General features: G+C 38.2%; 2 protein-coding genes and 1 long non-coding RNA gene across 3 annotated transcripts; 2 read left to right on the top strand and 1 right to left on the bottom strand.

The window, feature by feature from the left end:
* Positions 1 to 206: 206 nt before the first annotated feature.
* On the top strand, positions 207 to 16,647 carry kiaa2013 (KIAA2013). Its single transcript, NM_001102782.1, is given in 3 exon segments — positions 207 to 1,368; positions 3,760 to 4,613; positions 16,229 to 16,647. Coding segments are annotated over 3 exon segments (1,827 nt in total). The 5' UTR covers positions 207 to 413; the 3' UTR covers positions 16,247 to 16,647.
* Positions 5,008 to 20,960, bottom strand: LOC116412073. Its single transcript, XR_004223524.1, has 2 exons — positions 20,789 to 20,960; positions 5,008 to 6,222 (listed from the first exon to the last, which is right to left on the bottom strand). It is a non-coding gene; the product is annotated as an uncharacterized LOC116412073 (long non-coding RNA).
* A 939-nt stretch (positions 20,961 to 21,899) lies between these two features.
* Positions 21,900 to 43,324, top strand: LOC100496629. Its single transcript, XM_031905464.1, has 8 exons — positions 21,900 to 24,880; positions 27,125 to 28,214; positions 35,256 to 35,390; positions 35,814 to 35,988; positions 38,863 to 38,961; positions 39,116 to 39,207; positions 40,904 to 41,041; positions 42,820 to 43,324. The coding sequence occupies exons 1-8, from the start codon at positions 24,669 to 24,671 to the stop codon at positions 43,111 to 43,113; spliced, it is 2,235 nt and encodes a 744-aa protein (XP_031761324.1). The 5' UTR covers positions 21,900 to 24,668; the 3' UTR covers positions 43,114 to 43,324.
* The last annotated feature ends 17,624 nt before the right edge of the window (positions 43,325 to 60,948 follow it).

Raw genomic sequence — 60,948 nt, 5'->3', positions numbered from 1 at the left:
ATAATTCTACCAAAAAAAGTTCTAGTGAGCGAGGGCCGGCATCTATCAACACCCTCTCTAGCTCGTCCCTCCCGAGGCGGCTGCCTGAGAGTCACTGAGCTTATCGACGTGTAGTGACGTCACAGTCTCGCGAGGTGAGATTGGTGACGTCTGAATTCTCTGTCCGGAAGTAAACTAGAACCTACATTTTTAACGGAGCTGCTGGACTTTTAAACCGGGATTTGGGACAGCGGGCTGTGTTAAGAGAATCGGGACTCCCGGGAAAGTCCTGACTGTTGGGCGGTATGGGATATAGACTAGATTGCCTTGTGGGCAACCCGGCAATGAACAGACGAATATTTGATTAAATAGCTCTGCATAAATCCTGTTTTTGATTTATACTTCCATCAGAACTGATGAAGCCTGGTTTCCAGATGTGGCTTCAGCAAAGGCTTAAAGTTTTCCCTGGGCTACTGTCCAGCAGCTGGGCACGTAGAGTTCTTGCAGTTTCTGGATTTCTGGTGATTATCTACTGGTACATATTCTCAGGGTCTCTTTTCAGATCATTTTGGTATGCAGGCCCGCCAAGGGGTATTTCAGGAGCTTGTCTGCATGGTCAGACCATGCAGTGGAAAGCATTGGCAGAGAAGGGGGATGTGGTTATGGTCAGTTTTCCAGGTGAGGAAACAAAGATGCAAGGGCCAACCATGGTTGGCAATGGACATATTATTGTGGATGTTGGTAAAAACAATCTTTGGGTGTCTTCATTGTCAGTATTATTTCACTTGACCAATTATTCTCCATTGACTTTTGTTAAGAGTGTAGGTGCATTAGCAGAGACTCATGCAACTGCAATTTTCTTTAAAGAAGGTTTGATAAGGACCATTCGTTGCCTACAAATGGAAGCTTCTGATTCATCTCATGACTGTGTTACAGTGAGAGAAGATCACTTTGCACACAGAAGCAGGCCACATGTGTATGTACAAAAAATCCACATTGCAAATCCAAGTGACAGAGTGGTGACATTTGATATTTCATCCCAAAAACCCCTTACAGGGGAGACATTTACCACGAGTGTGGAGAAGGTTCAAGAAAGGCAATTTCTCCTATCATCTGGAAGGGTATCTGTTGAAGATGGCAAAATTATCTTAGTTGTGGTTGCTACCAAAAAGTTAGTCAGTAGACTACAAGTAAGCCCCAAATCAGACTATGATGAAACTGTTTTTTCTGTTGTTTATGCCTCTGAACCAATAGACCCAGGGAAAGTGTCTGATACCTTTAGTAAGTTACGAGAATCTGCTAAAAAGGAAATGTTTGAATTGATGCACATGAAAACTGAAGACTTGTTCCATGAACATCAGCAAATTTGGTCAGACTTGTTTGTATCAGGTAAGAATTCTTTTCATGTGCCTGTATATTTGTTTTATATTGATCCGTGCTCCTCATAATGACTTTAATAATCATATTGGAACATTCTTTAAAATGTGTATTAACTATCTGGGTCTCCCCTCTGTAATACTATGGGGCAATATGCTTCTAAAACTCCCATAGGAATGAATAGAAAGTGGGTGAATTTTTCAGTGGTGAGCTCTGTCCTGACATTTTGATAAATCTGCCCCTATGTGTCATTGTTTAAAGAAAAAAATAATAACTTATTTATAAGTGTAGTTTACATCCACTAACTTTTAATGCTCAGAAAAATGTATTGGTATGAATTATACTGTATACTCTTTATGCAAATGTATGTTCATTCTTAATAGAAATAACATGAAAAATGCTAGTAACAGGATGCTTTATTCTGAAAGCTTCAAATTAAGGGAATGATATCTCCACAGATGAAAAGGTGCCCTTTTTTTTTTTCCTCACAGCGAATGTCCCTGTGGGGACTTACTTGAATAACGTTTTTGGTTTTGTTGCTAAGAAAAATCCTGTGAGATCTGACATTCTTTTGCATCATTCATATCTACAATTAGTATAGATATTGGTGTATGTATATATCACTATAGCCTTGGATATTATGCTTGTTCAAGCCACTCTTAAACGTATTTATAGAATCTGCCATCAACATTACCCAGCAGGGCATTTCACAATCTCGCTGCCCTTGCCGTGAAGAACCATCTATGCTTAAGTTTCATTGTTTTTTTTGTTTTTTTAGTTAAACTGTGTTTACTTTAATCCTGAATGATATTGTTATATTTCATTAGGCTAAAGGCACAACAAGTTGTTTCTCTATCAATACACTTCCATCCCCTTCTTGGTGTAAGCGCGCAGACAGGGGCATAGTGTAAGCCAGTGTCAACACGGATCTTGTTTTGCCTCGGGGACACAAACATATATATTTTAACACTGAAATTCACTCTGTGTATGCACATAAGATGACACTGTGCCTGTTGGTGCACTTACAGCAAGGAGCTGGTGGATGCAGATCTTGTGGTTAACATGACTTTAAACAGCTTTTATGATCCCTTAATTAGGCATACTTAATATTAACTGAAATGTATTTCTACATTTATAGAAATACAATACAGTAAAATGATATAAATTTGGCACTCCTGAGGTCTCAGTTGTTTCACAGATATTTTTGTGAAAACTCAAGCAATCATAGAAGCAGATTGTGAGCTGAGCTTTCCTTTTACCATATGTCCTTTTCAGTTTTTCACCTTTACAGGGCTTTCAGATGTCACACGATAGATCTCACGTTGACAGATTGTTGGCTATTAGCACTGTTTATATCATACATACTGTTTTAGTAAACTTCCCTTTAAACATAAAAGGTATAGCGTGCTGTCAGTTAAATAAACAAATTTACACAAAACACATCATTGTTGGTTTATTGTCATGACAGGGCTGAACTGGATATTAGAGGGTACTGTATTAACTATGTAACTTCCAAATGTCTACAGGCATGACTTCATAGATTAAATGCAGGCTTACCGGTGAATTAATCAGAGGTCAAGTTGCATCAATCGGGACAACTCACCAGATATATACAAGATGAAGCTCTCCCTCTCAGCAAGTTTACTGCTGCTATCAGCAGTGATTGGCCGTTCAGTAGCCACACTTTTCTGATTTTAATAGGAAAGGATGTACCCAATGACAGTTTCAAGTTTAAAATGCACACCCTGCCCCCCATTCAGTTGTTTTTGTTATGTGCATCAGACCCAATAGTGCAACCCGACAGGTCTTTCTTTCTATAGCAAGCAACAATCAATTCTTAAGTGATTCACCCGCAATAGCAGGTGTCACTACATTCCTCAGAATATTTCAGCCGAAAGAGCAGATCATTTCAATGTGACCTTGACCAAAGTAGTCTATACTACAATGTGCATGCTGGGTAGCTATAAAAATAGGGCAGGTTGGAGGCCACAAAAGTTACTTGCAGTGCAATATTATAGTACAAGAAAAAGAAAAATGATTGGGGAGTAACAAGTTGTTAGTTAACCCCACATGCACTTTTCTATTGCTCATCTTTAAATAGCACACCATACGTCTTGCTGAGCACCCCATAGAAATCTTCCAGACATCACCTTCAGTTTGGCTGGGCGCAGTACAGAATTTCACCCAAAATTTCTCTACTGTATGTGCACCCTGTAAAGTTTCCTATGGGGAACCTGATAGAAGTAAGGAGATAATGGTCTAGTGATCTATGCTCATGGCACATGAGGAGATTAGTTGACGAGGCAAAGTCACAGGCGACTAGTCACCTGATTTTTTGTATTTATTACATTTTAAGCATAATGGGCTAACTTCTTAATAACATTGTACACTTGTTTATTTTAGGCATAGAGATGAAAAAGATCAAAGATTTGCATACCCCATCCCGAGATACCATCAACATCACTCTTTACTACATGCTTTCCTGCTCTCTGGCACCATTGGTGGACCCCATTTTAAGCAACGAGGAGAGAGATAAAATGGAATCGTTTCTGAATTATGCTGATCACTGTTTCACTGGTCATTCCACTATGCATGCTGAGAATTTGTGGCCTAGTAGCCTTAGTGGTATTACACAACTTTTGCAACTTTGGGATTTATGGAAACTGACTTTGCAAAAGAGAGGATGCAAAAGTTTAGTGTCAGCTGGTGCCCATGGACTAATGCAGGGTATGCTTCTGAGCTTTGGAGGCTTGCAGTTTACAGAGAACCACTTACAGTTTCAATCAGACCCACATGTCCTTCACAATAGTTACTCACTTCGTGGAGTACATTATAACAAGGACCTCATTAACCTTGCTGTCCTTTTGGATAAAGATGAAAAGCCTTTTCTCCACGTGTCTGTGAAATTCCAGGATAAACTGGTAAAACTTTATGCCTGTGAAGCAGGATGCCTAAATGAGCCAGTGGAATTGACTTCTGAAATTCGAGGGCACATATTTCCAGTGCTCGTAACTCAGCCATTAACGCCACTGCTGTATATCTCTACAGATCTGACACACCTTCAGGACTTAAGACATACCCTTCATCTGAAGGAAATTTTGGCACATGAAGAACATATGGCAAAGCAATATCGAGGGCTGCCTTTCTTGTTCTGGTTTAGTGTGGCATCACTTATCACACTGTTCCATTTGTTCTTGTTTAAACTTATCTACAATGAGTACTGTGGTCCAGGTGCCAAGCCACTCTTCAGGAGTAAGGTATAATTCTAAATATAGCTCAAGCTTCCTGTTGCTTAATACAGAGCTGTTCTCCATCATGGCTGTGCCTGGTTTCGGAAATATAATGTTTGCTTGGAACTTTTGCTTGGTGTGTGCATGTGGTGATGGGTTTTTTTTCAACTTCCACAGAATGTCTGCATTTATTAAGTGTGTTTTCCAAACTATAGTATAAGTGCATACAATAGAAGTCAATATTTAGGAACATTTTCAAATGGAAAAAAGAGCTGCTCTGTTAATTGAAAAGCACAACACTTGTTTGTAAAACAGCTGTAGAAAATGCATTGAGTATATTTGGAGCTTCTGTCAGTGTGTTCAGCACAAATTATAGTCAATAATCTAATTACCTAATTTAAGTAGGTTACATTTTTTAGTATTTTTGGTGTTAATTTATAGATATTGAATTACACACGCCACCACTGGATTTTGCATATTAATGTTCCATCACTCTTTTGCCACATGATAGATATACCAGCTTAGTAAGCAATCAAATCATAAAATAAGTCATAAAAAAAAACATTTATGCATAAACTGGTTACCATATTGATTTAGAAAATGTTAGGCAACGTAGTTTGGATAGACAAATATACTATGAAGGGCAGGTCAAAAAACAGCATCTGCTGAGGTTTTTTCCATTAATAACATGTCTTATTTTGGCTCTTTGCACAGGAGTTTTGTAATTTCAGGGTGTGGACCTTTTATGAGTGTATAATATTAAGTACATCTGCTTATATAATAAAAATGTATAATTCATTACAGTGGCAATTCTTACTGCAATTTCTGCTTTTTTAATCATACTTTAACTAATGAAGTACTACTGTTTTCCCTCTCCTTTATTTATTTATTTGATTCAAGCGTAAAGTTCTAAACCTTGTTAAGGTTTATTTTTGATCGTTTGCATTTCTGTGGAAATGTTTTTGTATTGATATATTATTTTAATTTTTGCCTTGTCAGCCTCTTAATACTTTAGTTAATATGATTTTGCAACATGTTATACTTTTTGAGATTTTTCAAAGACAAAGATGTATCTTTTTAACACATTTTTGATCATAAAATTTTTTGTTTTATAATAAAATAATTGTAAATGCATACATCTGTATTTTTTGTTCCCCAGATATGCACATGAGCCTTTAATTTACCTTGTTTTATATAATTTGCTTATTTTAGCCTTGTTCTATGAATATTTGTTTAAAAGAGTAGTTCACCTCCAGGTTAACTTAGTTTGCTATAGAATGGCCTATTCCTAGCAACTTTTCAATAGGTTTTCATTTTTTTATAGTTTTTGAATTATTTACTTTCCTCTTCTGTCTCTTCCCAGCTAAAAATATCAGTTCTGGTGTCTTCAACCATTTTTTATTGAGAAATTGTGAGCCACAGGAGGCAATGTTGCGTTGTCAGTCTGAAACTTATCTAGCTGATTTTATCTTCCTGATGGTCAGAAATAGGCAGTTGTATCATGTTAAAGATGAATCAGTGCACACCTGAGCAGTTAAACCAGTTTCCTAGCCAATACTTAACTCAATCCCAGAGTGAATTGTAAACACCATATATAGCAAAATGGATCAGAACCTGCAGCTCTGGTAAGGTGTTCCTGAAAGAAAAAAAAAAGAGTAGTGAGGAAAAAGGGATTGTAGTGTACAATATCACTGTATTAGACATGGAAATATCATGTGAAATAGAAACCCAAATTACAGTGTAACAATCAATCTCATTACCAAGACTTCATACACAGCGATTAATTACTGTGCAAAGTTACATAACATAATATATACATAAAAATAGCATCTTTATTACCTGAGTAATCTTATAGGCATGCTATATTTATGCATCTATATTACATATAAAATAATAAGATACATATTGAGATAGTTGTCTTTAATTTTAAGAGGTGTATACACATAGGTATCCTTAAAGGGATTCTGTCATGATTATAGTGTAGTTTTTTTTTTCTTACTAAATTACTCTATGTAAATTGCAAATAATTCATTCTAGTATTTAAAATGTTATTCTTGGACCAATAAATGTGTTTTTTCCTGTGATATTGTGTGTAGGCAGCCATCTCAGTGCATTGTGCCTGATCCTGAGCATTCAGAAGGAACCAGTACATCACAATAAAACTGCTTTCAGATAAGCTATTGTTACTCCTATTCAATGCAGTCTCCTAAAGATGGCCATAAATACACATGTAGATTTTTAAAAGATCTTTTCCTTATTATAGGACCAAACTTATTATGAAATGATTGTTTTTAAAAGTATGATTTGTCCATCAACGAAAACCACCATTTACAGTAATATTGTCTAGTTTAGGAAAAACGCCTGCTTGGTCCGGCAAATAACTGGACAAATTTCACTAACTTTTAAATCTGGCCTATTGATTTTCTGCCCAGTGGATGAAAGATCACTAGATGTATGATTGTTTGCTGCATACTAACTTACAATAATTTTTTATTTTTGTGTATTGCACTGAAATTGGTTGTTGAGTAAAGAAAGATAGTTACATGTATGATCCAGCTTTAGTCCCAAAACAACTTGGCTTTCTTCTGCTTGGGTGATGTTTATATAGCCTTTGAGAAAGGCTGTGGACACGGCCGAAACGTTAGATAGACGTTTTTCACAATAAAACAGAACTATATTTTTCATTAAGTCCTGTGAGTGCGGTATTCTGTTTCAACTGTAACCCCTGTAATTTGTATACTGCACCCAGGCATTTTTGATGCATAAAAATACGTGAGTGCCTGCTTCCTACCAGCTCTGCTATATATATATGTATGTATTTATATGTATATTATATATATATATTATATATAGTAAAATTTTCAATCAACTTAGATGTGATTAAAGTGCACGTTACAGACATTAAATTAACATTATTTGTATGCAACATTTTTTACACAGTCCTCAAAATTGCAGGGCACCATTATGTTTGGGACAATCGGCTTCACTGATGTTTGTGATTACTCAGGTGTGTTGCATTGCTTTAGGGATAAGATACCTAGGCTGCTTCTACCATTTGGAATCTGTAGTTGCCCTTGTTCAAAATGAGGAGAAAAGCTGTGCCAACGAATGTCAAGGAAGCTATTATGAGGCTGAAAACCAAGAATAAAACCATTAGAGAAACCTTAGAATTACCAGAGTCAAGTGTCTGGGATACCATTAAAAAGAAGGGATGCACTGGTGAGCTCTGTAATCACAAAGGGACTGGAAGACAAAGTAAGACCTTCAGAAGAATCCGCACTATGATAAAGAAAAATCCTCAAATGCCTGTACAATGTATCCACAGAAGACTTCATGAACAGAAATACAGAGTATGCTGCAAGATGCAAACCACTAGTTAGCCACAAAAACAGGAAGGCCAGATTACAGTTAGCGAACAGTTACTTAACTGAGCCTGCAGAGTTCTGGAAAAATGTTTTATGGACAGATTAGACCAAGCTTAACTTGTATAAGTGCGATGGCAAGAGGAAAGTGTGGAGACAAAACGAAACTGTCCAAGATCTAACACATACCAGCACATCTGTTAAACATGGTGGTGAGGATGTTATGGCTTGGGAATGTATGGATGCCACAGGTTCTGGCACACTTATGTTCATTGATGATGCAACTGCTTATGGTAGTTGCACAATGAATTCTGAGGTGCATAGAAACATCTGCTCCAGTTCCAGTAAATACCTCCAAACTCATTGGACGGTGCTTATCCTGCAACAAGATAATGATCCCAAACATACTGCTAAGGCAACAGAGGAGATTCTCAAACCTAAGAAATGGAAAACTCTTGAATGGCCAAGCCAGTCACCTGATTTTAAATCCAGTTAAGAATGCCTTCCATATGCTGAAGAGGAAACTTAAATGGCCCAGCCCCTGGAACAAGCAGGAGTTGAAGGTGGCTGCAGTAGAGGCTTGGCAGAGCATCACCAAAGAAGATACTCAGCACCTGGTGGTGTCTATGAATCACAGACTTCAAGCAGTCATTGAATGCAAGGGATATGCAACAAAGTACTAAACATGATTGCTTTAATATACCTAACATTCATTTGTCCCATATGGTGCCCTTAAATGAGGAGGACTACTTAAGCTAATTCAGACTAATGGTGATTTACAGTTTTGGTAAATTGAAGGTGCCTGACTCAGCAAGTACAGTCTGTTTGCATGCCTAAAACGCATATTAGATCATTTTAATAGCTACCTGTACTACCAGTGTTAACCTTTAAACAATAAGTAAACAGAATTACCTACCTTTGTCCCAGCATTCTCTCTGACCTGGTTCCTCAATTAGAAGTTGATCGTTTTTCTTTGCTTCGTTGTGCAGAGTGAAGCCCCGCCCCCAGTTCCTGTTCGGGTCTCTCATAAAAAAAAAACCCCTGCTAATGCACAGACTGGCTCCTGCTGCCTCCAGGCATGCCCAAAAGGCTCTCCAGGTCAACTACAGCTAGTCAAATTGAAGAGAGAACTGAACAGGAACTGGGGGCGGGGCTTCACTCTGCACAAGGAAGCAAAGAAAAACGATCAACTTCTAACTGAGGAACCAGGTCAGAGAGAATGCTGGGACAAAGGTAGGTAATTCTGGGGGCTGTTTAGAGTAATTTCACTGATAGAAAAAAAAAAAAAAAGGTTTACCTATTCTTTAAGCTGATGCCACACAGGGCTGATTTGGAAAAATGCTGGCCTAGAATCAACATAGTAACATAGTAAGTTGGTTTGAAAAAAGACATACGTCCATCATGTTCAACCATAATGCCTATATATACCTGCCTAATTTCTAGTTGATCCAGAGGAAAGGCAAAAAACCCCATCTGAAGCCTCTCTAATTTGCCGCAGAGGGGAAAAAATTCCTTCCTGACTCCAAGATGGCAATCGGACTAGTCCCTGGATCAACTTGTACTAAGAGCTATCTCTCATAACCCTGTATTCCCTCACTTGCTAAGAATCCATCCAGCCCCTTCTTAATGCTATATAATGTATCAGTTAGCACAACTGATTTGGGGAGGGAATTCCACAACTTCACAGCTCTCACAGTAAAAAAAAAAAAAAAAAACCTTTCCTAATATTTAAATGGAACCTCCCTTCTTCTAAATGGAGTAGGTGCCCTCGTGTCCGTTGGAGAAGAGGCGCTTAAGAGGTGACATTATATGATCCCCTTATATATTTATACATAGTTATCATGTCACCTCTTAAGCGCCTCTTCTCCAGTGTAAACAAACCCAACTTGGCCATTCTTTCTTCATAACTGAGACTTTCCATACCCTTTACCAGCTTAGTTGCCCTTCTCTGGACCCTCTCTAACTCAATAATGTCCCGTTTGAGCACTGGAGACCAAAACTGAACAGCATATTCTAGATGGGGCCTTACCAGCGATCTGTAAAGGGGAAGAATAACCCCCTTCTCCCGTGAATCTATTCCCCTGCTGCCTGGCATTGCTTGCTACAGCCAAGTTTATTATCTACCAGGACTCCAAGGTCCTTCTCCATTATGGATTTGCCTAGTGCAGTCCCATTAAGGGTATAAGTGGCTTGCATATTTTTACATCCCAGGTGCATGACCTTACATTTATCCACATTAAATCTAATCTGCCACTTAGCCGTCCAGATTGCCAGATGTTCAAGATCCTGCTGCAAGGATGCCACATCCTGGATAGAATTGACTGGTCTGCAGAGTTTGTGTCATCTGCAAACTCTGATACATTGCTTGTAATACCCACCCCTAAGTAATTTATGAACAAGTTAAACAAAAGTGGACCCAGTACAGAACCCTGAGGGACCCCACTGAGAACGTTATTCCAAGTAGAGAATGTACCATTAACCAACCACCCTCTGTACCCGATCCTGTAGCCAGTTTTCTATCCATGTGCAAACGACTTTACTAAGACCAATAGACCTTAGTTTAGAAAGCAGTTGTTTGTGGGGAACGGTGTCAAATGCTTTGGCAAAATCCAAATAGATTATATCTACTGCATCCCCACTGTCCAGCTTCTTACTCACCTCATCATAAAAAGCAATTAAATTGGAATCAGCCCATATTCTGGCATTGGCCTTCTACTTTGGCTGCCCCCAGAACCATTGTTTTGACCTGGTTGCAGGAAGATATGGAAGATATTGGCTCTGCATTTCTTCACTGATATCCTCACATGTAGCTGCATTGGGGTACAAAGAAGGAGGCCATAGAGCTTTGACACACATGCCATTTTGTTTGCCAGCAATCAGAGCAACCAATATGCCCTTTTGCCAATCCTGATATTAAATGAAAAGTATTTGAGTGTCTTACATGGAGCAGTAAAGGTAAGATATCCACCTGTCTCCTCTCTGTATATCTACCACAGAGTATTTTATATTATCAGATGCTGTAAGAGGCAGACAGGGCTGTTTTAACCACTGCTGGTTATCCTTGACAGTTGCAGCAGTCACACCCCACATTTCCCATGTGTTGCAATGGAAATGGTATATGGGTCCCTTTGTCAGTCTCGAGATATCTTGATTCCTGCAGACAACAAAGTACCTGAAAATACTTTTAAATTGCACCCTATGTGAATTGCTGCAGGTAAAAACTGACCTTGCCTAGTTGCATGACAATTTTTCGTTTCACATTTTTATACAGTTCTAGTCAAATCAGTTGCATGTAAGGAGAAAGATATCTCAAGGTTGACAAGTGCCCTGTGTGCTGCTGTCCTTAAGGGTTATGGCACACTGCGAAATTTGTCATCCATGGGAAATCTGTGCTACCCCCAAATGACAAATCTCCCAACAGTACTTTTTTTTTTTTTTTTTTTTGACAGACGGTGAAACATGATCTCATAACTTCTGGAAAATACAGCAATTTTTTTGCAGTTACACAGTCCATTTTGTTAGAGCTGGAAATTCCCCCTGGTATTTTCAGGAGATTTGCTGCTCACAGGTAGTCCCACTGGCAACAATTTCCCTTGTGTGCCATCACCCCAAAGTGAATGGGAGGCAGTATGGACAGTTTCACTCATTTACTCACTCGCTAAAATACAGGAGGGTTTCTGTACTAGCAGTGCTTTAAGCCCTAAGCAGAGCAAGGTTAGCAGCATAGAAACATGGAGTTTCTATAATTTCAGGCAGCTAAATTCTTCAGCAAAGGGGTCAAGGAGCTGTTATCTTTTTACCTGCATATTGTCCTGTTGATATGATGCTAGGAAAGATGGGGGTTGATTTCCTACTTCCAGTAAAATGTGACTAATGTTGGTGTCGTAACTACACTGCTTCCCCTATAGTTACACTAGTGACTGAACTTTATCAGCACAAATTTTAATACAAATAAAAAAAAAAATCTGTTTGCTCTTTTAAACAAAGGATTTCATTGCTGGATTCTGCTGGAAGAGTGCTATTAACTGATTTGTTTTGTAAAAAACTTACTCCCTCCTCCTCCGTGTTCTGTCTCCTGCTGGCATCACACCTGACACGTTTGCAGAGGTGTGATCGTTCCATCACCTTCTTTTACATGTCCCCAGTTTATAGGTTGTAATGGTAACTGCTAATGTACATTTTATTTATTTGTCTTAATTTATTACTGTGGTACAGGTATGTATATATATATATATATATATATATATATATAATTGTGGTACCGGAAACCCATTATCCAGAAAGTTTCGAATTACGGAAAGGCCATCTCTAAAAGACTCCATTTTGATCAAATAATTTTTAAAAATGGTTTCCTTTTTCTCTGTAATAATAAAACATTACCTTTTACTTGATCCCAACTAAGATATAATTAAGCCTAATTGAAGCCAAAACAATTCTGTTGGGTTTAATTACTGTTTAAATAAAAAAATTTTTAGCAGACTTAAGGTAGGAGATCTGAATTACGGAAAGACCCTTTATCCGGAATACCCCTGGCTCCATGCATTCTGGATAATGGGTCCTATACCTATAATACTATCAGTTCAGTGGGCAAGTCCTAGAAAGGTTAACATAAATTTGATGTATCCTACAAATTAACTACAATTATTCTCAGTATACACTATATTGCATTTATTCAGCTACAGCCAATATAAATTTATTTAGCCTGAGAAACGCAATAAAATCAATCAACAATTTATTCCTAAAATCATATTCTAAAAGACCCATGTTTTCCATTTAAAATGAATCTTTTCAAAGATAGTGAATATAGTGTTACTGAAACCCTAGGATTGGTTAATACAAAATTATGCTCCCAAAGCTTTGAAGGATCATAACATCTGAATATCATTTATGGTACTCTAAACAATATTTTTCAAATATATATCTTATACTAGTGCTGTCCAACTACCGAGGGACAGAATTTCGCTGGCCTACATGGTGGAAGTAAGTTTTGACCACTCCCCTTTTAAGCCACACCCACTTCAAACCACAACAATGTTATCTCAAGAGCTTTAAGGACCATACCCACATTAATGGTGGTAGCGCAGCAAAAACTCAAATGGTTAGTGCTCGCTGTAGGAATATAATTACACACCTTTGGGACCATATACAGATATGGGATCCCTTATCAGGAAACCCATTATGCAGAAAATTACAGAAAGGCCATCTCCCATAGACTCCATTATAAGCAAATAATTCTAATTTTTAGAAATGATTTCCTTTTTCTCTGTAATAATAAAACAGTACCTTGTACTTGATCCCAACTAAGATATAATTAAGCCTTATTGGAGGCAAAACAACCCTATTGGGTTTTTTCAATATTTAGCAGACTTAAGTTATGGAGATACAAATTAAGGAAAGATCCCTTATCCGGAAAACCCCAGGTCCCGAGCATTCTGGATAACAGGTCCCATACCAATAATGACTATTTCCAAATGCTAACAAACTCCCAGAACGAACCCCTGCCAGGCTTACCTCCCACAGGCAGCATAGGGAAGGCAGAGTATGGGACACACGGGCAGGGTAGGGTAGTGTGTGCCATACTCTGCCTGCCTGTGTATTACATGTTTAAAGGAGAATGCAAGTCAAAATTTAAAAAGCATACTGCCCAATAGTCCTCCTATTGTTTAGTAAAAACGCCGCACTTTTGGCTCACCTAATCAAATATTTACTCAGTCACACTTACTTCACATTTTCTAGAACAGGCAGCCATCTCTAAAAAGGTATTCTCCCCTCCTTTCCGTCCTTGCTTCATACTGCACATGTGTTTCATTTCCCCCCCCCCCCCCGCCAGATCCGCTTCTGCTTGGCTGGTGGGCATGTGTAGCCCAGAATAGGAGACAGGATCAAGCTACACACATGTCCATTGCTACTGAAGGCAGCTTACATGAAGGGGAGAGAGATTTCAGTGATGTCACTGTAATCTTCACACTGCTGTAGGCTGCCAGCACCATACGTCAGAGAAGCAAGCAGGGATCTGGGAATTTAGATATGCAGAAAGTACTTAAAAAGAATGCCTTTAGACTTACTTTTAATTTATATTAACCTTTTATTGTCCTTTAAACAATACAGGGTTTTACAGCTTGAATCTGTGTGAACAGTGCAGGGAGCAGTTAATCTCAGTGCTGATACCATTAAAAGCTTACACAAAGGTAAACAGTCACAGCAGCCACACAAAGGGGGGGCAGCGGGCCGCCAGGTGGACAGCCCTGTCTTATACTATTAGTTTATATTGGCCCCTGTTACACAAACATGTTGCATGTAAATGTAAAAAAGCTCTCAAACTGGCATCAATATTTAAACCTTGTGGTTAGAGCGTCCTGACTCAGAGCACCAAAATGTAATTCATATATGATCTTTATCATGTGTAATTTTGAAGTGTTTAGAGACACGATGGGGGGAATTCACAAAAGCGGTGATATTAAGTGGAGATAGATTTGTCATATTTTTTCACTTTATTTACAATCCTCTATCTCCATTGAGCAGTGATCCCCAACCAGTGGCTCGTGAGCAACATGGTGCTCCCTTTGGGTGTTGCTCTCAGTGGCCTCAAAGCAGGTGCTTATTTTTGAATTTCTGGTTAGGAGGCAAGCTTTAATTGCATAAACACCCAGTGTAATTGCCAAACAGAGCCTTCTGTAGGCTTCCAGTCAACATAGGGGATACCAAATAGCCAATTATAGCTCTCATTGGCACCCCTAGGTTATAAAGGGTTGAGGATCCCTGCCATAGAGAGGTACTGTCATGGGTTTTATCGTATACTTTTTACTCTAAATTACACTGGTTACACAGCAAATAATTCACTCTACCATTTAAAATCTTATTCTTGAACCAACAAATGTATTTTTTTTTAGTTGTAATGTTGGTGTTTAGGCAGCCATCTCTGAGCTTTCAGAAAGAGCCAGCGCTAAATATTATAACTGCTTTCAGGTAACCTATTGTTTCTTCTACTCCCATGTAACTGGAGGAGTCCCAAGCCGGACTTGGATTTCTTACTATTGAGTGCTGTTCTGATATCTACTGGGAGCTGCTATCTGGCTACGTCCCATTGTTTTGCTGATCGGCTGCTGGGAGAGGGGTGGATATCACTCCAACTTGCAGCTCAGCAGTAAAGTGTGACTGCAGTTTATCCGAGCACATGGTTATGGCACGCTGGGAAATTTCAAAATTAAATTTTAAAAAAAGTTGTTTCAATGCAGGATTCTGCTGGAGAAGCTCTATTAACTGAAAAAAACATGTCTTCCTATGACAGCATTCCATTAAGAATTTGTCTTTTAGATGAAATTTTACCTAATTTTTTTAAAGAATTTCTCTTTAGCCAACAAACCAAGTCCCAAATCTACATAGCCTTGTAATAATGATTTTGCCAGAAGGATTTAGCATTTTATTTGCTATTCATTTCACTTTAGGGGAATTTCCTGAAAGGGAATTTTAGTTTGCCAATCAATCAATCACAAAAATGTTTTATTTTATCTGTGGAAAGACCACTGATTTATAAATCTGCATGTTTCATGAGTATGCCAATACCAAAGATGTATAGTTTTATGGAGACTTCTGACTTGTATGTGTCAAAAACTCCAAAATGTGCACTACCAAAATGTCCAAAGCCCAACCACAAAAATCAGCACACTGTACTTTAGATTCCAAACCAAAAAAAGACTGGTGTATTTGGGGACTCATGGGACGAAGTACCCAAACTCCGACTCTAACTCTACAGCTCTGTTAACCATACCTTCTTTATCTCTTATTTCTATACACAAAACTGGCAGGGTTCCTATAAGAACAAACGTTAAGGCAGGGTAACCTCAGTGACATTCAGTGTAAAGTCAATAATATGTACTGTATTTGGCATGTAAAAGTAACTATTCATCTGCTCTCTTCCAGTTCTCTGGTAGAAAAGACAGCATCTGTTATATGTACAGTAGAACCCCCATTTTCCATTTTTCAGGGAACCAGAAAAAAATGGTGTAAAATCTATGAAAATGTAAAATGTGGGAAATACATTATGCTTTATTGGTGGGATCACAAAAAAGAGTGTAAATTAAGGGAAAACTTAAAATCTTGTATAACTGAGGTTTCAGTATAGTAAATCTTGTAAGTGTTTTTGCCATTTTAACTGTAGCTACTGTGATGTAATTTATATAAAGGCAGCTCCCTTCTGTAGAGTGATGATGCTAACTATAGACTTGCACAATACATAGCAAATATGCCTCTTATTAACAACATATTTTATTGATTAAACAGGAAGATACCAGTGTCTGAGAAAGCATGAGACCCTGATAAGATTCATCATAAGCAACCTGGAGTGAGAAAACTACTGCAGCAAGATATGTATTCTAGTACTTGTGACAGAAATAAGCTTTAGTTGTAGAATTAGTACTGTTGGGTGAGAAATAAAATCAAAATATAGTTTGAAGAATAAAATGTTTTTCCTTTAAATAGGCTCAAAATGTATTTATTTTTTCTAGCTGAGAATTATTCAGAAATAATACCACTATTTTCAATACAAAAATCAGTTTAAAAAAAAAATCCAATTACCTCTTCTTCTGTTGTGATTGTTTTGATTTTAAATTGTCTGTTATTCCTTATATTCATGACACTTATTGAGGTGTGACTTGATTTAAATGATTTAATTTGTGTTCAATTAAAACATCTCTTTAATACATGATTTCTTTTCAGTTCTTTTCCGTTTTTTCCCTGCTACAAATAGGACAATTAAAATTGTGTTCAGCACCCCTAATGACTGCTTTTGAAAGACCCATATACAGTTGCTACCTGCTTCCTTAAAGGGCACCTATCATACAATGATTGTTTCCCCATCGGAATCGCAGGGTAATAGGCTAAGGAAAACAGTAGTATGAAACAGTAGTAAGAAACCTTATGCCTCTCACATTGAGTGTGTGGGTGGCCATGTAGGGGCACACATGTGTACATAATGTGCAGGTGGCTTAACACTCAAGAGGAAGGTTTTCCTTGCAAAATACTGTTTTTTGACCCAACCAGATTGCAGGCTGTTTTGACTTGCACCTAAGGTGGAGTAACCAATATTTGTATGACGTGCTAATGTCTATTAGCAAAGCAGTTGTTCATGTGTTTGAAATGCTTTTAGGAACTAGTAACCCACCTGTTCAATCTGTGCAAGTGTGGATGTTTCACATCCTACATTTTGTATGTGTATATTTGTGTATTTTCCCTATGTACATGTTTGGATCTGTGTGATTTCTGCATTTTCAAGTTTTCCAGTTTGGTTTTATCCATGCATCATTTTTGCCTCATATTTTCTGTCTACAGTCAACTTAGAGAGTGTTATACAGTATCCAGTGCTCCGAAAGACCAATTCAAAATGGTCAGTGTGTACCCAGAGCATCCACAGATCATCTAATGGGTTGTTTTGCACACACTGTATCATCATTTAATGTTTATCTGTATCATCATACATTGCCCTTGTGTGTGTGTCACTGTATATTAGCATGTGTCTAAAACTGCACAGTGCACACACTTTATTTAAGTGTGGTGCTGGGTTTATATAACAGTGTCTTAATACATACTCTTCAGGGCCAGTCTTACCAATTGCGGGGCCCAGTTGGAACCATTTTGGCGGGGCCCCCCTTAGTACATCATGAATTGTGTGGTATCTCTCCGTACAGGCAGGGCTGCCATCAGAAATCACGGGGCCCCTCACAACAAAATTTTCTGGGCCCCCCTCCACCCACACCCTGCCCCCCAATGGCCCCTCCCATCAGTAAAAAGGACACACAGACATTGGTAGCTGGGGCCCCCTAAAACATTAGTAGCCAGCATCTCTCCAGCATCCTCCAGTTAACCGCCCTCTCTTGTCCTCCAGCTCCTCCCCCTCAGCATCCTCCAGCTCCCCCCCCCAGCATCCTTCCCACTATCCTCCAGCTCCCACCCCCCCAAGCATCCTCCGGCTCCCCCCCAGTGAATTCCTGCGGTTCCCCCCTCTTGATATGTGCCCCAGCTCACCCCAACATCAGCACAGCTCCCCCCAACAGCGACTTCCTCCAGCTCCCCCCCCACCAGCAACTTCCTCCAGCTCCCCCCCAACAGCGACTTCCTCCAGCACCCCCCCAACAGAGACTTCCTCCAGCCCCCGCCCCAGCAACTTCCTCCAGCTCCCCCCCAACAGCGGCTTCCTCCAGCTCCCCCCCACCCAGTGACTCCCTCCGGCTCCCCTGTGGCTTCCTTCAGCTCCACCCCCCCAGCGACTTCCTCCAGCCCCCCCCCCAGCAACTCCCTCTGGCCACGTCTTCTAGTTCTGTGCCGGGCTCCCCGCTGATCTGCATCTTTTATATGGTTGCGCCCCGTGCATACGGACGCACGGGGTGCAACCAATCAAATTTCACCCTGGCCACCAATGACAGGGCCCGTAGTTCTTTAAAGGGGGCCCGAACTAAAAAAAAACTGTATCACAGCCGGGCCCCCTTTAAAGCGACCATCGTCCAGGCCGGCACAACAGTCCCCCCTGTGCCCCCCTGATGGCGGCCCTGTGTACAGGCTATGAGCAAACGTAGGGGGCTGTTCCTGCTGAATTGTACTTAGTACAGGGGAATCCCTATGCTGCCATAGTTTTATGGTATCTCTCTGTACAGGCTATGAGCAAACTTAGGGGGCTGTTCCTGCTGAATTGTGCTTAGTACAGGGGAATCCCTATGCTCCCATAGTTTTATGGTACAGCAGGAGGAGGGTGATTTTTATTTTTGGGGAGGCTGATGTCACATGCAGAATTTTCTCTGCCGGTGTGTTCCCACTATCAGAGAAATATCTGATATTTGCTCCATGTGCCCCTGGCCTAAGATCACTATACCAAATGGATAATGAGCACTGCATTAACCACAGACATGGAACTGTAACTGACGGGCCCAGGTGCAAGATGACAATTTTAGACCGGAATTGCACATCCTTGAGACTCCAGTCTGCTTTGATAAGGGTGCAAGTTCAGGTGCAAATGCACTGGTAGATCTGCCAATGCCCAGACATACCAGTAAGATCACTATAGCAAATGGATAAAGAGTACTGCATTAACCACAGACATACCAGTACTAGAGACTAAAGAGAATCACGACTGACCTTTGCTGTCTTCCACAGTAAATCTATCAAAATGTGTAGAAGGGACAAGCAGATGTCTGATAACACAAGGAGGAATAAACGCGTCAAAGTAACGTTACCCAGTAGGACAGGGTTCTTAGCTGCAGTGCCCTCCTGGGGTTTTCCCTCCATCACGCTAGTTTTTTTTTGTTTTTTATTAATATATATATTTTGTGAGGCAGGTTTGGGCAGGCTTAGCGAGCTAGCTGCTGCCAACGGTTTCCCCCTGTTTGAACATCCGTGGGTAGAGCCTCTACCATACAGGGGAGGGGTAGTAAAACTCCTTGATTCTTCTATGGTGTGGGGCCCCCATTGGTGCGGGGCCCGATTGGGCGCAATAGGTCCAATTGGCCTAGGGCCGGCACTGATACTCATAGTAACATACATAGTAACATAGTAAGTTGGGTTGAAAAAAGACATACGTCCATCACGTTCACCCATAATGCCTATATATAACCTGCCTAACTACTAGTTACATAGTTACATAGGGTTGAAAAAAGACCAGTGTCCATCAAGTTCAACCCATCCAAGTAAACCCAGCACACCTAACCCACACCTACCAATCTATACACTCACATACATAAACTATAAATACAACCACTAGTACTAACTGTAGATATTAGTAGCCTTGGATATTCTGATTGTTCAAGAACTCATCCAGGCCCCTCTTAAAGGCATTAACAGAATCTGCCATTACCACATCTCTAGGAAGGGCATTCCACAACCTCACTGCCCTCACATCCCCCATCTGCCTATAATCCCCTCTAATGTACTTTTACAGAGTAATCATGTCCCCTCGCAAGTGCCTCTTTTCCAGAGAAAACAACCTCAACCTCGACAGTCTCACCTCATAGTTTAAATCTTCCATCCCCTTAACCAGTTTAGTTGCACGTCTCTGCACTCTCTCCAGCTTATTAATATCCTTCTTAAGGACTGGAGCCCAAAACTGCACTGCATACTCAAGGTGAGGCCTTGCCAGGGACCTATAAGGGGGCAAAATTATGTTCTCATCCCTTGAGTCAATGCCCTTTTTTATACAAGACAGCACTTTATTTGCTTTAGTAGCCACAGAATGACACTGCCTGGAATTAGACAACTTGTTATCAAAAAAAACCCCTAGATCCTTCTCCATTAAGGATACCCCCAGATCCAGAGGAAGGCAAAAAACCCCATCTGAAGCCTCTCTAATTTGCCGCAGAGGGGAAAAAATTCCTTCCTGACTCTTTTGAGTATGTAAGTTCTTAATGCTGCAGATCAGAAACAGATGACTTCTTGCACTCTCTTTCTTCTCTTTGTGCTGTCCCAGTTATTTAGAACCAGAGTAAATCAGATTATATTTTTTGCATATTGAAGATATTAAATATATTTGCTAGGACATGAATGAAATGCCACAGGCATTAGCCAAGCCATTAAGGCTTTCAACACTAATTACATTTACAGATCCTTTACTTTCAAGGTGTGATGATCTGAAGATTTGGGCCAAAATGGGACCAAACAAGTATGTCATCATCTGTTTGCCACCAATTTGTGACTCCTCTGGGAAGAGCTGACAGGATGCAAAAAGTACAATTGTCTGATACATCTAATTAGTGCATATATTAAGAGTTGACTCACACAGAAATGATCTAGCTTTGCCAGCTTCTACACTGCAAAGGTATAATCATTTACAGAGGTGGCCATGTTATTATAACCGCTTACCTGAGATCCTGGGCGGGTGCTCCTTTTAGCAGTAGAATGAAAAGCGGAACTAAAAAAAACACAGCTTTATGCTCCTTCTGGGCATGTACACACAACCTGGGGCTGAAGAGAAGAAGGAAAATGCATAAGTAGTTTTTAGCGTACAGGAGCACCGGCCCGAGGTATCATCTAAGTATAATGACAGAAGGATGCCTAAGATTTGACATTCCTCAATAGTTTAACCCAAGTAATATAATAGAAAGTTAATTTTGAAAAGAAAACATCAGTCTAGCCTGCATCAACGGGGGAACCCCGATACAGTGAAGGCAATAGGAGCAACCTATCAATCGGCACGTCTGCTCATAGGTGAAGTTACAAAGATTTCCAAATAAACCCTTCTTTTATATTATTTAATGTGGTTCATTCTAAGAATGACATTTTCCAACTTAATGCCCAGTTAAGATTGGACTAGACCAGGGTGGTGGCCAGATGGCCTCAGTCCCTCCTCTTGTCGCATGGGCACAAATGAGAATAACTAATTTTTAGGATTCTCATAACTAAAGTTTTTTTACTCACTAGAGAAATAGTGGCACAGAGAAACAAGGTAAAGATCAAAGGTAAGTATGAGCTTAAAAACAAGTACAAATTCACTGTAAAATGGTTGCTGTTGCTGTACAACATGGGCGATACATAAATCAGTCCATATTTCATTTATATACATCTGTATCACATTTGTATCACAGGGAGCCAATTAACCTGCCTGTTAATTTTAGGAGTTTGGTAAGACACAAAAAGAACATACAACCTCCTTGCGGATAGTATTATGGTTGTAATCAAGTCTCAAGGCCCCAGGACTACATCACATAAATGCTGGTACTTAGGGTGACCCCTATTATCAGACTGCCATCTTATTTGGTACCAATGAATATTTGGAAAGCTGATGCAATTCCAATATTTAAAAAGGCTTTATGTGGGTTCCTCTAATTACTACAGAACATTTAGAGGAAACTATACCTTAACAAAGAAGACTTAAAGTTTATATCATATTAAGTGGCCTATATACTGTATATATTACCAAAATGAAATATATATCAGTAAATATGGCCTTTTACTCTTCAGCCACCATTTTGTGATGGTCTGTGCCTCAGAGATCACCTGACAGGAAATAATGCAACTCTTACTGTAACAGGAAGAACAAAAGGCAGAATTTTGTCCATTAAATGGCTGATGTAACCTAATATGTATGTGTGCCTTTGTTCGTGTGCACCATAAATCCCAGGAGGCGGGCCTTAATACAATTTTCTATTTAGGATTCCCCAATAGCACATACTACTAAAAAAGTATATCTATATAAAAATAGTTTATTAGATCCCTAAAGGCCAGTTCAGAATGGGTTCTCTTCCCTGCTCTGCCATGAAAGCGGACATTTTACACATCTTTTTAATATGTCCCCAAATTAAATAATTGTGGTCAAAGGTCACCTCGTACTGGACACAGGCCGCTGCTAAATCATCCCTTATGAACAAATCTGAAAAGCAATTAGCAGCAGCAGCCCGAAAGACAATCTTACACCAATGGCTTTCTACACCATGTTTCCATTTGCACTGGATAGAAATAACAAGATCAGTACAAAGATTAGTCGACACTAACAACAATGCCAGGCTGCTATAAGTACAGCAGAATAAATGATCAGCATTCAACGGGTCTCATTTAGGCAAAAATTTATTGTGCTCAACATTTTTGCTCATACAGTGTACAACAGCATTTTAAACAGGAAAGGATGCCAACAATTTAAAGACCCAACCTCTATATTCCTAGAGATGTTTGTACTAGAGTGGTTTATTTAGTAGGTTATTATTGTAAAGGCAAGAGCAACACACACCTCATTTGTTTGCAATGTCTGTGGTCAAAGAAAATAAATTAAATATGTGTGTATTTTAATGCCAATAAAATACATCTGTGTTATAATACAGAGTACATACAGAGATTAATTGGGCTCAGGTGTAAAGCTTGGGAGACAATCATTATTAACTTCAAAGGATAGTCTAGTGCACAATTATCTCTCCTGCTTTGTGATTATACGTGCGTACATATTTATTAGCAAATCAATATTTTCTATGAAATTCGAAAACAAAATGCTATATTTGAGTATGCTAACTGAAGAAACAAGCAGAGGTTTTTTTTTACTTTGTATATTCAAAACATGTTCTTATTGCTTGTTGTTGTAGTCATGCAAGTAAATGTGCAGTTACTATTTTTTTAACATTTCATAAGGCCTTTCAATGTCAGTTATGTTTTCTTGAGCTTTTGCTATTGCATTATTATGCTGTGCTCCAAGGTTAAAGACATTCAAAACTGGCCTGTGTAATAATGATGTCACATGAAGGTGGTAACTAGAGTTTGCAACATTTCATTAAAGGAAAGTGCATAGAGACTACAGTTACCATGATCGTCCATGGTATAAACAACTGCAGCTATTAGTTAAATAAGTCTTGCTGTTGACACTGGCACTAAAAAAGCTGTGATATTTCTAAATATTTCTGGAATAATCTAATTTAAATGACTACAATCTGATGATTTTTTCACTGTAAATTAGAACAGGTGACAATAAGAAAGTATGAGCATTTATTGACTGGGAAGTCCAACTAGGAATTGCTATTTTTTGCTATTTTTGTTTCATTCGAGCCCCCACCTTGCTACTTTGGCCAGCAGTAGAACCAACCTCACAAATGTGGAACATGTGTACTAAATGCTCAAATTACTGTCTTATTCTCATGATTCCCCTATCTATATTTACCCACATGCAACAGGATCATGCAGGCTAGGAATAAAGACTGGAACCAATGTACATCCACTTAACCAACCTATTCAGCATTACGTTTATTAATACAACAGAATCACCTACAGTTTAACAGCAGTAAAGTTTGGTAATTAATACATTTTTGTGGCACACTGAAATTTTAATGGGTGACCCAGTACATTGTGCACAAAATTCCCATTCAATAATGACCACACTAAGGGGCAGATTCATCAAACTACGAGTTTGAATCCCGAAATGGGTAAAAAAAATCGGAATAGTCCGAAAGTCACACAATTTTCTTATCCAAACGATCGTAAACAGCTGGAAAATTTAACAATTTTGTCACGGAAAATTTGTCACGTAAAATCTGACGCACAGTACTATAAAGTCACGCAAATTAATGAAAAAATGCAGAAAATACGCACAGTTCTATAAATTAGAAAAGATACAAATTTTTGGTTTTCGGAAGCAATCATGTTTGGTAAATGTGCCCCTAAATCTATTTTACAGGCACCAGACAGCTAACACCTATGCAGATCCAACATCATATTTCACTTACTAGAAAGTAAAAAGCAATTGTGTGTAAATGCCTGTTTGATTTTGAAGATAATTAGAATTCAATTTAGAATGAACACAATTTGTTACTCCCCTAATCCTGCTCTGTATAAAACATGTAGATCACTGCATTATAGCTTGTATTGTATTTTGATAATAACTATTTGATATTGAAGCAAAGGTTCAGAAACCATTTTCATAGTTTTGTGACATCTTTCTGTTCTGTTACAAAAGAATGTGATTTTTAAATTGATTTTTTCATTGGGCATTTAGGTATTTCGTACATGGTTGTCATGTTCATAGCCTGTTGTTCAGCTACTCTCCTCTGTGCCTCGAATTTAGGACTTGGGTTAAAAGCTTCAGCCCATAATGAGAACGGCAACCTGTATGTAGCAGAGATGGCACTCAGACTTTATGCTCTTCTATCCTGTTTCTTGCGTATATCAGTAAATAAAATCTAGGCTCCTATTCCCTGCTAGGGTACTATACATTCTGGGTGGAGACTTTGCACTTGGTGTTTCCATTTCTCTTTATCTATCCTGCTGAATGAGGCAGACAGTTGGCAGATCTAGGACACTCTATCGTCAGTGCTGTGCCATGATTGGGAATCAGAGAAGTGGGAAAAGTGAATTATTCACACCCACAGTCCTATCTTCTTCTTCTCTGAAGAGCAAGATTACCCTCATTCACAACAAAATGCCTAGAAAACAGAAGAAAGTTCATCAGGAGGATGAAAGGAGCATCTATGATAATCACAGGTGGGTAAAGAGCTCAGTGTCTGCTCTCTTGTTATTTGTCTGGAAATGCATTTGTTCCTATATATGATACTTAGTATCAAGACTTTGTACAAGAAGATAAATGATTTTAAGAAATAATATGTAGGTATACACAGAAGAAAAGACAATAAAAATGTATACACCAGAAATCTTAATGTGTGCACTATGGAACAATCATTCGAAAGCTGATATACAGTATATAACAAAAATACAGTAGCATATGCCTATTTTGTGGAGTGCATTTCATTTCAAGCTTGTTAAAGCAAGCAAGAGTAAAAAAGTAAAGAAAGAAAAAATAATTTACTTTATGTGTTCAAACCCCTTTTTACATGTTTTATAATTTTTTTCAGTTAGAATAAATATGTATTGCTATGGAATAAGCAGTAAGTAACATAAGTAAGTAATTAAGTAGTACAAATTCTTAACCTGTCCCACCCTGAATGCTGTGGTTTTATGAGCACTGAGCACCAAATATTTTAGTACATTTGGGAGCACTAAATAAAAGTTACATTTTGTGTATAGATGGAGAGAAGGCTAATTTAGCAGCTAATAATACAACATTGAAAATCCCCCCTGTATTTATTATGTTGCAGTTATAGCTATTATGTTGATCAGTGTGAGAAACAGTTGGCAAATTTAATGTGGCATTGCTTTTCTGTCTATGTTAAATGCACATTAGTATTCCATTATTATTTTAAAAGTATATTTGTTAATATGGGGCACTGTGACACCAACACAGAAACCCAACACAATGACAACAGTGCAGTAACACAATCAATCAGATATTCACTTTCATTATGCTACCTGTAAGTATGTTGTCGCAATTTGGCTTTTTGTTATTGTACTGGTGAAAATGTCCTTGATCTCTTATTTTTAATTTTATGATTAATTATCTGATTACCTGTCTGTCTGGGAAAGAAAGAAATAAAACTATTATCATGAAACTATCTAAAACATTATAACTATACTAGGGCAAATAAGGCCAAAGATTTATTACACTGATAGCTGCAACATTTCTAGACTGAAATATGTATAGGCAGGCATATAGTGCATATAGTATACGACCCTGCCAATGTGCCATGTCTTGCTGTTTCATCCAGTGACAGCCAAGTCAATAGAAGATGCATCAGGAGGAGCTAAAAAACAGTGCAAGCTTGCAAGAGATGCTGAGAGGCAGTCTTTTAAACTGTAACCTTATTTTAGCAGCTCACTGTATTACAGTTGGTGTTGTTTACATGCTTTAGAATGCAAATTTGAGTGTGTATTGATAGATACTATACACAAAACAGTACTTGCATCTATACAATATCTTTGTAACTTGTGTCTTCTTTTGGCAAATCCCAATACATTTAGCTTGCTTTTATGAATAGCATGCACACATTAAAGCTAGAGAATCCTGGAACTACAGCAAGCCTGGGTTCCCTTAGTATGTTGCATCACAATAGCTGCATACAGACTTGCACCAACTAATGCTGTTATAAATACGCATGCCAGAAGTGACACTATTCCAACACAAATACAGTTTGCACAAATATAGCTTGCACTGAAGTTTTGCGACATTTACAAAAAAAACCCAAGGGGGAACCCAGATTGCCACTGGTATTTTGTCTAAAAATGTTGCATTTTGGTTAAAAAACATTTGAAGTTTGTCTATAGGACAAAAGCTAACATCTCTGCTCCTACTACAGCTATTTCTAGGAAATCCATTTAAAACCAGGCTATGCAAATTTCCAATGGCTAATTAACAATAATTTTAAATAGATAATATGGACTATATTTCTGTGAAGTGGCAGTTGGAATGCATTACCAAGAAAAGGTATTTGGCACCATAGACAGCAAAAAAAAAAAAATGTTTTATTTACCACAGGAACATTGCAACTGGCAGTGCAATTTCACAATTGATTTTTATAGATGTCTTCCCATGGGACTCTCCAGTTGTGCCCATTAACTGTAGAAAAAAAGGTATAATATAGGAAGAAAACCATCCTTACCAAATTAGACTTTTTGCTGCTATCTATTAAAAATATAATCTCTGCTATTTCTGCTTGCAATTATTACATATTGATAAAAATAGAATTCATGTTATAGAAGGTTGATGTCCTATTGGGATAGCCTGAGCTGCTTACCTCTTTAACCAAACCAATGTAAGTGTTTGGTTTGACATTCATGTAATGGCTTATTAGAAATCTACTTAATGATCTTATCCTGCTTTATTTTGTATTGTAGCTGCTGTCAACCCTCCAAATTTGGGAGCAACCGTACTGTAAGAAGGATATTGACAGCCTGTTTGGTCTCCCTGGTCACCCTTCTTGGATCTTTCTCCATTGGCCTGAGCACCTGTATTAAGGAATGGCAGAACACAGAGGCAGCTATACAAAGACTTTCATCCTGTACTAATGTTTTAGCTATGAGATTTATAGATTTCCTTCAAGAACAACGAAAGCACTGTTGTCTTGACAGCCTAAATTCCACTGCCAAATTAAATTTAATAATGGAAAAAGTAGATTTGTTTTGTAATGGAACACAGGAGATATATAATTATGGCATCAGGTGCAAGGAGACCACTGATGTCAGTTATTCATGCAAGTTATTTGCCAACAAAGTGATAATGAGGTTTGATAACATAACAGAATATAATGACATATTTTCCCCAGTAATAGCTGAAATTTTAGATGAGTTCAGCAACCCAGATGAAGATTTACAAATACCTAAGGAAAATCCTGTTTGGGCTGATGTGCTGTCTCTACATCTTCTGGTGAGGGCAAAAGAGACTATTAACAAAAGGAGGAATTTTCTACATTTGCCTGCAGATCTTAAGATGTTTTCATATCAAATTATTACCATGCTAAATATTGCTATTTTTACTTCTGATACATTATACAGATGTTGGAAAGATAATAACAACCTATCAGTCTACCTGACAAAATTTCAGAACATTTCTCTTCTTCTTTCATTCAGTGGCCAAACTTCTATGCTTTGTAACCCTGCTCTGACCACTGACCTAAATTATGTACAGGAGTGTCTGCACAAAAATGCCAATAAAAAGCTAAGGGATAAATCAAAAGAAATTCTGTCCACGATCAGCCTTAAAATATCTCTTTTTACTGTTGCTTGCTTTATGTATCCACTTGTCCTAGTGTCATTTAAACAGATGACAGAGTGGATACAGAATTATGCCATTAACCTTAAAGAAAGGACAGAAGACCTTAAAAAAGAGAGGCGACTGGCTGAAGATCTTCTCCATCAGATGTTACCTAAGTCAGTGGCAAAACAATTAAGGAAACACAAGCACGTTGAGGCTGAAAGTTATGAGCAAGTAAGTAAATTTGTATGTTATATTAGGTAGTACACTTTCTGAAACATCCATTGTCACAATAAGGTCTCTGTTTCTTTCTATTCTTAATTAGTTAATTAAATGGTATTGTTTGTCATAGTCACCAGGTTTGTCCAAATACATTAAAAAAGAATATGAAGCAATATTAACATTTTATTGTGCTGAAAATTGTGGGTCTGGATCACCTCCATCACTCACAGTCAAAATTACGTGTACTTGATGTGATTATGTAGTCACAAGTGCATTACAGCAAGTGATGCAAGGCCAATGGGGACCATAAGTAGCTGTAGCTCTAGGGTTCCCCTGTGTCAGTACATGCCCTACACACAATTTGGCACGATAGACCCAGTGGTACCATGTGCAGCTGTACAGAAGTGCAAAAAGCACGGTTTAATGCAAATGATGCAAGGAAATTTTTTCAACCACAATTACAATTATAGCCATAAATGACCCATAAGGGCTCATTTTATTGCAAAACGCTGCTGAATAGTCTGGCACCTATTAAATATGTGCTAATAAAAATGATTTAATATTTTCCTAAAATTGGTCACAGTTGTGTTTTATGTTGCAGCATAAAGTACAGGTATAGGACCCATTATCCAGAATGCTCGGGACCAAGGGTATTCCGGATAAGGGGTCTTTCCGTAATTTGGATCTCCATACCTTAAGTCTACTAAAAAATTAATAAAACATTAATTAAACTCAATAGGATTGTTTTGCATCCAATAAGGATTATTTATATCTTAGTTGGGATCAATTACAAGGTGCTGTTTTATTTCTACATAAAAAAAGCAAATCAGTTTTAAAATTCTGAATTATTTGCTTATAATGGAGTCTATGGGAGACGGGCTTTCCGTAATTCGGAGCTTTCTGGATAACGGGTTTCCGGATAAGGGGTCCGATACCTGTACCACATTTACATTAGTAGAGCTGAATTCATACCAGCCTAACTAACCCTGAATTTAAATATTAAGTAGTAATTTTACAGATGGAATGATGAAAGAAGAAACACAAACATCTGAATCTAAAATAAATTAATTTTAAAAACAATTAAGTCCATTTTACAAATGCATTTAGATCTTCAGATAATTGCACACTTTCCTCTCACTGGATACCTTTTATACTCTGGCACACAAGTTATTTGTATGACACTACAGTTTATTTATGGGTTCTGTTGTTGTGTAATTGCCAGTAATTAAGAAATTGCATCTCTGTGAACATAAAGAATTCATTCTGACATAATTGCTGCTCTTCTAATAAAAAACATCAATTGATTAAAGAAAGCAGAATTAGTAAAACAGGGATGGATATTTCATACAATGCCAGCCGACTGAACTTAGAGCCAGATGTATCCAGAACAGCATGTAAAAGCTTAGGGTTTATCTGCAGATCTGCAGTCATAATGGAAAAAGGTGTTTTTACGAAAGTAAAAAAACATTTAATGGTATTTTATTTTGTGAGGGCAATTCAAGGATAACTCTATTACTTATACAGTATTTGTACTACAAAACATCAGTGGTATTTTAATTTTTTTTTATGTACTGGTACACTTTACCAGTACTGAACTAATCTTGTCACTGCTTTAAATGAGGATGGTTATAACAAAGTTTGCACAGATCAGTTTAGGCTAATGTCAGACGAGGCACCTGACGTATATTTTCGGCAAGCTGAAAATCGCTTGCCGAAATAGCGCCATCCGCCTCTTACCTGTGCCTGCACCCGAATGAAAAATATTCAAGATTTTGCATCTTCAGCGGATATCAGCTACATGTGCCTGCACCTGAGCGTATTCCATTCATTTGCGTGCAGGCAGGGGTTGGAGGCGGATGGCGCTATTTTCGGCAAGTGATTTTCAGCCTTAGATTAGTCATGTACTGCAACATGCATTTTTCATTACTGTTATATGAGGTCTTGTCATATTAATTCAGACATGAGCAACCAATGGCCTGCCTTTTCACAACCTTGGTTTTTGTAGATCTACAATGCCACAGGTCAACATGCCTTCTGTAGTCCAGTGTCTCCCAAACCTGTCTGAACCAATTCCACTCTGCCTACCTAAGTAAGTCTGTGCTGCTGACTGATTGGCATACATTTATATGAGGCCCTATTGTTGCTGGTGGAAAGCCTTTTTGGAGTGACTCAACTGCTCTGTGGGACATCAGCCTAAAACCAGCCTACTAAATTGCTTGTTTACATTACAGACTTTGGTCAGACTGCAGTTAAGCTGGCCATACACGCACCGATAATATTGTACAAAACCTTGTTTCGTACGATATTCGGTGCGTGTATGGCAATTCGGCGAGTCGACCGGTATTGCAGGAGGTTGCTGATATCGGTCGACACGCCAATCGGCCAGGTCAAAAGAAGGCGCCTGAGCAAAATCTGTCGGCAGAAGGAGGTAGAAATCCTATTGTTTCTACCTCCTTATCTGCCGTTTCAGCCCTGAAGGTTAGTGACGGGTCTGACGCGACCGATGGACGCGCGAAAGATCGCAGATCGCCACGTGTGTGGCCACCTTTAGACTGACTATTTGATTACCTAAAGATATAAATATGTTGTGAGAAAGTACTGTGTTGGGACTTGCAGGAATGACAGCTGCAGTCCTTGTTGACAGGTTGTTGTTTGATAGGGGACCTGTTTATACAATCTTCTCTTTAGTTGCAGCAGCCTTAACAACCCTAAATATCACCATGGTGGTCTTTTCTATTTTATTTAATTTTTTGTGCAAGAGCTAGTGGAAAAGAGGAGTACCTGCCAACTATATAGAATAGATTTTAACAAATAAGGGCCAAGATCATTTTATTTTACAGTTGAGTGCATTCCATAGGACTCTGGATCATTAAAAAAAAAAAACAACAGAATCCCTAATTTAGATTACATCATTCCATTCATTTTCAAGGAGGCTGAAGATCTTTACTTTTTTCAAAAAAGATTAAAAAAAGTTGCATGAAATCTTTAGGTATATTTCTATAGAAACTTAACAGCTTTTACTTAGCAAACTTTTTCATGCAAAACATTAGCAGACATTTATTTTTTCTTAAAATATATGACTAGTCATACTTGAGCATAGTGGTCACTTGTGTTTCTCAAATCATGGAGAAGTGGTCTTGCATTTTCATCAATCAGCCTTTATTTTTTGCTCATTAGGGTGTATGGAGCTCACCAGATCCCAGCAAAATGTATCCTGTGAGGCAGAGCAGGTGCAAGAAAGCACTATGACAGCTTTAATTTACACTGAGCCTTTACACAGAATGTCTACCTGATGTCCAGTGCAGCTGTTATGAAGGTTAATGGTTAATCCGCAGTCCTGATCAACTGTACATGCTAGGTACCCACTACAGGACTACATTTTAAACTATCCTATAGGGATTACTACCCTAGCAGCTACACTGGTCAAATTCACTGTAGTGGGTGGTTGAGATGGATTAACTCCCTAGGTTCTGACTATAAAACATCCTAATTGTACATCAACAGGGAGGAAGGAGGAATATTCTAGAAAAGTGGTGTGACTATGGAGAAGACCACTGAAGTTATGCCTCTGTCCTCTCTTTCTCCTGGAAGTAGATCTTCTCACATTGTTAAATATATTGGTACCAAAGCCTCTTTTTAAAAGGTGACCGGGTCATACAGAAGATTTCTCTTGTTTATTTGACGGGGCTGTGACTCATAAATGTCTTACTGTAGTAATTAGCAGCCATGTTTCTGTTTCTCTTAAAACAGCAGGATTATGTATTTAGGAAATAACGAATGCGTAATCATGGCATAACTCAACCTGAACCATCAGTAACCAGCTCAATGAAAAGAGCTCTGTAGAAGACTAAGGATAAACAGAGAAACATAAGGAAGGCTTTCTGGAGTCCATTAAAACTCACTTGAACAAGACAAAATTCTTCTAGGTCTAGGAGAATGCCCTGTGGACAAATAAGATTAAATTAGTGTAATTTGATAAAGCACATTATTGTTTACATGGAAAAAAATAACACTCCTACAGTCAAAACAAAGAAAAGAACATCATCCCTACTTTCCATGAAGGAAGTTTTCTCTTTGATATTGGGATTGCTTTGCTGCTTCTGGAAATGAATGCTTTGGGTTCATGCAAAGAATACTAATTCATTGTGTGATATTATTAGACAGCTGGGTCTCCATCACAGATAAATAGGTCTTTCAGCAGCAAAAAGATGCAAACCACACTTCAGAAAGCACTCAGAAAAGGTTAAAGACAAAGTGAACAAACTCAACGGATCTAAAGTGGCCAGCAAAGAATCCTGATCTAAATTCCATTGAACGCTTGTGGAGAATTCTGAATACTGCAGTTGTGGGAAGGCATCCTTCAGTTCTTGGAAAACTGAGAAAATTTGAAGAAGAATGGTCCAAACTGTCAACAGAAAGATGTAGAAAACCCATTTATATAGGCTATAAACAGCACTTGATTTCAGTTACTTTTTCATGCCATAAGTCTAGAATATCAATAATTTTGGCACTTGAAGTTTGATAAATATTTTCTCAGTCTTGAGAGTGGAAACTGTGCATGCTGTCCAAAATAAATCCACATTAAAGATTAATGCGTTTTGCAGGGTGAAAACTGCAAGAAGATAAACAGAAAGGGATTTAGAATAATGTTGTCAGGTTTCTTTATAATGAAACTCTGTTATTGCTAGGGGTATATTATAAAAAAGTTAAAATATTTTCTGTTACATGTCTCTTTGTTTCATTATTTTTGTGGATTATGTACAGACACAAATGGCTGAATTATAAGGGTAGCCATTCATAATGATTGGAGCAACAGCTCTTATGTCCTGAGACTGAGTCTGATTCTGGCCAAAGATGAGCCAGAAAGATTATTGGATTCTTCCCATAATAAATCCCCTCCGTATCAAAGAAAGTTAGTCTACCAGAACCTCAACATCTAAATCTGACTGCCTGGAAGGTAATAGAACTCTATTAATTAATCTGGGTCTATCCAAGAAGGTGATTAATACATTGTCGGAGGGTATTCCATTTTTATCTGTTTCTACAAACAGTGTCTTAGAATTTCTTCAGGATGGCTTGGACAAAAGCCTAAAGCCACTCAAGGTTGAATATTCCTACAATTTGAGCCTTTTAGAAAAATACCAGATATCAGAGTAGCACTAAAGTTAAAGGGGCACTCCACCCAAACACACCTTAAGCTTTTTGAAAAGTAAACATAATTTTAAGCAATTTTGCAATATACATAGATTAAAAAATATGCAGCGATGCAGTGATAATATGGTTTAGAACAGTTCCCTAAACCTGACCCCCTGTTCACGTTCTCATCTGGCTGACTACTTTGAGACTCAAAAAATGTAACAGTAGTCCATTGTCCTCAGCCTTCCCCCAAAGCCCACCATTCCTGCACATATGATGTCAATAAAGAAAGAAACATTACAGAGCAATGCATGCTGTCTGTAAGCTGTGGATTTGTAACATCAGTGTTTTAGTCCCTCCTCCCCTGCCAGGATTTCAAGTGATGTAGAAAAAGAAGAAGTATTCTGCAACTGGATTTCAGCATAAAATTGTATTTAATCATACTTTATGCAACAGATTATAGGTATATTAGGGGTTTCTGTGTAATTATTGATTTGGAAGCTGGAGTTCCCATTTAAGGACTACAGTTTTAGAGCCTTGTCCACAGTGGTTCAATTCAATTCAGTGTTCAATTTTTTCAAGAGATCAGATAAATCTGAGAAAAGGGCCCATAAACTGCACTGCAGAATAAAAAATACCAAATGTTAATGCTTTCAAAAGAAGTTCAATAACACATATGTTTCTTGCTGCCAAAATAACCATTGCAAAATATTGGAGAGTAGTGATGAGCAAATCTATCCTGTTTCTCTTCGCCAAAAAATTTGCAAAATTGCAAAAAAATTTGACAAACTGTGAAAATGTTGCACTTCCAAAAAAATTGCCATGTGCAGCATTTTTGTGACGCAAGCGTAAGCAAAAATGGTGCGGGCAACTTTTTTTTTTATGTGCGTCATTATTTTTACGTGCACCACAATACTCCAGGACACACATAATAATTTTTGAAGGCTTTGGAACTATAGTATACTTATATATTTCCAAGCAACATAGATCCATATGCTTTGTCATTTTAATTTTGTTTAGTATGTCATCTTAAGTGAAATTCCATTTTCTCAATGTGGTTTCAATACTGTGGGTTCTTAGAGCTGCTTTATGTATCATCCCTTTTGCCCTGTTACATCAAACCACTCTGGGACCCCTGGGAAGTCATCAGGATCTGCACATACCTCCCTACATTTATTCTACATACTGACTACTGGCCATTATTATGCTGCCAGAGCTACAACAGACTCTTGGGCAGAAAAGTTTCTAGTGCCAGTGGACCAAATTTTTAGAGCAAATTTCCATATATTTGTTGATACCGCCCCCTTTTTTGGTTTTGCTTACTTACTATATCTTACTGTGTGCTACTGTTGGGCATTAAGTTTAAATTTCACTTACTGTAATTTCCTTTCAGTTCAGCAGCCCAAAACTTCCCACCTTACTTAAAATAAATTGTGTCCAGTGCTGTATACAGTGGGGGGGGGGGGGGGGGGGGTGTTGTTGGTAGGGGTGTTTTAATGCTCTGCTATTGGTTTCAAAGTAGGGAGGGAAGGAGATCTCAGTGTGCTGCTGATTGGACTAAATGGAAATTATTTTTTAACTTTTTTACTCCAGTTTTTGTTGTATAAGTACAAATTGCTTTTAGTTGTGACAGTGCCATATTAAGACAATACTAATTGCAAAGAATGTTTGATTTTAGGTTAACACGGACAGTTATTTTATAGTACATAAACCATATTAAGTACGATTTTCACCTAATTTTTTCATTTGATTTTTAGGGGCCCACAAAACATAAATCTCTAAGGCCACATTGGGAAAAAATAAAATTCTCTATATTATTATATGTAGTTTTTATCATATTTAGTAACCTTGCTGCATAGGCATATTTCTAGAAATGCCTCAAATTATGAAATTTCTGTTCTGTCTCTCTCCCAAAAGGTTACCATATTCTTCTCGGATATTGTGGGTTTCACTTTGATTTCTGCATCGTGTACTCCTCTGCAAGTGGTGGAAATGCTCAATAGTCTATATGTCTGCTTTGATAGTAGAATAGAGTCTTACAATGTCTACAAGGTATTGTAGAGTTTTTACCTGAAATTATGACTGCTTTTTTAAATAAATTTTTTCATTATCACAAAAAAAGTGATGAGGGCTTTGGTAATTTACTTGGCATTTTCTTAACAGCTTTGTGATAAAAATTAATTTCACTGTGTAATTATTGATTGGTGTTTGGGCCTCCATGATTGGATAGTATAGGATGCTGGATGAGTTTCATTGTTTATGGTTCAATGATTAAAGGTGCTGCACGTACATAAAACTATGGGACTGCCACTATGATCAGCACAGTTTGAGTGACAAATGTGCTGGGAGAAAGAACAGGCTGATAATTTTGTGAAAACCATAAAAGTCAAAAATTATTATTTTCAAATTGTTTGCAAAGATGTTAGATAAAAATGTTCACTATGAATACATAGATTGTTTATATTTTTAATACAGGTGGAAACTATTGGAGATGCCTATATGGTGGTCAGTGGCTTACCAGAGAGAAATTACAACAAACACGCTGACGAAATTGCAAAAATGTCCCTAGACTTGGTGGCAGCAGTTCGCCAAGTGATTATACCTCATTTGCCAAATGAGAGGCTGCAGCTGAGAGCTGGAATTCACACAGGTATGTCTGCTGGCAAAAACAATTGGGGGGAATTGGGATATGGGAGGAAATTCAGAATGTGAAAAGCTATTTTATGTCCCTGCAACGTGTACCTAGGCTCTCTTCCAGGAGAGTGTTAAAGAGATTTGCTAACAAAAATGTGCTCATTCATCATATTTCTGAAAGTAATCTAAAAATTATATTTAGGCATTATATAAATATTCTAACGCTAAATTTTACATACATATCTCAATACTCTTCTGTCTGTTCAGTTTTTATTTATATTTTGATTGGTTTTAATCATCCATTATATACAAGTTTACTGTTTACAAGTTACTATATTAAATCAGTTGGTCCAGCTGGATTTCTATGGCAACCTTATAATTATCTTTACACTAGGCATACCAGTGTCATTTGTTGATTGGGTATTATTTTATAAATTATTTTTTTGCTTTTATATTAGAAGGTCCATTGACTCTGATCTGACTCACAGCTGTAAAAGCATCTAAAAAACAAAACATTTATCACATTTATCACAATCAACAAACTGAATCCAGTCATAGAAAGAAGTGATAAATAAAATTGTCCTTTTCAGGCAGAGAATCCTGAAGCCCCTGTGTTGTACAGAACATATTCAAAAAATAATGTTATGTGTAATGAAAGCCTACAGTATCTAGCAGAATTAAAGGAACACTAACACTAAAAAATAAAAATGTTTTAAAATAATTAAAATATAATGTACTGTTGCCCTGCACTGGTAAAAGTTGTGTGTTTGCTTCAGAAAGACTACTATAGTTAATAGAAATAGCTGCTGTGTAGCCATGGGGGCAGCCATTTAAATTGAAAAAAGGAGAAAAGGCACAGGTTACATAAGAAGATACCAGATAAACTGTGTAGAATACAATGGGAATCTGCTAATTATCTGTTATCTGCTTAGTAACCTGTGCCTTTTCTCCTTTTTTCAATTTAAATGGCTGCCCCCATGGCTACACAGCAGGGTATTTATATAAACTGCAGTAGTGTTTATGAAGAAAACACACAATTTTTACCAGTGCAGAGCAATAGTATATAATATATTAATTATTTTTATACACTTTCATTTTGTGGTGTTACTGTTCCTTTAAGTCTAAAACAACTGGACTTTTCTGAGTTTTTCTTGAAAACTTTTCACCACTCATCCAAGTGGCTTCTTCAGTTCAAATGACTGGTAGGTAATTTCCCGGCATTTAAACCCTTGAAGGTAGGGTTCCACTGAACTTATTCAGTTAGGTGTTGACTGAAACTGACAGGTGTAAGAAAGTATGATCCAGTCACAATGGTATCATGATTCTCATTGATACAGGTGTTAATCTTTCAAGACTGGATCATACCTTTCTTACACCTGTCAGTTTCAGCCAACACCTAACTGAATAAGTTCAATGGAACCATTGTGACTGGATGTCTGTGACTGTACTACAACACAATCCCTTTTAAGGAATGCATGGCTCAGCCAGAAAATATATGCTCCAAAGGTTACGTAACCCAGGCAATACATTACACTTCTGTGAAATTCACCTCTTAAATAACATGACCAGGCTGCACATTGCCCCAAGTCCTGCGCAAACGAGGGGGTTGACAGGAGCTTCCCAATCAGCTATAGAAACTTAACAAAGGCAGTAACTCACCCGATGTTTATAATGGTCCGGTGCAGAGACCATGAACACGGGTCAGCCAGGGGTGAAATCCACACTTTTTCTTGTAGAAGGCTCGCACACCAGATTATTATTCAAAGTCCTTTATTCTCCATCAAAGCATTAAAACCACCTGACACGTTTTGTCCACAATGGCCTTAATCATAGGCTATACCTTAGGTATAGCGTCAGGCGGTTTTAAAGCTTTGATGGAGAATAAAGGACGTATCTGGGCCAGATAAAATTTGATGAGGAAAGCTCATCTCCTAATTGAATTCCATATGTTCCTATAGAGCCTGGTGAAATTCAGTGAGAACAACTAATCTCACTGTTTATTATTTAAAAACTCTATTGAAGTCTGTATTGAAAAAATTGCTGAAAAATTGCTGAATAACTGAATAAGGAGAAAAGTTTTCTTTTTTCAAATTGAATCTTGCCCATACGTTTTTACTTGATAAACCAAAAAATTTAATTTTCTCATTAAATCTGGCTTAATGTATTATATAAAAAATTGGTAATTATATATTTATCACATATGTTAACTGTTGGTTATTTAATTGGACATTTTTGGTCCCTGATACAAAATTTTGGTCTTAGAACCCCTACCTAAATACCACCAATTATACTACTATACAGCCCCTTATATATAGAACTGTTAAGCCTAACTAAAGTAGTAGGCTAGAAATGTTGTACATTATCTTTTAGGCATCTGTACTAGCTGACTAGGCAACAATTTAGTCGCCTGCAATAGATCTCTGCTACCGCAGGTAACGAGTTGCTCCGAAATGCTTTTCCACCAGCAACAAAGGCAACTGCTGGTGGCAAGGCTTATGCCTTGCTTCGAAGCGATGCTCAGTCTTTTCTACCAGCTACTACCTTTATTGCCAGGGGTAAGGCAATTCGGAACGATTAAGTCACCCATGGTAGCAGAGATCTAACAACGTCGTTAAATCGCTCCGTGGGACATTAGCCTAAGATTCACTGAACACGATAGATGGGGTAGGTAAGATTACTCTAAAGATTGCTCATCTTAGCAGATAATATACTGTAATAGTTCAAAACATATGGTAACATGCACAATATGAAAAATGATTCTTCTGTCCAAATAGTATCTCTGCCTTACACCCCAAAACCAATTTGTTATACTCTCATTTTTGCTTTTTTTGTGGCAGTAAATCAACAAACAAAACAGATGTACATTATCATAACTGTTGTCCTATTGCAGGACCCTGTGTTGCTGGAGTTGTTGGCTATAAGATGCCTCGCTACTGTCTATTTGGGGATACTGTGAACACAGCCTCTCGCATGGAGTCTACTAGCCTGCGTACGTTATGTATTTCTTATGCAGAAACATTACCAGAATGTGCAGAATTCATGCCAACAGATCACCACTAATAATTTTCTCACTTCTATTTTTTTGTTTATAGCTCAAAAGATACACACTAATACTTTTCTCACTTCTATCTTTTTGTTTATAGCTCAAAAGATACACATTAGTTCTGCAACCTATCAAGTACTACTTGTTGATGATGCTTATGAAATTGAACTTCGAGGGGAAATAGAAGTGAAGGTAATGGTCTACTATAATTCTTGGCCACTGAACGTTTTACAGGACACTTTTACTTTTTAATTTAATTGTTGAAAGCTGTATCTCTCATGTAAAATAAAGTACATAAGTTGATTTTATTTCTATACCTGATGCTGCCAGTGGAGTTTACTGTAGAAGTTATCTACGTTTCAAATTTGCACTGACTTTGTACAGTATGGACTGTCAATCTAGCATAACAGATAGAGAAAAGTTTTATTGCAGCCCAAACCCTCCAATTCTGCAGGTTTCAGGTCAGTTCACTCATCCCTATAACATATCTAATTAAATAGTTTAATGTATGTAGTAAACAATGAATCAGGTAAAGCTGGTGCTCCAGGCCACTGGCAAAATAGACTTTTTAAAGCTGGACCTTTAACATTAATACCTGAAAGAAACAGGTAGAGCAAACATAGAACTGGGCAAACATTTTTATAAATTATTTCCTACCTCACAGTGCAAGCAAATGTCATTAACAGTGGGTTTTTAATTCAGAATATTGGGAAGCTTCTGCCAGCAGGCAAATGCATTTTCTCTGGAGGACTATGGCAACTGAAAGGTCCCATATGCCATCAGCCTCCTTAATGTTTATCAAAGTAGAACTATATTTACTTTATGCATATTGCATTACTACCTATAACATGGATGACACTCAAATCACTGAACTCTAAAGATCCCTCTGTATCATCCACAAACAAAGAAACATCATTTCTAATGCTCACTTCTACAGCACATTGAGTAAAAGTGTCCCTGAGGCAGAAAACAAATACACCAATTATATATTACATACTACAGGTATGGGACCTTTTATTCAGAATGCTTGGGACCTGAAGTTCTCTGGATAATGGATTTTTGTAATTTGGACCCTATACCTAAAGTCTGCTAAAACAAATAGTTCAAACATTAAAAAAAACCCAATAGAATTGTTTTTTCTCCAATAAAGATGAATTTTTATCTTATTTGGGATCAAGTACAAGGTACTGTTTTATTATTACAGAGAAAAAGGAAATTTTTAAAATTTTAAATTGTTTGCTTAAACTGAATTTTATAGGAGATTGGAGCTTTCTGGGTAACGGGCTTCCAGATAACAGATCCCATAGCTGTACATATTACTAAAAGTCACAGTTTAGTGTTCTGCATCATTGCATGAACATTAAACAACAATAAAATAACTTACAATGAAATAATCCATATTATGTATAATTTTATATGGTACAAGTCACACAGTATACAAATTGCAGCTCAGCCTTTCTGAAAAGTAGTCATCTACACAGTATTAGACTGGGCATTTTAGGGCCCACCAGAGAATCTGATATCCAGGGCAGTCTGCAGTCTGACCCTGCAGCTACAATTTTCTTGTATTAGCTTCAAAAGATGAGGCACCCAAGATCACACACAGAGCAGGTACTATACTTTAAAAATCAGGGTGGAACAATTTGACAAATAAAAGTAAGAAAGTACTTAAAACAAATTTAGAAGCATAGATAGTGGCTGACATAAGGGTATTGTACCTGCTGGGTACAGTAAGATGAATCCATATGTGATAACATTTCTATCCTTATACTTTGCATGGCTTTACTTCAAACAGTAATGGTGTTTAAGATATACTTTTTTACTATATTTATGCTTTTTATTTAAACAATGTTCATTTTTGATATTTGTGTTTTCTGCTTTACTCTAGGGCAAAGGAAAAATGAAAACATATTGGCTTCTTGGAAACAAAAACTATAGTGTTCAAAATGACAGCTTGGTTTGCCACTGGAACCCAGAAATCTCTCGGAGGAAAAAGTTGGAGAATAGTCTGGGTTCTACCCAGCAGGTAAGAAGTCTATCAAAGGCCAACATATTCTAGACCCATAAACAGTATGAAGTAAGGTAACCGAAACTTCACAGTAAAATCTAGGGACACCTATAAAGTCCATCACACGAAGTGAGTCACACAAATGTCTATTGACACCATGCATACTTTTGACCACTCTGCCTTAACTACAGCAAAACCAGAAAATAAATGTGTTAGCCTGTTATTTATTGTGGCTGCTGTTACCGCTGCTGTCCTGTTGTTGTTGCTGCCAATACTGTAGAGTCCTGGGGCAGGTAAGCCACAAATGGTCCTGAAACATGGCCTTTTCCTCTGAAATGGGGGCTGATGGGAACCCTAATATAAATTGTTTAGTAGCAGGGGTCTTGACCTGCTCATTTTACATACCATAAATTGGTAGTGTAATGCTCTTTCTTATGTAAACTCATTTGACTCAATTCCAGTGTAAGGACTGCTCATCATAAGCTTTGTTATAATTGTTTCCTGCCCAGTCATGTGCCTAAACCAGCATTTAACCAAACCAACATTTTTTGTCTAAACAATAATAAAAACTGTTCTGTGCAGGAATGTGCTGAAAACTGTATTCATTTCTATGAACAAGTACAACTACCACAAACTTCCATTGAAGCAGCATCTTGCTCCTCATTATCTGTGTTTCAGACACGAAGTGCTACTGCGCCTGTCGTTTCCATTGTACTTCATTTTCATATACCGTACATACTCGAGTATAAGCCGAGTTTTTCAGCACCAAAAATGTGCTGAAAAATTCACCCTCGGCTTATACTCGAGTGGGGTGAAACCAAGCAGATCGCAATTAACATTCCCGCTCCCACCAGCCCTGCCAGGCTGCCTAAGAGTGCTCTCTTCTGGGCAGAAGTGACGTCACGTGCCTCCCCGCCCCTTCATGCACGCTTCTCTCCTGGGACCCACTGCCAGCGCTTCCCATTCCCGCCAGCATCAGTAGCTCCACAAGTGCCAGCAGCCTCAACAGCCCCACTAATAACTAATAACTAACTGCTTTTATTCTTTAATTTGAAATTAATTCTTTTTCTTTGAAATAAATATTTAATAATATATACCCCACTGAAGCCACAATTAATGTCATTTTATTGGTATTTATTTTGATTATTAAAACTTAGCAGTAGCTGCTGCATTTCCCACCCTAGGCTTATTCTCGAGTCAATAAGTTTTTCCTGTTTTCTTAGGTAAAATTAGGTACCTCGGCTTATATTCGGATCGGCTTATACTCGAGTATATACGGTATTTTATACCAGTGGATGAAATGTGCCAGACACTTGTATCAAAGATATGGAAATGAAGCCCAATGGAAGCAGCATGTAGTAGCTCTTCATGTCTGAATTTACTTTTGTGTCTTTTTTTATGCTGACAGACAGACCTTTGTCTTCATAGGTCAAAGGTTGTGGCTTACTATTGTGGCACTCCCACCTACAGTCTTAAACAAATCCATCACTATCAGTGTCTTATAAAAAGCATTTTATCGCATAGTTCATGTGAACTTTGATTTTTAACCATTCATATGTTTAAGAGCTATATAATACAGTACCAGTGTGTCTGCTCACACTAGTGTTTGAAGGGTACTTACAAGCGCTGACACTGTTTTGTTTAGTCCTTGTTATTTAATGTAGAATGATGCGAGAATATGACTTTTAACTACTGTACTTCTGTATGTGGCACTTATGTATTTGCTATCAGTATATGTTGTTTTATCTATTACTGAAAAAAGAACCAAAGCAAATATTTTTCTATCCTATTTTTAGTCTTTATCAAGCAATGTCCTTTCAGACTCAAGCCGGGTAAATACACCTCGAATTCCAGAGGAATTAGGTATACATGATCCATTTAAAGGATCTCAAAGCTTGGCAATAAAAATGGCGGTATCCACTGGTGATTCGCTATCAGCACAAAAGAAGTTTCTACCACTACATCAGCAAATGCCTGAAAAGGCTTCTTTGTTGGAACTGCCTGTTTCAATAAGGCCAGAGACTGAAACATACGGAAAAGAAACCACAGAGAAAAGATTTATACTTCCAGGGGTTGTAGAAGAATTCTGAATTTCCTAAAATTGTTTAGATTTATATTGATAAGCGAAGGCAAAAACATACAATGTTTTGAGGATCACCAACAAAGATGCTTTACTACACAGAGTGTCAAAGCAATTCTTGGATTTGAATTTGACTCCATTTGTCATGTACCATTTTGAATGTCTGTATCTTTTAACAGCTTTTTTTTACCAATACATTTAAAATAAACTTTATTTCCTTGGTTCTGTTTCAATTATCATTATAATTCGAGTAAATGTAGCTGATGGAAGCAATGCAACCAGCAGCAATGTGTGCTGACTGTTCAATGTGCTGCCTTTGGAATATGCACAGATATTATATTTTATATTTTATGAATTCAATTTAAATAAGACACTAGGCCTCATTTGCTAAGGCCCGGGGGTGCAAATACAAGAGTGTTTGTGTCCCTGGGTTCGCTGGCCTCAGTACAGAACTGAACTAAAATAAAAAGGGAAATTAACTTTGCTAGTGTGGCCACTAGGTGTCATTATTATCAAGCTGCATGGGAAATAACGTTATAACCAGGTTTGTAAAAAAATAAGATAAATAGAAGAGTACAGGGTAGCCAACAATAAGGTTAGGAAAATATCTATCTGCCTATCTGTCTATCTATCTATCTATCTATCTATCTATCATCTATCTATCTATCTATCTATCATCTATCATCTATCTCTGTGTTGATATGTACTTTTATGAATATGACCCCCTTCTTTCAAATGACAATTTTGAAAACTTTGAAGAAACAAAGTGGCAATGCGTATTTTAAGCATGCTGGCTTTTTCAATTGAAACCATGGCTGACAGAACACCAGCCAAGGCCAGTGCCATTAAAAAAATTTACCGCTAATGCAATGTTAACCCTTCTCTGCCCTTTTCAGAATCTGTTCCACAATGCACCCTTTTATATCATTGACCAGTGCCTGTACATCATCAACCAATCAACATTTAAGACTAAGGAATCACCCAGTATGTATCTTTATTCATGGACTTCCTTGCATAGTAATAGCCAGTTTAGCTCTCCTCTGGGCTACCTCAGAAACCCACTTAAATTTTCAATAAAACCTCCATAGGTAAAATAAAATTATGTAAAAATGATGCACAATATGAGTTTAAGTAGATATTTAACTGAATTATAGTATTTTGGTTTCTTTGTCTTGATAAACCACCACATTCATTCTGATGTGTCCAGGTGCAATACCTTCTATAAAAAAATCATGGGTAGATTACATTTATGTAACTACTTATATTATAAACATTTGATATTTTGCATAGCCTATCTGTTTACACAGTTTTATTTTACACTGATCAGTTCCTTTAAAGGAAGTATTCACAGTGGAACAGGGACCTCATAAAAGAGGTCATAGAATGTGACAGACTACTATCTACTAATACACCCTGGGAGTGTAAGATAGACAGGTTTAGCTGGAAAGAGCAGCTCTGAGCTCAAGCTTAGAATTGATAGACTGGCAGGTCTCCCAGGCAATATTGGCTTTAAAGGGATAACTTTAAGGGGCAGATTTAACCAAAAACCTATTGCTCTGTGAGGCTACAGTTGGTATTGAAATATATTTTGTATCTTTCTTTTTAGGCACTCTTCTTTTCATTTTCCGATCACTCATTCAAACCAGTGCCTGGCAGCTAGGTTAAATAGGCACCTAGCGACCTGATAGCTGCTGAAATACCAAACTGGAGAGCTGCTGAACAAAAAGCTAAATAATTAAAAAAACATCAAAAACTTAAGACCAAATGCAAATTGTCTCAGAATATCCGGTCTTGGCACTACAGTAAAGGTGGCCATACACGTTACAGTTACTGTCTTTCCCACAACCGTTGGTCACAGAAAAGATTATTTGTTTTCTCTACTAATGTTAAGAGCTCAATCATCAGGTATTAGGTAGAAACAAAAGAATTCTACCTCTATCTGACAATTCAGCATTAACGTCTTCAGGTTGTTTTCAGTTCTGTAATGGTAATGGTAGATTGGGCTTCTTCTTATCACTCTTCTGCTACACATAGAATACAGCCAGTATAAGAGCAAATTGTTGTGCAACACCATATTAATAAATATTTTGTTGTCTCCATTATTTTCTGTCTGTATCTGTACCAAGTATTTCATTTTAGGTAGAGGTGTACATTTTTCTAATTTTATGGTAAATGATTAGTTGTTGCTATGTATTAGCTGACAGTTATGAAGGCATGCCACATGTTAATGGCATTTAAACATTAATATTTTGCCCTTTACAAAATAACTCCATAATGTGCCTTTTGCTCGAATGGTAATTACCAAGAACAAAGCTTCAAAAAGGCCAAACCAGCTAAAAATCATGTTTATACGCTCTTAGATGTTCTATATAGTTACTTGTGAATTTCAAGATTTTTAAGCATGGCTCTTTTTATCTTCGCTTAAGAACTGGCTTAATGCCATGATTATTTTTTAAGCAGAAATTTGGGTCATGAGAGAGAAAGGCACTATGTAATTTACAGTTCCCATTATAAGAAATATATTTCACTTAATGGCTTGCGTGCTGACTCTTTGCCTTTGCTGCTTTCCAACAACAACAACTGTAGTGGCCATTGATTTCTTTTCCTAAGGAGCATGTGGGAGGAAGATTCTAGCAAAATATGTTTCATGTTGGAAAAATGATAGGGTACAAGAAAATCCATTGTAGCCATGACCTGTGCTCAATGCAATGTAAAATATTGCTTTTTTCCACTTCTATAGAGCATTAATTAATTTTGCTGTTATTATTAATTCCACCTCAAAATAATGGGAAACGGGGGAAAATGGGGAGATTACAGAAAGATTTTACTAAGTTTTCTGTAACGAGTTTTGTTGTCATGTATTCCTTTGCTTATATAATGTAACCTTAATCCTAATGAGGAGTACAAGATCAGTTTATTTATTTAATAAAAAGTACAGCCTTTCAATGGGTTGTGGGACCATTAGTGAATAATGTTTTTATTCCTAATAGCATTCTATTTACTATTTTTAAAATGTCCCTAGAGCTTGGCATCTCTAGAAACAATTTATATACAATTTAAATAAGAATTTATATTGTTATTGCTTTGTACTGAACTTTAATACAGCCACACAATCCATTATTTTCCTTTTTCTTTACCTTAAAAAAAATCTGTATTTTATTAAGCAGGTGGATGAGTTGTGAGTATCTCTTAAATTGTATATATAAGGCCAGCAACGTCAGTGGCACCATACACTGGAGCCCCCACTGAGAATATCTCTCTAACCTCATGCTGCCTTTAAGATATGCATTTATAATATAATAGAGGTTAAAAATGTCATAGCTGTTGCAGTAACTGCAAATTATAGCACTTTACATTTGAATTGCCTCCTACTCTGTATTTGATAGTATATAATTGTTGGGAAGAAGAAGAACATTAAACAATTATTTAATCCTCTCCTCTACATTCAGGTTTAACCACTAGTGTCACTCTCCACCACAGGTGATGCCTTCTACAAATATACATTATTACTGCTCCCACACAAATTTTAATTGGCTTCCCCTGAAAGCATAACACATTCATCCAAAAAAATTATATTTCTTTAAAACAGTCTGAAGATGGTTTTATTTGAACATCCTTCATCAAGTTTATAACATTTGGTTAGTTAAGGCATATCATGTTTGTTCATGCTAGCAAGTGACTCATATTCTGTTCACTCTCTTCCCCACCTGTCTTGAATTATGAAATTGGTTCCTCTGGGTAAATCTCATTATCATGCTCCAGCATTTTTACTCTTTCTGTTGCTTTCAGGCACATACAAAGGTAGCCTGGGAATGCAGCAGAATTCCCAGCCTACCAAGTAGGGGTTCCTCGTTATAGAAAATCAAGGTTTAATAACCAGTTGGAATCTGCCTACATACACAGTATGCACTTTAATGCCGTACTATAAACATATACACTAAATATTTATGCATAATAATTAGCATTATTGGATTGCATGTAAAGAACAACTCAGAGATTTGTTAACAATAACATCAAGGTGAATGTAAAGTAAATTCATACACACAATCACTCTGGGGAAACACTCTTTAGGGACTGTATCTGGACCAGTCTGATAGTTTTTAGCTAAAAGACAATTGAAATGCTGCAGTTCAGCCAATTATTCACCTCAGAATGGATCCTTTTGCTGAACCGTCACTTCATCACGGGACCTCTGCTGGGGGGGGGCAGTTGCTATCTTAAACAAACAGAGGGAGCTTCTAGGGCTGTTAACTTAAAACCTTTCTGCAGAATAAACATTACGTTCTAGGTGGTACTAATGTGGCTAATCTATTGGCAGTAAAATGCCCAAATTACTTTCCTTCCTTTAACATCTAGTGCGCACGTGCAGTTATTTCCACAGGTTATTTTCCAACTCCCATTGAATGAATCTCGTCAATCTGCCTCTGATTCGTATTCTCTATTTCAGCGAGCTTAAGGAGAACTATCATGAAATAAATAATACTACAAAAGAATTATTGTATTGGCTAAAATGAGGAAAGTTTCTAAATACAATGCATTTAAAATTTTTACCATTTCTCAAACATCTCTCTTCTTTTCATGTCTCCCCCTTCTGAAGAGCTACTCACTTTTTGGAAAAGGAAGTATAGCTGCAGAAGCATTCATGGTCAGTGTCAGTAATTCTACACCATTTTGCATCTAAAGAAATCATGGGCATTGGTTGTTCAGTGGTGATAATCCTGTGGCAGTGGCATAGATGGCGTCACATCGCTTCTTATTCACAAGTTCACTCTTCATTACAGGTCACAAATTTTCACAATGCACCAACAGTTAAGGCGAACAACCCCTTTAAGGTGGTCATACACAGGTAGATTTAAACTGCAGATTTGAGCCCTTTAGACCGATTTGGCAGCTTATCTGCCCGTGTAAAGGGCCCCTGATGGGCCTACCCAATTGATATCTGGCCGAAAATTGTCCAGTAGTTGATTGGCAGGTTTGATTTTCCCATCAGATTGGGGACCATATCGATTAATGTGGTCCTTGTTCAAACGGCTTCTATGCCCATCATTGTAATTTGATCGTTTGGCCCCAGGGACAAAGAGCAGATCTTAACATGTATGGCTACCTTTACGCTACTTTACCCACTGCCCCTTGTAGTTTTTTTTTTTTTACTTATATGCCAGTACCTGAGCAGTTTAACATACATTAACATACATGCTTCCAACAAGGCAGGCACATAGACAGTAGGACTCTTTTAGGACCACAGCAGGGTGCAAAGTGCACTTAAAGCAAAGGCGGCCATGTTTTTCTCAGAATTCCCAGCCTAATTGTATCTGTCAGGTGCCGATGCACTCGGAACAATGGCTTGCACATTGATTAGCATTGGCCACAGTTGCACTAAAAAACTTCTGTGTTCAAATGTAGTCATTTCTTGCAGTTGGCATCAAAATGACATCTGACACCCATTCTCTAGGAACAAGTGAGCTGTGTCTATTGACTCAAGCTACTGTGGGCTACCATTGGCTTTCACCCAGCAATCATTTTCCCTCTGACACATAAACATGTTTCTCTAGCACAGCTAGCTAGAGCAGATTTTCTGTGAAAAACAGCAATACAATTTCTTCATTGGCTGCTTTCTCTTTCTCTTTTTATTTGTTTTCAGTAAAATGAAAATATAATATGACAAAGATGTGGATTTACTAGGGGCTAATTGTCATGGCCAATGGCTGCCCCATAACAAGAACTATAGAGATCAGCACAACATTTACTATAAAGTGAGTACTGCAACATAAAGAGTATTTGTTTAAGATGTCAATTTGCTTTTCTTGTCACTAGATATAAACAGTGTATATTGTGGTGATTGAAATACACAATTACATCATTTATTTGTTCATAGGTATGGATCTCCATATCTGTAAAAACCTGCTTTCACATTCTTTTTGGTTTTTTTTTCACTGCTTCTTCTCAGTCATATTTGTAATCATTATAGCTATTCTGACTGCAAGACCCTAACATGATGTCATGGCCCATAATGGCATTAACACTTCAACACTGCATTATAAATATGTTCTCTTTCTCATGCAGGCGACACAGTGAAGAAACCTGTCCTGGTCAAGTAAGATAGGAGCTTTGTGAAATATTCCAGTTCCCTCTGGTGACAGGGTGGTGGTGGCAACATTTCACACCTCTTCTCTCATGACTCTTTTTAGCTCATGTGCTTATTTTTGGATACTGCTACCCTAAAGAATGCACCGAGCATTCCCAGCAGAGGAAGTACCTAGATATAAATATGAATTTGCTAGTAGATCATTACATGGTCATAACCATTGCTGTACCAACCATTAGTGGGGAATCATTTAGGACGTGATCAGCAATCATCAGTATTATTACTGCTACATCTCATTTAGCTCAGTCTGTAGTTATGTGATGTTGGGTTTTGATGTGTCGGTGGCAGTATCCTCCAGCTTTTTACATACAGTGGTTCATTACCAGTTATAGTTGTACATTTATGTATATCAGGAAGTCTGGAAGACTTAATAAAACTCCCTTATATACAGTAGAATGGCCTTCAGTTGGAAAACCTTCATTTAAATTGATTAGAAGAAACCACTGCAATTAAAGAAAAGCAGTTTTGTCCACTATATTAATATATCTTTTCAGTTGCTAGTTGGTGGTTTCCACATTATGAACAGGGGCCTTTACAAAGGCCTTTTACCAGACCAAGTATCCAGGACTGAAACCACCAGTTACATAGTTACATAGGGTTACATAGTTACATAGGGACTTGAGTCCATCAAGTTCAACCCATCCAAGTAAACCCAGCACACACAACCCACACCTACCAATGTATACACTCACATACATAAACTATATATACAACCACTAATACTAACTGTAGATATTCTGGATATTCTGCTTGTTCAAAACTTATCCAGGCCCCTCTTAAAGGCATTAACAGAATCTGCCATTACCACATCTCTAGGAAGGGCATTCCACAATATCACTGCCCTCACCATGAAAAACCACCTATGCTGCTTCAAATGGAAGCTCCGTTCCTCTATGGGAAAAAAGAACATCCCCTAATTATGTCCCCTCGCAAGCGCCTCTTTTCCAGAGAAAACAACCCCAACCTCGACAGTCTAACCTCATAGCTTAAATCTTCCATCCCCTTAACCAGTTTAGTTGCATGTCTCTGCACTCTCTCCAGATCATTAATATCCTTCTTAAGGACTGGAGCCCAAAACTCCACCACATACTCAAGGTGAGGCCTTACCAGGGACCTATAAAGAGGCAAAATTATGTTTTCATCCCTTGAGTCAATGCCCTTTTTTAAGACAGCACTTTATTTGCTTTAGTAGCCACAGAATGACACTGCCTGAAATTAGACAACTTGTAATCTACAAAAACCCCTAGATCAGGGCTGTCCAACTGGCGGCCCGCGGGCCGCATGCGGCCCTCGACCCCCCTCTGTGTGTCCCCCCACCTGTCTGGCTGCTTTGATGGCTTAAGTTTGTGTTAGCTTTAAATGCTATCAGTACTGTGATTAACTGCCCCCTGCATGGTTCTCACCTCAGATTCAGGCTGTAATCAGGCTGTATTGTTTAAATATGTAATCCCCTGTGTTGTTCACACTTTTTAATCTCTGCATTGTTCACCCCCTGCAGTGTTCACACCTCAGGCTCAGGCTGTAATCACCCCCATTGTTCCCCTGTTCACACCTCAGACATTGTATGTACTGCCTGGTCTATTCTGCCTGTGTATAGGCAGCATAGGGTAGGCAGAGTATTGCACATAGGCAGCATAGGGCAGGGAGAGTATGGCACACTCAGGCAGCATAGGGTAGGCATAGTATGGTACATAGGCAGTATAGGGCAGGGAGGGTATGTAACACACAGACAGCATAGGACAGGCAAAGTATGGCACACACAGGCAGCATAGGACAGGCAGAGTGCTGCCTGTGTGTGCCATACTCTGTCTGCCCTATGCTGCCTGTGGGAGGTGAACCTGGCAGGGGTTTGTTCTGTGAGTTTGTTAGCAGTTGGAAATAGCCATTAAATGGTCCCTAAGGTGTGTAATTATATGCTGGGGGTTGCTGTGCTATCCACAGGGGAGGAGGCATATGGATTTAAGGGTATGTCTTAATGACATCATATAATTCTTTAACATATGAATGATGGTTGATATCCCTGCAGCGACCGTTGTGATAAAATGGGTGTGGTTTGAAGTGGGTGTGGTTTAAAATGGGGGAGTGACCAAAAATGGCTTCCATTAGCGGCCCTCCACCATGTATGCAAGAGAAATTCCGGCCCTCGGCACCGCAGAAGTTGGACAGCACTGCCCTAGATCCTTCTCTATTGAGGATACTCCCAACACACTACCATTCAGTAGATAGTTTGCATTTATATTATTTCTACCAAAATGCATAACTTTGCACTTGTCCACATTGAACCTCATTTTCCAGTTTGCTGCCCAGTTTTCCAGTTTTGTCAAATCGCTCTGCAAAGTGGCAGCATCCTGCATGGAACTTATAGTTTTACACAATTTAGTGTCATCAGCAAATATAGAAACAGTACTCTCTATGCCCACCTCCAGGTCATTAATAAACAAATTAAAAAGCAAAGGACCAAGGACTGACCCCTGCGGTACTCCACTAACCACACAAGTCCAATTAGAAAATGTTCCATTTACCACTCTTTGTACTCTATCCTTCAGCCAGTTCTCTATCCAATTATAAATATTATGTTCTAGGCCAATATTCCTCAATTTGATCATTAACCTTCTGTGAGGTACTGTATCAAACGCTTTAGCAAAGTCCAAGTAGACATCAACTGCGATTCCAGCATCGAGGTTTCTGCTCAGCTCCTCCCAGTGGCCTGGTGGTACAATTCACCCCTGGAAACCACACATGTCCAATACTTTTCCCTAATAATATTTCCCTTCCCTGCATTGGGTTGCAAGGTAGTGGTAGTAGGGACAGAGTTTTCCAAACTTACCTATTAAGTATCATTATGGGGAGGATTTATCAACATTGCAGTTTGATTGTTTTTCACGATTCGAGGTTTTTTTTTGTGCTAAAACTCTCACAATTCAAATTATGTTTCAGAAACTCCAATGTTGAGTTTTATTCTTGTTTTTAAACTCGAAAATTCAAGGTATATAAGCTTTCCTTATTAATAAATAAGAAAGCATTCGAAATGCTAGTTTCGTTTAATTCACAAACTCTAAACAAACCTATAAGTGTATAGATTTCAAATTTATGAAGTCTGGTATTTTCTAGTAACTTAAGCACCTTTAAAATGAAAATCTGATTCTGTAAACAGAAGGGAGGGTGCTTTGTACCAGAACAAGCATTCTAATATGTTGATACAGGTCTGCTTTAATGCCCCTATCTGTCCCCTAGTTTGCACATATTTCAGACAGACAAGTAAGAGAGTGCCAGTATGCACAGGCAACAATGGAGGCCACTGCCTTGTGTTGCCTTTGCTGGTGCTACACTTTTAAATCTGGAGCTAGTTGCAGAGTACAGCCTGACCCTGGACGCAAAGATTATTACATGAGAACTAAGTGGTGATCTTAGAGCTCTAGCAATTGTGTCTTTGAATCTAAGAGGCAATCCATACAAACAACTCTTTAGAATTATTACAAAATGGTTATTAAGTGTTCTAGAAAGAAATATAATACATAATATTCCAGTTAGTATATCTGAATAGCAGGTAAAACCCTAGATAGCTTCACTAAATTCCATCATTGCTTGCAAGTGTTTTGGCAATTGGTGTGAGGTGAGGTTGACATTATATGCATTCTGAATAAATTCATCCTAGGGGTAGGAAGCTAGAAAGCTTAGTGTTTGCTGGAAGCACTTAAGCCCCTTTAATTGTCAGACGACACTCTAGGCAGCAAATACCTTTGTTATCAATTCTTAACAGTCTGAGGTAATCCACTGAGATATGAGCATTTAGGTCACTCACCTCAAGCCTCAGTCAGTTATATTTTGCCAGTCAGTTACTAATGTATGCAATTTGTATCATCTTGGAGAGGGGACAGGGAAATCACATGGAAATATGAACACCAAAAAGAATGAAAAGAATATTAAAATTTAAATTCTCTTAAATGATGCTTTACATTATACAGCATTTGAATATAACTTATTCTGTGCATTTTGCTTACATTTAATCAGTGGCCATAATGTATATAGCACGCTTTTATTTTTAATATTTTCTTGTTGTGTCATTAATATTTTGTATACTACTTGTCTCTATCTCCACTGCGGAATTTTTTCCCCCTAAAATATTCTCTGTTTTCTCATAAAAATGAGTATGAGCAGGAAGCTGAAACAAGTTTCACGGCAAGAATAACATTATAACACAAGGCTAAAATTTAACACCTAATCCTCTCTAATAACTAGACAGAATAAAGCTTCATTTCAAATGAGCAAATTAATATAGCAGTGAAAATAATGTTTTTCACATTATGTGAAATAATAAAAGACATATTAATGATCAGTTTTTGCTGCAGTCTAATTCATATTAATTTAGAGGGACAGATCCTATTACTGTCAGAGAGAGTCTGCACCACTGGACCAAGTCTTAATCATAGAGTTTTTAATTATTCAAATACTAACTAGTGCAATAAATCTGCCAACATATCTATGGAAGCAGTTCTCTACATTTTCAGCATATGTATTTTATGCCACCAATAGTAATGCCACATACGGTACTTGTCCAAAAGCTAATTATAAATCTTACAGTAAAATAAAGTGGCAATAGGGTTTGGGTTGATCTAAGATTCAGAAGCGATCATACTCGCTCAGTGAAGGCACTACATTTCTAGGAAGCTATTTTAACAATGCTTCCAACATCCCTTCCACATAAATTAGGATGACTCATACTTGATAAAAAAACACTGATTTAAAAGTTAGAGGAAAGGCAAAAATAATTTTGACTGTACAAGAACTGTAATACATTTTGGAAAGTAACAATCAGGTCATCTTAAATATGTTGTTCCATTAAAAGAGTGGATGTGTTGGTTACAGAGCTTACCAAAAAACAATTTGTGCCTTGATTAATGAAGGAAATTATAGGTAAATGTATGTTCCACTCAAGTCTATATTAATAAACTTGTGCTGAACACAAGTGTATCCTACCCCTAAATGACCACCCTGAAATATTAACTGAAGGAGAATTCAGTAATGTGGAAAATGGAAATTTTAAATGGAAACTCTTCACAACTGGCAAGATGGTAATAATGACGGAATAGAAGTATCAATCAATGGTACTTAGTTATGCTGCTCTCATCTTCGCTTTGGGCTTGCTTTAACAATCTGTAAAGACATGAATAGCAAAATGAAGCCCTATGGATAGAAATCTTATAAATGGTTTTGTCTTTAAAAGAGACCCTTTGGGGCTGATTTACTAATCCACGAATCCAAATCCCGAATGGGAAAAAATCGGATTGGAAACAAACATTTTGCGACTTTTTCGTATTTTTTGCGATTTTTTCGTTGCCGTCGCGACTTTTTCGTGCATTGTCGCAACTTTTTCGTAGCCGTTACGACTTGCGTGAATTGTCGCAACTTTTTCATAGCCATTACAACTTTCGTGAATTGTTGCGACTTTTTCATAGCCGTTACGAATTTTGCGAATTGACGCAACTTTTTCGTATTGAACGCTCGAAAAATTCGCGACAATTCGCGAAAAAGTCGTGATGGCAACGAAAAAGTCGCAAAATACCGATCATTGCAAAAAAAACGCATTCGGACACTTTTCGGACGTTCATGGATTAGTAAATGTGCCCCTTTGTTTTTAAGGGGGATTGCATCTTTATACTCAGTTTATAGAGTGAAAAGAATAGAATGTCATTTTAGAAAACCAGAAACTATAGTACAGTGTTTTAATCTTGTGTCTGATGGCAGAATGTTTTAGAATGGTTTCAGCTTTCTTTGAATCAAGAACAATCCACATTTTAGTTGTGTGCTATGAATGTATTGTGTTCTAAAGGAACGCTTCTGAGCATGATGAATTATCTTTTGTTATCAAAGTTTATATGAGCAACATAGAGAGAGTTCTTCAGTGGTTTTAGGTTTAATAAAAAATGTATGCCATTCTAATTATGTTGGGTTCAAAAACCCAACATACTGTTCTTTGACTTCAGCTTATTCTTCCGCTTCTTCTTCTTCTTAGCGCCCCCCATTTTCTAAACGCTACTCCTCCTACAGTTTTAGGGGTACAACACCCAAACTCTCCACACATCTTCGCCCTATAGCGGAGCAGGTTGCTTGTGCTTTTCTAAGTGATCCCGCCCCCCGTATTTTTGTGGCGCCGCTCCGAACACCCCAATTTTCTCATTGACTTTGACAGGGAAGATTTTCAAACTGCTGCCACTCTTACAGCTTTGAAGCTCCACCCCCCCCCCCAAACTTGAATAACATAATAATGGAGTCACCCTGAATGAAACAGCAACATTTGTTGGAGCCACCAACAGCCAATCAGCCTTAACCTATTGATTTTCAATGGGGAAATGCAACCTGCTGCTATTCTCACAGTATTAACACCAGGGTCACTAGGGGACTACATTTTTTTAAAAAGTGGATGGAGCCACCAACAGCCAATCAGACTTCACCTATTGAATTTTTTTGGTTTAAATTTGAAATGCTGCCTTTCTCACACTATTTATGTCAGGGTTCACAAACTTTGCACAGTCACGTATTCAGGGTTAGAAAAAGTGGGTGGAGCCACCAACAGCCAATCCATTTCCACCCATTAAATTTCATTGGTTTATATTTAAACTGATGCCATTATTTAAGTATTAATTCCAGGGTCGTTAAACTTTCCAAAGTTATTCACGGTATTTGCGGTTCAAAGTTAGAAAAAGTGGACGGGGCCACCACCAAGCAATCACATTTAACTGATTACTTTCAATGGTGAAGTGTAAAATGCTGTCAGTTCCACAGTTTTTATGTCCCTAAACTTTGCAAAGTTGGTCACTGGGCGACTGCAGTTCAAAAATAGAAAAAGTGGGTTGGGCCACTAACAGCCAATCAGATTTCATCCATTGAATTTTATTGGTTTAAATATAAAATGCTGTCATTCTCACACTATTTATGCCAGGGTGCCCACAGTTTGTCACTGGGTGACTTCGACTCAAGGTTAGAAAAAGTGGGCACACCCACCAACCACCGATCACAATTTACCTATTGACTTTTATTGGTTTAAATTTAAACTGCGGCCGTTCTTTAACTATTAATCCCAGGGTCCCTAAACTTTGCATAGTTAGTCACTTGGTAACTGCAGTTCCAGGTTAGAAGAAGTAGATGGAGCCACCAACCGCCAATCAGATGTCACTCGTTGACTTTCAGTGGGGAAATTTAAATTGCTGCCATTCAGACACTATTAAAACCAGGGTCCCCAAACTTTGCACAGTGGTTTTTACTATATGACTGTGGTCCAAGGTTAGAAATAGTGGGCCGTGCCAACAACCAATAAGATTTCATTCAGTGACATCACGGTTTTCAAACCAACATGAAGTTTGTTCTCAAACTTCCTTTTCTAGTTAGTTAGATATAATCATTTTAAAATTTATATTATATATAATATATCTATATATTATATTATATTATATTTTGCATCACAAATGGCATATTGCACATTGAAACATTGATGTACAGTAGATGCACACAGCTGCAGGGTAAGAAGGCCTTGGATGTGAGGCATAAGGTGAGGGTAACTGTTTGTTTGTAGAGGTGTTGTCAGTCAAGAGTAGTAGTAAGTATGCAGTTTAAATTGGTAAACTAGTGTTTATAGGGGGGAAGGGGGTAGATTAAAGGTTTGGAAGGAAAGTGACGTTTTAAGTAAATTCTGAGGGACTGAAGTATCTGGAGTCTCTAAGGTGATGGGTAAAGGTTTTCCAGTAGCATGTGAAAAGTCCTGGATATGAAAGTGTGAAGGTGTAATAAGTGAGCAAGTTTAGTCATAGTGCACCTGATTATGGTGAATTTTTGTTTGTGAGTTTGGCAGAGTGTACCAGGTTATTAAAGTGGTAATGTATGACAGTGTGACATTACTGAGTTCTTTATAAGTTTGTTAGAGATTTTGAATTCTGTGTATGACAAGCCAGTAGAGGGTTTGGCAGAAAAAACAGCAGGTAACGAGGTGCATTACTAATAGCACAGTGTGCATGATGGATTGGAATTTAATCATTTAGAACAGGTGTATTCTGCAGACAAGTGTGTTGCAGTAGTCTATACACATCTGACAAGACAATAAATAAATAATTTGGTTGTCACTTTTATGACGAAAGTTGTTTATTGGAAATGTTCCTAAGATTAAAGCAGCAGGATTTTGTGAATGTTCGGATGTGGGGAATAAAAGAGAAATGAGAGTTTAAAAGTGACTACTAAGACTTGAATAACTAGGGATATATGGTTTTAGTTACAACAGGTAGAAAAACACATGTGTAAAGATTACAAGTTTAATTTTAGAGAGTTTTAGAGAGTTGATAGGCCCGTTTAGACATTGATGAAGTTGTAGGCCCGTCAGAGACCTGAGTTAGTGATAGCAGGTCTGGAGAACAGAGGTATATTTGAGTACCATTTGCATATACATAAGACTGAAAACTGTATGAGCTGATCAAATATACCACTATATGCTATATATATAGCATGCCACCCCGCCGCACCTAGATTTTTAAAAATCTGCTTAAACCGCGCATGCGCAAGCAGGGCCGTGTCGGCAGTGAGACCCGAAGACTGCTCAGTTCCAAAGAAGATGTTGTCCAGGTACGCAGCTGCGTTGTTAAACTTAGAAACTATGGGATAAGGGAGAGGTGAGGGGTCAAGGCAGTGATAGTTAAGGGGGTTTTTATAGACGGGGGGTATAGTTCTCCTTTAACTCATTTAATTTGGTCTTTGGGGAAATAATTGTAGTAAAGACAAATTTGGAGTTAAATGTTTGTAAAGCCAATTTAACTTTATCTTTCTAAAAATGTTCAATAGAAATGTGGAGTGCAACTTATACCAAGTAGACAAATTTACACAAGAAAATCATTAAAGGGGTGGTTCACCTTTAACTTTTAGCATGTTAAAGAATGTTGTAGAATGGCCAATTCTAAGCAACTTTTGTATTGATTTTCATTATTTATATGTTATAGTTTTTGAATTATTAGCCTTTTTTCTTCCAACTCTTTGCAGTTTTTAAAGGAGAAGGAAAGTCAAAATCTATGAAGCACACTATTAAATAGTACTACTATTGCTGTGTAAAAATGCTATAATTCTGGCTTGCCTAATGAAAGATTTACAGAGATACTCTGCTACATTCTACATACTTTTTTCAGTGAACGGCGCCACCATCTTTAACAGGGGAGGCCCCCCCTCCCCCCTGCGTCCTTCTGTGTCTCCCCCCCAGCAGCTGCGTCCTTATGTGGAACCAAACCGCCACGGCGGTGGGTGGCGGTGGCAGCGGTGTTTCATGTTCATTCTGCCGCTGTGTCTCATACTCATGCTGCCGCTGTGTAAGTGCTGGGGTTGCCATGCCGACCAAACGCTAGGGGGAGCCTCCTGTTTGTGCGCATGCGCCGCCTATAGTCCCGAGTCTCCAAGTCTGGGGGAAGAGCGATACATTATGGGAATCTTCTCTACCCAGCTCAGCATTTTTTCTAACTGTTTGGCTTCTGATCCTCTGAACGGAAGAAATATGGGGAGACTTAAGGGCACTATTGAGAGAACTGAAGGTATGCCTGCATTTTAAGATTAACTCTTTAATAGCCTTTCCTTCTCCTTTAAATGGGGGTCACTGACCCCGGCAGCCAAAAACTATTGCTCTGTGAGGTTACAGTTTTATTGTTACATTTTGTAACTTTCTTCCTATTAAATCCCTCTCCTATTCATGTACCAGTCTCTCATCCAAACCACTCCCTGGTTACTGAGGTAACTTGCACCCTAGCAACCAAGTAGCTGCTGAAACTTCCAACTTTCCAAACTGCCTCAGAATACATCATGCTAAAAGTTAACTCAAAGGTGAACAACCCCTTTAAATTACAAGTACACAATTGTCTAAACCACCAAAAGGATGTAGTAAAATTTTGTAAGTTAAATTGCATATTTCTGAATTTGATGTTATTGATGGCAAAAAATGTTTTATTGATAATGCCAAAAACCCTTATTTTAAATTGTATTGTTAGATTTGTATGGAGAATACTGGTATTCCAAATTCAAGTAGAACAACAATTTACAGTAGAACCACTGACAGGTTCTATCATAGCAATTGCCAGGACAGCAAAAAGTTTCTTAAAAACAAATGGCTATTATTTCAGGTGGCAGCAGTATAATGAGAAAGAGTTCAAAAAAATAATACAGCTTTCTTTTGCAGTAATAGTTCAGCAACCTCACAATTATGGCAGTATTACAACCTCTGGATAGGCAACAGTGTGCATACAAGTACGTAGACTTCTGTAGGTTCAATTAAAAGACCTCACTCTATGTCTTTCTTTATCAGAGTCGTAGTCAAACTGATTATCTAGGGCAGTGCTGTCCAACTTCTGTTGTACAGAGGGCCGGAATTTTTCTTGCCTACATGGTAGAGGGCCGATAATGGAAGCCAGTTTTGACCACTCCCCTTTTTGAAACCGCACCCACTTAAAACCACACCCATGTTATCACATGACCATACCCATATTAATGGTTGTAGTACAGCAAAAACCTGCCATACTCTGCCGCCCTACCCTGCCTGTGTGTGTGCCATACTCTGCCTGCCCTACCCTGCCTTTGTGTGTGCCATACTCTGCCTGCCCTACCCTGCCTGTGTGTGCCATACTCTGCCTTCCCTACCCTGCCTGTGTGTGCCATATTCTGCCTTCCCTACCCTGCCTGCGTGTGCCATACTTTCACTGTGTGTGCCATTCTTGGCTGGTTTGTGCCAAACTTGGCCTGTGTGTGCCATACTCTGCCTGCCCTACTCTGCCTGTGTGTGCCATACTTTGCTTGCCCTATGCTGCCTGTGTGTATGGCACACACAGGCAGCCTACAGTGACACAATGTTGGCACTGCTCCTACAGCCTGCACAATAACTATATATTAAAAAAACTTTTTAATTGCAGTACCACCTCAGTATATGTTCTTTTTGTAGTATGCAGGGATTATTTGTGGGTTTCTACTGCTCCTGAGGTGTGAACAGGGGAACAATGGGGGTGATTACAGCCTGAGCCTGAGGTGTGAACACTGCAGGGGGTGAACAATGCAGAGATTAAAAGGTGTGAACAAAACATTTTTAAACAATACAGCCTGATTACAGCCTGAATCTGAGGTGAGAACCATGCAGGGGGGGCAGTTAATCACAGTACTGTTACAATTTAAAGCTTACACAAGAGTAAGCCATGAAAGCAGCCAGACAGGTGGGGGGCCACACAGAGGGGGGTCGCGGGCCGCATGTGGCCCGCGGGCCGCCAGTTGGACAGCACTGGTCTAGGGTTTTAAAACTTCCTGAATTGCCAGCTGAACATAATTTGGGCCAGCTTATAAAGAGGTAAAAATAAAGAAATATTTTATATGTGTAAATAGTTAGCGAGGTGCAGGTCTAGTCAGCAGGTGGCACCAGGTTCACCTGTAGAGTCTATATAAGGCAGTACAGTGCTGAGGCACTTCTTCTTTCAGCCTCATAAGATCTGCAGAGAGACAGATGCTACTGATTAGGAACCAGGTGGCTATCTGTCCCTTGCTAGGATGGATTGGGAGGTAGAAAGTGATAACTAGCTTGCTCTAGGAGTAAGAGTTAGAAAGGTTAGTTAGTAAGAAGAACACAGGTCCCCACAAGGAGTCAGTAGTTAGGGTAGAGCCCCAGAGGTGATTGTAATGCCAGACATGGGTTGTAAATTTGTA

The sequence above is a fragment of the Xenopus tropicalis genome, chromosome 7, assembly GCF_000004195.4.
Source record: "Xenopus tropicalis strain Nigerian chromosome 7, UCB_Xtro_10.0, whole genome shotgun sequence".
NCBI classification, from domain to species: domain Eukaryota; kingdom Metazoa; phylum Chordata; class Amphibia; order Anura; family Pipidae; genus Xenopus; species Xenopus tropicalis.
Note: the sequence above shows the minus strand (reverse complement) of the source record. Positions and strands in the feature narration are given on the sequence as shown.

Coding starts and splice junctions, on each gene's coding strand:
- LOC100496629 (XM_031905464.1), top strand. CDS start 24,669: ATGAGGCAGACAGTTGGCAGATCTAGGACACTCTATCGTCAGTGCTGT. Junction 35,391..35,813: donor AGTCTTACAATGTCTACAAG/GTATTGTAGAGT, acceptor TTTTTAATACAG/GTGGAAACTATTGGAGATGC. Junction 41,042..42,819: donor GTCTGGGTTCTACCCAGCAG/GTAAGAAGTCTA, acceptor TCCTATTTTTAG/TCTTTATCAAGCAATGTCCT.